Source organism: Rhinatrema bivittatum, chromosome 2, assembly GCF_901001135.1.
Source record: "Rhinatrema bivittatum chromosome 2, aRhiBiv1.1, whole genome shotgun sequence".
Taxonomy (NCBI): Eukaryota; Metazoa; Chordata; class Amphibia; order Gymnophiona; family Rhinatrematidae; genus Rhinatrema; species Rhinatrema bivittatum.
The window spans coordinates 566,244,410-566,316,498 of NC_042616.1; positions in this window are offsets into that span (position 1 = coordinate 566,244,410).

Consider the following 72,089-nt stretch of genomic DNA (forward strand, 5'->3'; position numbering starts at 1 on the left):
ACGAGCCGGGAATCACGTGACGCCGGCGTCACTCGACGTGCCGCCGACGTCACATGCTTCTCGCCAAGGATTGCAGAAATGGCGTCCTCACTCCTCGCTCCATCACCAGGGAGTTGTGGTAAGTCGGGGGGGGGGGATTAAGGAGGGTGAGGGGGTTTATATTTTTATTTTGGCTCAACAATCGCGATTTCCCACATATCGAACATATCTATGTTCGATATGTGGGAAATCCGATCGTTTATGTCGAATCAATTTTTTAAGTAAAAAAAAAATATGAGTTGCGTTTTACTAATGCGGTCAATCCGAATGCACACCCCTAACAGGCACATCATTCGAGGATAGAGGTCAGGCCCTTGTAGGAATGTAAAGCCTGGATGGACAGGCACAGCATTCGAGGATAGAGGTCAAGCCCTCATAGGGACATAAGGCCTGGACAGGCAGGCACAGTATTCGAGGTCAAGCCCTCGTAGGGGTGTAAATCCTGGATGAACAGACACAGCATTCGAGGATAGGGGTCAAGCCCTTGTAGGGATATAAGGCCTGGACAGACAGGCACAGCATATGAGGTCAAACCCTTGTAGAGATGTACAGCCTGGATGGGCAGGCACAGCATTCAAGGATAGAGGTCAGGCCCTCGTAGGGGCATAAAGCCTGGATGAACAGGCACAGTATTCGAGGACAGAGGTCAAGCCCTTGTAGGGACATAAGGCCTGGACATGCAGGCACAGCATTCGAGGTCAAGCCCTCGTAGGGGCATAAAGCCTGGATGAACAGGATCAGCATTTGAGGATAGAGGTCAAGCCCTTGTAGGGATATAAGGCCTGGACGGGCAAGCACAGCATTCAAGGTCAAGCCCATGAAGGGGCATAAAGCCTGGATGAACAGGCACAGCATTCGAGGATAGAGGTCAAGCCCTCATAGGGGCATAAAGCCTGGATGAACAGGCACAGCATTTGAGGATAGAGGTCAAGCCCTTGTAAGGACATAAGGCCTAGACGGACAGGCACAGCATTCGAGGTCAAACCCTTGTAGAGACGTACAGCCTGGTGTGCAGGCACAGCATTCGAGGTCAAACTCTTGTAGAGATGTACAGCCTGGATGCGCAGGCACAGCATTTGAGGATAAAGGTTAAGCCCTCATAGGGATGTAAAGCCTGGATGGACAGGCACATCATTCGAGGATAGAGGTAAGGCCCTTGTAGGGACATAAGGCCTGAACAAAAGGCACAGCATTAGAGGATACATGTCAAGCCCTTGTAGGGACATAAGACCTGGACGGACAGGCACAGCATTCGAGGTCAAACCCTTGTAGAGAAGTTTATACAGTGCCTCCGTAAACTATGGGAACACAGAGAATGAACTAGAGTACAACTACCACCAGTTTTCTATAGCACTAGAAACATTGATGTTGGCAACTAAGAAACATCTAGGGAAAATGGCCCACATTATTGAGCAAATGAAATATCCAAGCTCCAAGCTGAAAAGACAGGCACAGCATTAGAGGTCAGGCCCTTGTAGGGACGAAAGGCCTGGATGGACAGGCACATCATTCGAGGATAGAGATCAGGCCCTCATAGGGATGTAAAGCCTGGATGAACAGGCACAGCATTCGAGAACAGAGGTCAAGCCCTTGTAGGGACATAAGGCCTGGACAGGCAGGCACAGCATTCAAGGTCAAGCCCTCGTAGGGGCATAAAGCCTGGATAAACATGAACAGCATTTGAGGTTAGAGGTCAAGCCCTTGTAGGGACATAAGGCCTGGATGAACAGGCACAGCATTCGAGGATAGAGGTCAAACCCTCGTAGGGGCATAAAGCCTGGATGAACAGGCACAGCATTTGAGGATAGAGGTCAAGTCCTTGTAAGGACATAAGGCCTAGACGGACAGGCACAGCATTCAAGGTCAAACCCTTGTAGAGACGTACAGCCTGGTGCGCAGGCACAGCATTCGAGGATAGAGGTCAAGCCCTCATAGGGACGTAAAGTCTGGACGGACAGGCACATCATTCGAGGATAGAGGTCAGGACCTTTTAGGGATGTAAGGCCTGAACGAACAGGCAAAGCATTAGAGGATGCAGGTCAAGCCCTTGTAGGGACATAAGACCTGGATGGACAGGCACAGCATTTGAGGTCAAACCTTTGTAAAGCGTTACAGCCTGGATGGGCAGGCACAGCATTCGAGGATAGAGATCAGGCCCTCATAAGGACATAAATCCTGGACATACAGGCACAGCATTCAAGGTTAGAGGTCAGGCCCTTGTAGGGACGTAAGGCCTGGATGAATAGGCACAGCATTAGAGGTTTTCCTTTGTGCAAGTATGTTGTGGTTTGTTCTGTCACTTCTTCTTGAACTGGTTCACTGCCAAAAGAAAATGGCATCGTTTTCATTTTTGAAAGATAATTCAACAGAGGATGCTTTTAGAGCAATGGAAACTGCCATTTGTGAAGCAAGAACTGAGCTGGAGATTATTTGTGAATACCCAGAAGCTATTAACTGTACTTATGCACTTCAGCATTGAAATTAGAAATACCAGAACAAAACTCAGAACGGCACAGCATTTGAGGTCAGGCCCTTGTAGGGACGTATGGCTTGGACAGTGGACGAACAGGCACAGCGTTTGAGATCAGGCCCTTTTAGGGACGTACAGCCTGGACAGTGGATGGACAGGCACAGCGTTTCAGGTCAGGCACATGTGCTGATATTATTGGGAGCATAGGAGGCAGTTGGAGCTGCTGCAAGGCTTTCAATTGCTTTTATTCATCTTGCCATTCACACGAAAAATTTGGAAATCCAAGCAAAGGCAGGTTTCCTTTCAAAAACACTAGCATTTCCATCAACTCTGGTGCCAGCCTTGAGCGGTAAGGGATCATGATATCCCCTGTCATTGAAAATACAATTCACTGGGTACACTGCTTGGTAGACATGACAGATATCACTGAGCCACGTTGGCTAGGTGTGGCCAGACAGTGGACTTGTGTAGGAATGTGAATCATTTTTTGACGATTTAAAACAATCGTCAGATATATTTTAAATCGTCAAAAATCGTTAAGGGTCACGATACAATAGAAATTCCCCCGATTTATCGTGAAAAATCATAAATCGGGGGAGGGGGAGGGCGGGGAAACCCGGCACACCAAAAAAAACCCTAAACCCACCCCGACCCTATAAAACAAATCCGTTACCTTCCCCCACCCTCCCGAACCCCCCCAAAACTTTTAACGATTACCTGGTGGTTCAGTGGGGGCGCGGGGACCGACCTCCCACTCTCGGGCCATCGGCGCCATTTTGGCTGCCACTCAAAAATGGCGCCGATGGCCCGATAAAAAAAAAACCTACCATGTGACAGGAGCCAGCCAATGGCACGGATACCCTGTCACATGGTAAGGGCAAAGGGCCATCGGTGCCATCTTTATGAGTGGCAGCCGATGGTCCGAGAACGGGAGATCGCTCCCGGGACCCCCACTAGACCACCAGATAATTTTAAAATGTTTTGGGGGGCTCGGGAGGGTGGGGGAAGCTAAGGGGTCGTTTTGAAAGGGTCGGGTGGGTTTTTTTTTTTATCGGCGCCATTTTTGAGTGGCAGCCAAAATGGTGCCGATGGCCCGAGAGCGGGAGATTGGTCCCCGCGCCCCCACTGGACCACCAGGTAATCGTTTAAAGTTTTGGGGGGGTTCGGGAGGGTGGGGGAAGGTAAGTGGTTAATTTTAAAGGGTCGGGCCTCACCAAATAAAAAAATAACAATGTGAATCGGAACCAACTACCGGATCACTTCCTTCTGCACCAGGTTGATGCTTTCCAACCAGGAGGCCTTCCTTCTCCAAGGCAGCACCAGGGCTGCCAGACTGGAGTTGGGACTGGAGTTGGGACTTGGCTATTATGTCCCTGAAGGTCTCATTTATCTTCCTCTCTGTCTGCCTCAGCTCCTCCAAGTCTGCCACTCTAGCCTCCAGAGATCAGACTCATTCTATGAGAGACAAGAGCTCTTTGCACCAAGTGCACACTTAATACCTCTCATTGGCAGGTAAAACATCATACATGTGACACTTGATGCAAAAGACTGGAAGTCCTCTCTTTTGCTGCTGGACTGCTGCATTCATCTTAATTTTATTCAGTTGCTAGTTAAGTTTAGGTTGTTATGGAAGTAGGAATGCATACAGTTACAGTCCTTTAAATGTATTAGTATATTCACTATTTATATGGTAGTGATGTAAAAGGGCATGATTAACTCTTGATAAGGCCTGGGGCAATCCTGAATTTAAGTTAAAAGGCTGATTCTTTTTTTTTTTTAAACAAGACCAAGTGGTTCATATACTTTTCAAGTTTGTTTCAGACTAAAGAGTTATGTGATGTCAGCATTAGGTGCTAGACCCAGACAAAAGGCCCATTGTTTAGTCAGCAGTGATATGTTTTCACAATGGAAGAGGCCAATGATTTTTTTATAGCTGTACTTTGACATGAGCATAGCTATATAATGTATTGGTCACCAACAGAGTGCAGACATTGCTAGATCATGTCTAGACAAGCTTTTCTACATCTAGTCCACTTGACTGCATATGGAAATGACCACTAGCTAGATAGTGCCCAGCTCACATACATGCCCATGTACCCAAGAGTTAGCTAAAAGTATGTTCTCTGAAGAAGGCAACACAAGCCACTTGTGAAGCTCCACAATAAGGAATTTCCTGTTTGGCTCTTGCTGTTCTGCTTTGGGAGCATACTATGAGCTTTTCTTTTTAAGCCCTAAGTCAAATGGTCTTGCATGTGAGAAATTTGGCTATTTGGAATGGTCAGAGGAACTCTTGCATGCAATGCCATATTGGTCCCAACCCTCTAACCTAGAGAAACCTTAACAAAAAAAACACACAATAAAAAGAAATAACCAGAAAGTGAAATGTCAAAATATGTGACTTCTTTATTAATTAACATGTGCAGTCAAAACATTCAAAGCAGATCAACATCTTTTGTAAAAAAATTCTGCAAGGACAATATCTCAAATAGCACATGAGATTGTGACTGGATAATGGATATATGTACATAGATTGTTACAAATGGCAACACTGCATATTCAGAAAAATGACCTGATCCGTTGGCAAAAAGATGATTACAGCAAAGAACCTAGGAAGTGAAAGTAGAAGTGACAACCCAATTCCTATAGTACAGCTCTAATATTAGAGCTGATACTATCACAATTCTATGATGGTGTAATAGGTAAACCAATTAGGGATGTGAATCATTTTTTGACGATTTAAAATATCATCCGGTATTTTTTAAATTGTCAAAAATCGTTAAAGAGTGCGATACAATAGAAATTCCCCCGATTTATCGTGAAAAATCGTTAATTGGGTTTGTGTCCACTAATGGGAGTTATTTGGGGGGAGGGCGGGAAAACCGGCACACCAAAACAACCCCTAAACCCACCCCGACCCTTTAAAACTAATCCCTTGGAGAAGAATTTGGTGTCAAGACCTGACTGACCTGACTTTCCTGCGCTCTTGACTCTTTCCGGGGGTAGCAGAGGGATATCCTAGGCCCCGGCGGTGAGTCAAGCGGTTTAACCCGAGAGGTACTCCGGAACCGGAAACCGGAAGTGGACTATAAAATCATCTGTGCCTGCGGGATTTCTTTGAGAAGAATTTGGTGTCAAGACCTGACTGACCTGACTTTCCTGTGCTCTTGACTCTTTCCGGGGGTAGCAGAGGGATATCCTAGGCCCCGAAGGTGAGTCAAGCGGTTTAACCCGAGAGGTACTCCGGAACCGGAAACCGGAAGTGGACTATAAAATTGTCTGTGCCTGCGCGATTTCTTTGAGAAGAATTTGGTGTCAAGACCTGACTGACCTGACTTTCTTGCACTCTTGACTCTTTCAGGGGGTAGCAGAGGGATATCCTAGGCCCCGACGGTGAGTCAAGCTGTTTAACCCGAGAGGTACTCCGGAATCGGAAACCGGAAGTGGACTATAAAATCGTCTGTGCCTGCGGGATTTCTTTGAGAAGAATTTGGTGTCAAGACCTGACTGACCTGACTTTCCTGCGCTCTTGACTCTTTCCTGGGGTAGCAGAGGGATATCCTAGGCCCCGACGGTGAGTCAAGCAGTTTAACCCGAGAGGTACTCCGGAACCGGAAACCGGAAGTGGACTATAAAATCGTCTATGCCTGTGGGATTTCTTGGAGAAGAATTTGGTGTCAAGACCTGACTGACCTGACTTTCCTGCGCTCTTGACTCTTTCCGGGGGTAGCAGAGGGATATCCTAGGCCCCGACAGTGAGTCAAGCGGTTTAGCCCGAGAGGTACTCCGGAACCGGAAACCGGAAGTGGACTATAAAATTGTCTGTGCCTGTGGGATTTCTTTGAGAAGAATTTGGTGTCAAGACCTGACTGACCTGACTTTCCTGCGCTCTTGACTCTTTCCGGGGGGTAGCAGAGGGATATCCTAGGCCCCGACAGTAAGTCAAGCGGTTTAACCCGAGAGGTACTCCGGAACCGGAAACCGGAAGTGGACTATAAAATCGTCTGTGCCTGCGGGATTTCTTGGAGAAGAATTTGGTGTCAAGACCTGACTGACCTGACTTTCCTGCGCTCTTGACTCTTTCCGGGGGTAGCAGAGGGATATCCTCTGCTACCCCCGGAAAGAGGGGTCAAGCAGTTTAACCCGAGAGGTTAAGCAGTCAAGCAGTTTAACCCGAGAGGTACTCCGGGTTAAGCAGTCAAGCAGTTTAACCCGAGAGGTTAAGCAGTCAAGCAGTTTAACCCGAGAGGTACTCCGGAACTGGAAACCGGAAGAGGACTATAAAATCGTCTATGCCTGTGGGATTTCTTGGAGAAGAATTTGGTGTCAAGACCTGACTGACCTGACTTTCCTGCGCTCTTGACTCTTTCCGGGGGTAGCAGAGGGATATCCTAGGCCCCGACAGTGAGTCAAGCGGTTTAACCCGAGCGGTACTCCGGAACCGGAAACCGGAAGTGGACTATAAAATCATCTGGGCCTGCGGCGCGCAGTCGACGCCAGCGCGCTGCCAAAGCCGTGCGCTCTTAAGGGGCTCGCGGCTGTGTTAGGCTTAGCCAGGCTTTGCCTGGATTTGATTGGAATTGATTCCGAAATTTGGCTATTTTTTATTCAGGTAGGAGTGAGGTCTGTGTCCCAAATCCTTCCCCATAGAGAATTGTTATAGCAAATGTGATACAAGAGTAACCATCTGAGGCATTTCTTTGTGTCCAGGTTCCAAACAATTAGTAATTAATTATGCCGCATACTAAGAGAAAGGCAAAGTTGCGCCTTAACTCTAATATTGCCTCTCTGGAACCTGGACAACGATCTGTCTCGGATTGGTTGGAAGTGCCCCAAATAACCCCCGATGACCAGACCACTGTGGGTCAGGATTTAGAGCAGATCCCTTCCCACCAGGTCACTGAAACATCTTTAAGCCCGGGGGCACCGGTTACTCCATCTCCTCCTGGCTATAAAGGGGGTTTCCCTTTAGAAGGGCCAGGATTAGTCCAAGGGGACTCCGAAGGATCAACGGAAAAGCAACAGTGAGGAAAAGAATTGAAGGGAAATGTGCAAATAGAGGAAACTTCCCAAATATCTACTGAATTAGATTTAAATGAGGGTGGAAGATCTCAAATAGAACCTAGGAAATCTAGTACACCAAAGACTCCCAAGATAAATGTTGTTAATTTATCTAAACCTGATGTTTCCAGAGTTGTAGATTTAAAACCAGCTAATATAACTTTAGAAACATTATGGAATTATATGGCTAGGTTAGATTCTCTTATAGTCAACTTAATGGAAGATGTAAGGCAAATGAATACCTCTTTAAAAGAAAATGTAGCTAAGATAGAAGATCAACAGAAGAAGATCAGTAATTTAGATAATCGAGTTAAGGTTATAGAAAATATTCAAGAACATCAGATAAAAAATGAAATAGTGTTTCAAAGAAAGATAGAAAGCTTGGAGAATAATGTTAGAGCACTGAATTTGAGGATAATTAATTTCCCTATTTCTGAATATATTGGTCCAATTGAAATGTTTAAATCTTATGCTACAAATATTCTAAATATACCCGACCAGGGTTATCCAGTAATTGTTAGGGCTTTCTATTTAGGATTAAAGATGAAAGGAAAAGAAGGAAAGGTAACAGTTAGTGATAGAGAGATGGAAGAGAAACAGAAGGAACATCAGTCAGATATATCAATTAATATATCAGAACTGCTTCAGAAATCGCAAGAAGAACTTGAGATTAAGAAAAGAGGTACTCTTTTAATTCAATTTGCCTTTATAACCGATAAAGACAACATTTTGAAGCAATTTTTTCGAAATAGAATGAAATTATTTTATGGGCAGAAAATTTGGATCTTCCCAGATTTAGAGAAGAACACTCAGATACGTAGGAAAAAATTCTTGACTTTAAAAAAAGATGTGGTTGATAAAGGGGGATTTTTCCTGTTAAAATATCCCTGCAGATGCGTAATTAAATACAAGGGGAAAGATTACTCTTTTCTCGATCCGGAACAGCTGAGAACCCTCCTTGAGAATAGCGATCCGGTTAAATAAGTTAGAAGGGGATTCCATTGTATCTTACTTAAAGAAGTTTCAAATAATAGAATAATGCTCTTTTTTTCAGCTATAAAAGATTCTCTAATTTCCTGTGGTTAGTAAGATCATGTATCTTAAATTTATGCTTTCTGCAAATTATATTTCCGTTGCTTAAATTATTTTGTACATGCTCTGTAATTTCTGACAAGATATTTAAATAGTTCTTGTAATGTAGTGAAAATAATGCATAAAAAAATTTTAAAAAATAAATAAATAAAACTAATCCCTTACCTTCCCCCACCCTCCCAAACTCCCCCAAAATGTTTTAAAATCACCTGGTGGTCCAGTGGAAGCCCCAGGACCGATCGCCCGCTCTCGGGCCGTCGGCTGCCACTAATAAAAATGGCGCCAATGGCCGATAAAAAAAAACCCACCCGACTCTTTAAAACTGACTCCTTAGCCTCCACCACCCTCCTGTGCCATTTTTAAAGATGGCACTGGCCATCCAGTGCTCCTACCATGTGACAGGGGCTGGCCAATGGCATGGATACCCTGTCACATGGTAAGGGTAAAGCGCCATTTTTATTAGCGAAGCCGACGGCCCGAGAGCGGGAGATTGCTCCCCGCGCCCCCACTGGACCACCAGGTAATTTTAAAACGTTTTTGGGGGGGTTGGGAGGGTGGGGGAGGCTAAGGGGTCAGTTTTAAAGGGTCAGGGTGGGTTTTTTGTTTATCGGATCGGGCGCAGCCGATAAACAAAAAACCATTCGGGTGAGACGAAAAACATTATAAGATTTGAATCGGAACTGGAACCGAACCGATTCCGGTTCCGATTCACATCTCTAAAACCAATACCTGCGGGAAGACTCCTTGTGGCTGAGTGGTGTCAATGTAGCTGTGTCAGCAATTTGTTGTTCAATTCACAGAAATATAGTTTACCATTAAATTCTAATGGAACAACTTCACAATTATATTGCTAATATTTTACTTTTATTTATACAGAACTTGCTTTTATAATAGATCTAATATTTCAAATGAAACCCTATGTTTGAAATGAAACCACTCCATCCTCCTCAACCAATTGTCAGACATAGGAATAACAGGAACTGCACTTTCCTGGTTCAAAACATTCCTCAACAACAGAGACTACAAGGTTAAAATCTACAATAAAGAATCCCTCCGCTACACCTCATCTTTAGGAGTTCCGGGGGGTTCCTCCCTATCCCCCACGCTTTTCAACATATACCTTCTCCCGCTTTGCCAACTCCTAAGCCACCTGAAACTAATGCACTTCATATACGCCGACGATGTGCAAATCCTGATCCCCATCAAAGAATCCATCATTAAAACACTGAAATTTTGGGAAGACTGCCTCCGAGAGATCAATCTCCTTCTTGCCAGTTTAAATCTGATACTAAATACAGCTAAAACGGAACTCCTTCTCATCTCCCCAGAAAATAGTAACCTCGCTTTATGTCCACCAACCAACCTACCCACTACTCAAACAAGGGACTTAGGAGTAATAATCGACAACCATCTCAACTTAAAATCCTTCATCAAACAAACGACAAAAGACAGCTTTTATAAACTTCAGGTCCTGAAAAGAATCAAACCTCTCCTTCATGTGCGAGACTTCAGAACGGTCCTTCAAGCAGTAATCTTCTCTAAGATAGACTACTGTAATTCTATCTTACTTGGTCTCCCTTCCGCTTCTATTAAACCTCTTCAGATGCTCCAAAACTCGGCTGCGAGAATACTGACAAACACCAGGAGAAGAGATCACATCTCCCCCATTCTCAAAAACTTACACTGGCTGCCAATACACTTCAGAGTCATTCACAAGTCCATCACCATCATCTATAAAGCAATCCATCACCATGCTCCACTCGATCCACAAATCCCTCTCAGACAACATACCTCCACCAGACCCATCAGAGAAGCTTACAGAGGATCACTAATCATTCCCCAAACCAAATCCACACACCATCTAACTTTTAGAGACCGGGCTTTCTCCACAGCCGGACCCTCGATTTGGAATTCTATTCCCTCGGATCTGAGACAAGAACCTTGCCTACTAACTTTTAGAAAAAGGCTTAAGACTTGGCTGTTTAAACAAGCCTTCCCAGATCCAAATTGAAGTATAGCAACAAATTCAATGAGACACTACAAAATAATGTAAATAATTATTCTTACAATTGCTCAGTTCATCTAACTCTCTTTCCTCCCCAAGTTAGATAAACCTTGTTTTAATGTAACTTTACGGTTCTATGCTCATGTTCAATATTCTGTTTTTTACACACCCTGTTATCTGTAAACCGGCATGATGTGATTGTATCACGAATGCCGGTATAGAAAAACAGTAAATAAATAAATAAATAAATAAATAAATAAATAAAAAAAATGTAAATATAAATTGCCATTTACTATTTCTAACATTCTTTTTCAGGTTTTTTTTTAACGTAATAATATAAAACAATACAATACAGCAATATGGGGCAGATTTTAAAAGATACACACGTGGGGTACATTTGTTCTTGCTACCCGGCACGCACAACTGTATGCCCGATTTTATAACATATTACCCAGGTAGAGAGTCCATCAAGCTAGGTTGAGAGAACATTGCACAAATCTCATCTCTGGGTGAGTTTCCTCACTCCAAAGGTCATCAAATCTTCACAAGAGAGCACTGTTCTGTTCGTACGTCTCACTTTGAATGTCAAAGTGGCCTCTAACCCCTACACTAATACCTAAACCTCACTTCAAGTTACTAGGAGAGCCTCCTTTAGAGATATAAATACCTATTTAGTGTGAGACCATTATGGCTCTCTCTCTCCTGAAAACACTATTTTTCAAAAACATCAGAGTGTGATAAAGCCATATTGCATAGCTTAAGGCAAATGAAAAAGGTGTACTTAAAGCTGGGCAATATGGCATTGCAAAGCCAGAAATCCCTCCCCATTTGCATTGCTGCATGTGTTAAAGGTGCTTTTTGCATGCAAAAATGCCATCTAGTACTTTGATAAATGACCCTCTCAGAGAGAACATTGGCAATAGTGTCTAAAGCAGCATGTTGGTGTATAATGACTGAATGTGTAGCGTGATAAGTTGGGATGGGAGAGTTGGTAAATACAAATGTCTGACTTTCTAACTACCTATTTAATACAAACACACAAACTTCTGTTTGTTGCATGACTTTCTCACTACCTATTAAAATAAAACACACGAACACACTATATAATACACTCCAATAGAGATGTGAATCGGAACCGGAATCGGTTCCGATTCCGGTTCCGATTCACATCGTTAATTTTTTTTTGAGTGGCCCGATTGTGGTTTTGTTTATCGGCTGCGCCTGAGCCGATAAACAAAAAAACCCACCCGATCCTTTAAAACTGTTCCCTTAGCTTTCTCCACCCTCCCGAACCCCCCCAAAATGTTTTACAAGTACCTGGTGGTCCAGTGGAAGTCCCGAGAGCGATCTCCCGCTCTTGGGGCCGTCGGCTGCCAATAATAAAAATGGTGCTGATGGCCCTTTGCCCTTACCATGTGACAAGGTATCCGTGCCATTGGCCAGGCCCTGTCTTATGGTAGGAGTAATGGACGGCCGGCACCATCTTTAAAAATGGTGCGGGCCATCCAGTGTCGGGTCTTGGTGGGTTTATGGATTGTTTTGGTGTGCCATTTTTCCTGCCCTCCCCCAAAATGATAAGAGAACCCCAGGAACAAAATTGTGGGGTTCTCTTATCGGGAGCCCCCCCAAAATGTTAAATTACCTGGTGGTCCAGTGGGGGGGGGTCCCGGCGCGATCTCCCGCTCTCGGGCCATCGGTGCCATTTTGGCTGCCACTAATTAAAATGGCGCCGATGGCCCGATAAAAAAAATAACCCACCCGACCCTTTAAATCGATCTCCCGACCCTTTATTTTTAGGGAGGCCCGCGCCGTTAAAAAAAAAACCCACCCGACCGGCGCCATCTTTAAAGATGGTGCCGGCCATTCAGTGCTCCTACCATGTGACAGGGGCCGGCCAATGGCACGGATACCCTGTCACATGTTAAGGGCAAAGGGGCATCGGCGCCATTTTTCTTTTAGAACAGCTGATGCCTGGGAACGGGAAATCTCTTCCCGAGGCCCCCCTGGATCTCTCCTCTCCCCGAGGCCCGGCCTGGATCTCTCCCCGAGGCCCCCCTGGACCATCAGATAATATTAAAAGGTTTTGGGTGTGTCGGGAGGGTGGGGTAGATTTAAAGGTTCGGGTGGGTTTGTTTTTTTTAGCGGCGCTGGCCTCCCTAAAAAAAAAATTAGCGATGTGAATTGGAATCGGAAACGATTCCAATTCACATATCTTAACGATCAGATTTTTCCACCACCCCCTCCCCCCCCAGCCGAATCTGATCGTTAAGACGATCTGGCACACGATTCACATCTCTAGCCAGTAGCTCTATTACTGAAGAAGTATCAGGGTGGAGGTGGGCTTTACTGCACACCCACCTGACCGACCAGGCCCATACAGCAGCCAATATTCTAGCATGTATCAGACAGATGCTGGAGGGCTGACAACTACACCAGCGAGACAGGAAAACTCAGGCAGGGTTCTTTGTCACAGACAATGGTGCAAACATGGTTAAGGCAATAAATGATGGGCGCTTTAAGAACATGCAATGTTCTACACACACTCTGCACCTGGTAGTGAAGTCAGCTCTGTGGTTGGATTCCAATGACAAAGAGAATGAATACCTGCATAGGTTAATACACAAGTGCATGAACATAGCAGCGCAGTTCCACAGAAGTGTCAAGGTGGGGCAGGTTCTCCGACAAAAGCAGACTGATTTGGAGATGCCTCACAAGCGTCTCATTCAAGACATTACCACCCGGTGGAATTCCACCTTTATGATGCTGGAGAGGTTAGAGGAACTGCAAACACCACTTCATTAACTTTCTGGTACAATGGACATAGGTGTGCAAAATCCCCTAGGGCATCATGACTGGTTAGTCATGAGTCAGCTGGTAAAAATCCTGCAGCCCTTCAAGGATGTCACGGAGGAGCTGAGTTCCAGAAGTGCCACCTTGGCTGACATCATCCCTATTGTTAATATCCTGGATGAACGTTTGGAGGCCTTTAAACAGGAAGAGGGAATGACAGTTGAGGTGCTGCATTGTCTGGACGTTTTGCAGCAGCAGGTGAAAGAGAGATTAAGGCCTTTAACAGAACAGAGCACATACATGCTCATCACAGTCTGTGATCCCCGTGTGAAAGGGAAACTCGCCCTTCAGTACGATTGTCTCTTATTGGTGAAGGACCTGCTATTAGCAAAAGTCCGTGAACAGGAGCGCCATAGGCAGAGACAGATTAGGCTTCAAGTAGAGGTGGAAACAGCGGGCACTTCAGAGAGTTGTGCTGCTAGCCCAAGCAGGAGCAGCACTGTGTCAGTGACAGATAGTACCTCCTCCTCCACGTCAGAACGCCCAAGGCACGTTGCCCATAAAGATTCATCTTTTGTGCAATGTGCGAGAGAGAAAGCAGCTGGCATGAGTGACTCTGAGCCCGCCCAAGCAAAGGAGACACCAGCACAGCTATCAGTGACATGGTATCTCTCAGAGCCGAAAGAGAACATGCAGACAGATCCGCTGGCATATTGGGCACACAAGTCCACATTCTGGCCACACCTAGCCAAAGTGGATCAGCGATATCTGTCATGTCCACCAACCAATGTGCCCAGTGAACGTGTCTTTTCAATGACAAGGGATATCATGAGCCCTCACCGCTCAAGGCTGGCACCAGAGTTGATGGAAATGCTAGTGTTTTTGAAAGTAAACCTGCCTTTGCTTGTGATTCCAAATTTTCCCTGTGAATGGCAAGAGGAATAAAAGCAATTGAAACCCTTGCAGCAGCTCCAACTGCCTCCTATGCTCCAGATATTATAAGCACTGCAGCACATGTATCTGACCTGAAACGCTGTGCCTGACTGTCCACTGCCCAGGCCATATGTCCCTACATGGGCCTGACCTCAAACACTGTGCCTGAAAGTCAACTGTCCAGGCCTTATGTTCCTACAAGTGTTTGACCTCGATTGCTCTGCCTGTCTGTCCAGGCCTTATGTCCCTAGGTGGAATTTACCTCTGTCCTCGACTGCTTTGCCTGTCTGTCCAGGTCTTATGTTCTTACAAGTGTTTGACCTCAATTGCTTTGCCTGTCCGTCCAGGCGTAATGTTCCTACAAGTGTTTGACCTCGATTGCTGTGCTTGTCTGTCCAGGCCTTGTGTTCCTACAAGTGTTTGACCTCGATTGCTGTGCCTGTCCTTCCAGGCCTTCTGTCCCTAGGTGGGATTGACCTCTGTCCTTGACTGCTTTGCCTGTCTGTCCAGGCCTTATGTTCCTACAAGTGTTTGACCTCGATTGCTGTGCCTGTCTGTCCAGGCCTTGTGTTCCTACAAGTGTTTGACCTCGATTGCTTTGCCTGTCCGTCCAGGGTTAATGTTCCTACAAGTGTTTGACCTCGATTGCTTTGCCTGTCCGTCGAGGCCTTATGTTCCTACAAGTATTTGACCTCGTTTGCTTTGCCTGTTCATCCAGGCCTTATGTCCCTAGGTGGGACTGACCTCTATCCTTGACTGCTTTGCCTGTCCGTCCAGGCCTTATGTTCCTACAAGTGTTTGACCTCGACTGCTTTGCCTGTCCATCCAGGCTTAATGTTCCAACAAGTGTTTGACCTCAATTGCTGTGCCTGTCTGTCCAGGCTTTGTGTTCCTACAAGGGTTTGACTTGCATTGAAATATGTCTGGGGATATGGAAATACCGACAGTACCTGAGTGTAATCGACTATGAAGTGCTGGAAACGTTTGAAAATAGCAAGATAAATAAATAAAGAAGAAAAACCTGCCTTGCCTGTTCATCCAGGCCTTATGTCCCTAAGTGGGATTGACCTCTGTCCTCGACTGCTTTGCCTGTCTGTCCAGGTCTTATGTTCCTACAAGTGTTTGACCTCTATTGCTTTGCCAGTCCGTCCAGGCTTAATGTTCCTACAATTGTTTGACCTTGACTGCTTTGCCTGTCTGTCAGGCCTTATGTTCCTACAAGTGTTTGACCTTGATTGCTGTGCCTGTCCGTCCAGGCCTTATGTTCGTACAAGTGTTTCACCTCTGTCCTGGAATGCTGTGCTTGTCTGTCCAGGCCTTATGTCCAGTCCTAATGGCTGAACCCTCATTGCAAAGGGAAACCTCAGTCTCTGGCAACTAAAACTAGTAAGCCTTCACAGCATGGATCCTTAAATAAAACAAAGAGTTTTCTTTAGTTTCAGGGCAGAGAAGAGAACTTCCTTCGTCTTGCTTATGAAGTCATGATCTGTTTACAAATGATTAAATCCTAACAATTTGTACCATTATACACTCTAGTGCCCTATCCATTCCAAGGAGCCATTTCCTGCTCTTAGGAAAGGGAACTCTTCACGGTGTTGCAGCCTATCTCTTAGGGCCTGTTGACCCATGTTGAACCGCTGTTCACATGGCACCCTGCTCCATGTCACCATGCTTTGAAGGCTTGTGCTCCACTCTAGGGGCCAACCCATTCTAGGGAGCCCTTTCCTGCTCATAGGAAAGGGAACTCTCCCCAGGGCTCTTGTTTGAATATTTGCTACTACCACCAAAATCGGCACCCGCAGATGCTCCACTCCACCCACGCATAGTTCATCATGTTTCAGGTCCTAGCACTCGTGTTAGACTCCCTGGTCCCTGTTTCAAAACGGATTGGGTGCACAGTACGCCCAGTTGACAGTCCCACCACATGCTGAGCCTCGTTTTGTCTTGCCTCCTTGTCTTTACCTTATCAAACCACAGGGTCCTGACTACCTCCGCTCTGCCAGCCTGTCTTGCCCCTATCAACTTTCTGCCACTCTGCCTTGCTGCCATCACCAGATGACTCACTCATCTGCTTGTGGTGTTATTGCCACTATCATGGTTCCTCACTGTGTTGGTGCTAGTCTTTCTGCTTGCCATGTTCCCCCTTCATTGAGCTGTAGGATGTCAATGCCACTTGTTTTGCCGCTTTGCCTGTCGTGCTGCCTTCGAGGGTTCATGCATCTGTTATCGGTGCTCTCTATTGAAGCTGTGGTGTGTTTTTGACACTCTCGCTGCACTCTTGCCACTTCTGGTACCCTTTTGCATTTTTACAGTGCCTTAGGCTATTCAGGCCACTTTGGTGCCACTTTGCCACAGTCTAAGTACCTTGGAGCTCTTTTGTTGTTGTGATGATTGCTCCCCAGAAGTTTCATCAAAACTGATAATAAAACCCCAATTCTGCAGCCAAAAATAGGCTGGAAATCCTTCCCCCATTGACTTTAATGAGAACCGGAAAACAAATTCACATATCAACATATCAGGGCGCCATACGTTCCGAATGCAACAGAAATGACCCCCGACGAATATGGATCACGAATGCAACGAACAATTTTTGGCTGCATATCCCTAATGTATGATGCACTACCGTGCAGTGCAACATTAAAAATTATCATGCAACGTGATACTTATATGTGTGCTATGGTATGTTGTTAATTCCCTAACCTCCCTTATCTTTATATCACGGGATGCTATCATACCATATTTCTGCTGTCTTTCTTTACCATGATTTGATGAACCTAGACCTTAGTCAGATATAACTTATCTGGATAAGTAGCATTGAATATGGAGATATTCAGCAGCATCATTATGCTGCTGAATATCCCATGTAATTCTTATCCAGCTAACTTACATAACTGATTTGTTTTCAATATTGACCTGTAAATCGTTAGAAGCGGACTGTCCCTAGAGAGCCTAGGTCAGTAACAAAGTTTAGGTTTCTTCTTCTCTTACATTTATATATATATATATATATATATATATATATCTACAAAATTGGAATCCACAGTAATATCTTAAAGCAGCCCCTCCTCAAAAAAACACACAATAAAGCAAATATAGACATTTTTCTTGACCCACGGATATTTTAAAATGCAACAGATTATATTTTGCTTTTTTATTGAAAGGAAAGTTCTGCAAAAACTGACTCAGACAATTATTAAACACAAGTCTTTAAGGCAATTCAATTGTTAGGAGCAGTTCTTCCTTAAAAGTCAAAACTAATGGTAAAGATAAGATTCCCCCTCCTTCCCTTATATAAATATATAGTTAAAAAACATTCTGGAATCCATACTTTTTCTTAAAGCAGCAACACCCCTCAAAAAAGGTACACAACAATAATGCAAATTTAAACTATTTGAACTTGACCTCCAAAACATTAAAAAAAATAACAGATTGTACTTAGTTTTGAGTCTTATTTACAGGGAAGACATAAAAACAGTTACTCAGACCTTTGCCCTTGGAAGTATATTCAAGAAGGGCAGACCCTGCAAGGGAGAGAGAAAACACACAGCTGCCACTGCCACTGCCCTTTGAAATCCAACTGCCACTCATCTAGTCTGTTGAGCACTGCCTGCTTACCTACACATCCTGGGCCCTGCCATTATTCAGAGGAAGCACCCAGCTCACAGCTCCCTTTCTGACTGGCCAATCAGGCTTTGTACTGTTTCAGTTACAGCTGAGTTGAGATCCTTTTCCTCAGACAGCAGTTGCAGGAGAAAAAAAAAGTCCTAGAATTCCTCCATCTCTCTCTCTCTGGTCATTTCTGCCAGGGAGAGAGAAACCTACACAGCTGCACCATTGCCCTTTGAAATCCACCTGCCACTCCACTCCAAGTCAGTTTCCACAGTAGTTCCTCTTTATGGATAAATACATGAAATACCATTTCTACTTACAGACTTAACACAGAGCTTCAATACTTTCACATCACATCACATAACATAAGTATAATTATACACAGATGATCTCACAGATGATCGCTTGACCTCCTAGCTGTCTAAATGCTAGGGAAACTTTCCAGGTGTCCCAACATATCTTTTGAATCCCTTGGGGACCAATCCAGGTCCTCTGTGGTGGTGCCGTACATCAGGCTCTCAGCTGTCTCAGCCTGGATTCTTTCAGGCTCTTCAGTCAGCATACCAACCTTGAGATGTGCAGTTTCCAATTCAAGACCAGGTGTAACACATTTTGCTCTTGTCAAAAGCAATGAGGCTTCAGATATTTCTGAAACCATGTTTCATATGTAGAAATAAAGACAACTGAAAGCTGCTGGTGAACAGGTGTCATGGTGTATTGTATTATCCAGCAAACAACACACAGGATTAATATAACAACAAAAACAAGAAATACAAAACAAAACAGTGAACTATAATAATCAGCCACAAGTGGCATCAGCCTATAAGTTAATATCTGCAAGGGAGGCAAGGAGACTATTTAAATAAAAATACCTGAAACTTTTGGGATATTTTCAGTTAAGGCTATTTTGGTTTGAATGTACAATTTGTTTGAAAATAATACACATCATCTAACTTCTGATTGTAAATACTTCTGTCAGTAAGTTTTGCGCACTAGCATAGGGAATTTATCATTAGCACTGACATGAACAGCACTGAAATTTGTAAATAGAAAGAAAGAAATATAGAATGATGATGGTAGAAAAAAACATATAGGGGCAGATTTTAAAAGCCCTGCGTGTGTAAACCCGACTGGATTTACGCGCGCAGAGGGGTTATGTGCGCCAAGCCTATTTTGCATAGGCCAGGCGACGCGCGCAAGCCCCAGGCTGCGCATATGGCCCAGGGCTTTGTAAAAGGGGTGGGAAGAGGGCAGGGCATGGGCGGGGCACCGGTCCGGGGGCGGGACTAAGGCCTCCTGCAGACGTAAATAGCAAAATAAAGGTAGGGGGGTATTGAGGTAGAGCTGGGGGGCAGGTTAGATAGGGGAAGGGAGGGGAAGGTGGGGGGGGGAGGGAGCAGGGAAAGCCATCGGGGCTCCCCTAGGGCTTGGCGTGTGCAAGGTGCACAAGTGTGTACCCCCTTGAGCGCGCCGACCCCGGATTTTATAACATGTGCACGGCTGCGTGCGAATGTTGTAAAATTGGGCATAGATTTGTGCGTGCCGTGCACAAATCTACGCCTGCACATACCTCTTAAAATCCGGCCCATAGCCTATCTAGTCTGCTTGTCTACATCAACTGCTGAGCTCTACAATTCCCACCACTCCCTCAGCAATCTCCTGTAATTATTCCATACTTTATTGAATTCAAATACTGCCCTTGCCTCCACCATCTCCACTGCAAGACAATTCCATGCTTCCAGCTTCCTTTCACCCTCATTCCATAACCTTTCCAGAGCTTTCTTCTATTGAAAGAGGACTGCCTCCTTTCTATTGATACCTTGTAGATATTTAAATGTCCGTATCATATCTTCTTTATCCCAAATTTCTTGTAGGATGTACATGTTGAGATCTTTAAGTCTGTCCCCATACACTTAAAGTGAAAACCACTGACCATTTTACTAGCTGTTTCAATTCCATCTGATTTATATCCTTTCAAGGTGTGGTTTCCAGAATTGTACATTGTATTCCAAATGACATCTTACCAGTTACTTATACAGAGACAATATCACCTTCTTTTTATTTACTGATCATTGCCCTATACACTGAAGCAACTTTCTGATTTTTTTCTGTCACCTTATCCACTTGTTTGGGCACCTTAAGATCACCAAATTATGATTACCCCCAGCTCCCACTATTGTTTTGTTCATAGAACAATTTCACGGCCTATACTGTACCACCCCCTTGGTTGTTTGCAACCCAAATGCATAGGCCTATATTTTTAGCATAAATTCTTAGCTGATGGACTCTAGAACAGTCTTCAAACTTCACTGGATCCCTCTTAATGTTTTCCAACCGTTCCTGATAACCTACATTTCAAATATACCATCTGTCCATTTTCAGTGAATTTGTAATGCGATATGAAATTCAATATTTAAAATTCTGAATTGTTTTACAATAACCTAAAATAAAAGTAAAAATAAAAACAAATTTGATGTAAAATATTTTACTATTTTTGCCTCTATCAATTTCAGAAATAATTTGAATGCATTTTCCTCTGAAGTCTGGTAGACTGAATGGGATAGAGATTCCAACCTAATTTTCTGAATAAAAACAAATTATTGAATGAAAATCTATCTTAATAAAATGATAATTTAAGAGAGAAGTGTTATTTAGTAACTTAAATATCACACATTGCTATTTATTTTCTCATTGCTGAAATATTTTAAATATTTAGGGGCCTGTTATAATATGCAGTTAGAACAAGGAAAATATTTTCACTGCATGTAGGTCAGAGACCTCCAGAATGTATTTGAAAGATGTTATTTGCATAACTAACTGTACTACTAGCAGCAGAGTGGCATTAATAATGGCTGATTGCATCACAAGCTGTCATCTTCTCAAATTGTTACTGTTAAACTGTAATTAAGTAAAACACCTGAATTCCGCCTCAACAGAAGAGGTCAATTAAATTATGATGCTATAAAAAGGGATCTGCAAAAATGATGTCAGTTTCCACAGTTGAAACGCCGTCGGAAGGAATGCAGCTTGCAGAAATAAGTTGAAGATTTATGTATGCTGATGTTCACAGCACAGGTTGTTAACTGAATTCTTCAAGGTGGTGTAAAACAGCATAAATGGTCCAGCTTGTGTTTATTCAAACTCCATCTCCTTAAGAAGCCACCTGGGTGAAAGAAAGGATCCTTTGTTGAGAGGAGTTATTTAAAACTGTGCCCTTGAGGTATTTAAGAACTGAAGCATCTACTGTTTATGAGGAGTTGTTACTCACAGTTTTTAAACCCAAAAGACAACACTGTTTGTGTCCATTTAAGGAACATCAAATACTTTTCAGTCCTATATTGGACCATTGATTGCTTTACTGACTAAGGGGGTCATTTTCAAAAGTGATCGCAGGCGAAAAGTCCCTTTTTGCGTGAGATCACTAAATGGGGGCAGAGTCAGGGTGGAGTCGGCCCCGGAAGAGGAGGAGTCGGGGCGGCACTGGAGCCGACTCTGCAGAGACATCGCTGGTGGCAAAAGGTAAGGACCCTTATCGCTGTGAGTTTCACACCGAATAACTACACACTTAGAAAATCCAGGCCATGGTGTAGTTATTTGGTGCGAAAGCCGGCAGCAGCACACCGCAGTGGTGCGATGGCTTCCGGCTTTCAAAGGCCTGCCCCCCATTTCGCCCCCTTCCGCCCCCCGTTACCTCCGGATTTTCTAAGGTCTGCAACCTTAGAAAATCCAGGCCTAAGGCTTTGTGAATTGCTGGAGATATATTGATTAATTTGTTTAAAAATGTTTTAATAATTTATAAGAAAGGATACACTAGGGGGCAGATTTTCAAAGGGTTACGCCCGTGACTCCAAGAATCCACTCCTGCATGCGCCGAGCCTATTTTGCATAGGCCCGGCGATGTGCTCAAGCCCCGGGACACGTGTATGTCCCGGGGCTTGAAAAAGGGGGTGGAATGTGGGTGGGGCACTGTAGTCTGGGGTGGGGGTGGGACCGGAGCCTCCAGGCACAATGGCCATTTGCTGCCATGCCCGGGATCGTGGGCCGGCTGTTGGTCGGCATTCACAACCTACACCTGCCCGGAGGCAGGCGCAACTTCCTAGTTAAAGGTAAGGGGGGTTTAGGTAGGGCTGGGGGGCGGGTTATGGAGGGGAAGGGAGTGGAAGGTGGGGGGGGGGGGCAGAAGGAAGTTTCCCTCCGAGGCCGCTCCGATTGAATTCGAAGCGGCCTCGGAGGAAACAGGTAAAGCCATCAGGGCTCCCCTTGGGCTTGGCGTGCAAAGTGCACAAGTGTGCACCCCCTTGTGCGCTCCAACCCCCAATTTTATAACAAGCGCGTGGCTGCGCGCACATGTTATAAAATCAGGTGTAGATTTGTGCGCGCCGGGTTGCGGGCACAAATCTACTAAAATCTGGCCCTTAATGAATAAATAATAGTTGCATGTAAAGCACATAGATTAAGTAATACTATAATTTACATAGCCGTATTAACTACAACAAATTATGAACTTTACAAAACACTGAGATTTTTGAGTAAAACAATAAAAAAAATATATAAATGGAGTGTTTTTCCATTTTTTTAACTGAGTTCCCAGTTCTGACATGATATATAGGCCACATATATAGAGATAGTAACAAGCTGAATTAAAGAGTACCAAATTCAAAATTTTTGGTACTGTGATTATGAAATGCAAGAAATTCACCTGCAGAATAAGTTAACAAATAGTACTTAGTTTTTAAAAGTTACGAAAAAGGAATGGACAAGTGAGAAAAATGCTCCAATTAGCTCAAAAAAACTTTAATATATTTCAATCCTCAGTGGTTTAACTAAGAAATTAAAGCTAGGAAAAATGCCAGTGAGATTCACTGAAGGTATAATTAAGCAGCACATACAGAGACAATATTAGACATTTTTTAGTATGTAAAATCTTAACATTTCATTGACCTTTTTATTTGCTCATGTGACAGAATCCTTTGCATAAAGACAGGCAAATTTTCTGGTAGCTGCAAAGTTTAAAGTTGCAACATGCATGCAAATAAAATCAACAAAAATATTAAGGAAATATAAACAATCCACAGTCAAATATGTTAACATAAAATTTCCACTTGAGCTGATTCAAAAAATCTCACATTTAAAAATTTACAAACATGGTTTTGACTATGCTTGATGATAATAGAACAGAAAATGTTTTCAAAATGTTGTGTAAATTGGCTGAATGCAGGAGTTGTCAAATATTCATATATCTTATATATTTTTAATATATTATTTATACATGTTACTTTTTAATTGTTGTACATTAATGACAATGTAATGTTTAGAATCTTCCATACTATAAAAAACAATTCATGGAGAATGCTTATATTGATACATGATTCAATCAATACAATTTCAATAACATATCACTCAAATGATAGACACATACAAAGACATTAATATCTGAAAAATGATATGGTACATGACTATTCATATACTTTATCATATCATACTTCAGAGGGAATTGTTCTGAGACTGTGGAATATATTTGGCAGAAGTGAATACAAATCTCTCAGCAGTTCTTCCGATGCACAAATGAACTGTCTATATGGTAATATAAGTGGTTTTTAATTTTTCCTAATTTCTTTCTTTTCAGAGCTGAACAATACCTTAAACAAATATAACTGTCATTTTACCAGGTCTAAATCATTTAATTGCTTAGTTAAATGGCCGAGGATTGAAATATATTGAAGGTTTTTTTTGTTCTAACTGGAATATCTTTCTCACTATATTTGACTGAACCTCAGCCATTCAAAGAGATTGTAAACATTACTGGCAGCAGATAAAATGTAATTCTGCATTCATTCTTCAATATGATGGTCTAATATATGCAATACAAAACAATGTTTTGGTGTGCATAATTGTATTGTACAGATTTTCTTAATGCAGGATTGTTATATTTATAATAATCATGAACAGAACACTTCCAATGTAACCTTACTTTTCCTTAAAAAAAAAATCTTCATTAATGCACAGCTTTTATTACTACATAATACATATAGGGCTTACTGTATGTAGTAAAGTTAATTACATTAATGTACATACTACTTCCACACCATTTGCATCCATTGTGATGGTGAATTAACTTAATGATGGTATAGAAGAGTTTTTAAATAAATAAATAAATAAATGTCAATTAACAGTATATGAATAAAACCTCATGAAACAAAGATGTGCTGCTTAGTTCATATTCTGATGCATTATTATTTGCAAAATAGATACATATTATGCTAAAGACTTCATTAATGTGCTATGTACAAAAGTACTAAAACAGCAAAAAGATCCCTGCCTCTTGATTCCCCTTCTACTCACCTGATGCTAAGAAAGACACGCCCCCCCCCCCCCCCCCCCCCGGAACTTCTGATTTGCTAAAATATGAGGTCCCCATGTTGATGCCTCTTTCCATCCATTCAAATTATAAAAAATGAAAGCCCTTATCTACCCATTCTGCCAAAAAATAAAACCTCCACCCAGACCCCCTTGTCCCAAAAACCTGATCTGAAAAGTTGGAGCCACAGACCAGCCTGGTAGCTCATTGTAAGTGCTCTGTATTATCATGTGGTATACCCCCCATTTGGTTTCAAGATCCAGTCTTTTGCATCCCAGATCAGTTGGGGCTGGGAATGCTATGGAGGCAGAGCTCACAACCCCTGGGAGGAAGGAGCCATGGAAATCCTTATGGGAAACATCTGACTGCTGGATTTAGCACCATTGATACAGGGTTCCTGAAGGCTCCCAGTCTCATGACAGTCAGTGCAATGACCTGAACAGAAACAGTGAATGTGGTGGTGATGGGAATAAAAATAGTGTGGAATCTCCAGGTAGTTGTGAAGGCAAACTCATGGCACCAAAACCAACCCCAACACTGGTTCTGATAGAGCAGGAAGGAAAAGGAAAAAGAAGGAATTATTGGGACAAAAATAAATTAGAAGCCTGATTCACCTACTCAATCTAACAAAATAAAAAACATCTCCACTCATGTCCTCCCTTCCACCTGCCAATCAACAAAAAAAAACAAACCAAATCCCCATCCCTAATCCCTCCTTCCATCAAACTGATCTGCCAAAAATAGAAGCCCCTCTCATTCACTCGGCCTGCTAAAAAAAGAAACCGGATCTCACAATCCCCTTCCCTACCACTCTAGACATCTAAAAGAGAATCCCACCCCATCCACGAATCGACAATAAAAGACATCAAGTAGGGTGCACACCCTTGTCTGAAACTTAACTTTCCTTTTCTTATTATTTATTGCTGAACTATTTAAAATACTGAGGGCCCTGTTAGTGTAAGGAAAATATTTTCACTGCATGTAGGTCAGAGACCTCCAGAATATATTTGAAAAAGGTTATTTGTATAACTAGCTGTACTACTAGCAGCAAAACAGACATTGCATAAGGAATGTATTGACCCAGTTTAAGGAATTTTTTTAAGCACGTTGTCAGAACTGACGCCAAACTGAGCAAGTATAAGGAATGCTATGAGAAACTGTACTAATCATGCCAGGCTGTGCTAGGAAGCTTTATATATATGGACTTGTTTATTTAAAACTATGAAACAGGGATTTCAGACTAAATGCTTTGGATTCCATGCTGAACTGGGATTAGAAACAGTGCTTGGGATTGCAGACATTCATTGTGATATATCCCCTATCAAACAGGGGTTCTCAACCTCAAATGGTATGTGGGCATAAGAACATAAGAACATGCCATACTGGGTCAGACCAAGGGTCCATCAAGCCCAGCATCCTGTTTCCAACAGTGGCCAATTCAGGCCATAAGAACCTGGCACGTACCCAAAAGCTAAGTCTATTCCATGTTACCGTTGCTATTAATAGCAGTGGCTATTTTCTAAGTCAACTTAATTAATAGCAGTTAATGGACTTCTCCTCCAAGAACTTATCCAATCCGTTTTTAAACATAGCTATACTAACTGCACTAACCACATCCTCTGGCAACAAATTCCAGAGTTTAATTGTGCGTTGAGTAAAAAAGAACTTTCTCCGATTAGTTTTAAATGTGCCACATGCTAACTTCATGGAGTGCCCCCTAGTCTTTCTATTATCCGAAAGAGTAAAAAACCGATTCACATCTACCTGTTCTTGACCTCTCATGATTTTAAACACCTCTAATCATATCCCCCCTCAGCCATCTCTTCTCCAAGCTGAAAAGTCCTAACCTCTTTAGTCTTTCCTCATTATCTCTTATAATACAAACTGAAGCCCAGTCTCTTCCTGATTTGTCTATTGTTATGCCTAAGATATTTTGCTTTGAGACATTCTATTTGAAGACACTATGGGCCTCATTTTCCAAGGAGTTACCACACGTGATAAATTTGCAAATTTCGTATTCAGGGGGGCAGAGCATATGTAAAGCAGGACACAGTTATCGTGTGCAGTGAAACAGCCACAGTGTTAGCGTGGCTAATAGCTACAACCCTTTCATTACATACTGCACTAGAGGGCAGCAGAGAGAGAGAGAGAGAGAGAGAGAGAGAGAGAGAGAGAGAGAGAGAGAGAGAGAGAGAGAGAGAGAGAGAGAGAGAGAGAGAGAGAGAGAGAGAGAGAGAGAGAGAGAGAGAGAGAGACTTCCTATAATACCTATGCCCTAGACAAGTATTTGTATCCCTATGGGAGGGCCACCTAGTAACTCGAGGTGGGGATTAGGTATGAGCGTAGGGGGTTGGGGGCCACTTTCGCATTCAACATGAGAGCTACGGAAAGAACAGTGGTCTCTAGTGAAGATTTGCTGGCCGTCGGAGTGAGGACACTCACTCCAAGAAAAGATTTGGGCAACGTTCTCTCAACCTAGCTTGATGGACACTCTACCTGGGCAACAACAAGCTAGGTTGAGAGAACGTTGCCCAAATCTCTTCTTCGAGTGAGATTCCTCACTCCGACGGCCAGAAAATCTTCACTAGAGACCACTGTTCTTTCCGTAGGTCTCATGTTGAATGCGAAAGTGGCCCCCAACCCCCTACGCTCATACCTAATCCCCACCTCGAGTTACTAGGTGGCCCTCCCATAGGGATACAAATACTTGTCTAGGTATTATAGGAAGGCTCTCTCTCTCTCTCTCTCTCTCTCTCTCTCTCTCTCTCTCTCTCTCTCTCTCTCTCTCTCTCTCTCTCTCTCTCTCTCTCTCTCTCTCTCTCTCTCTCTCTCTCTCTCTCTCTCTCTCTCTCAATAATGGGCTGCTGGGAATATCGTGCACCGCGATTTGCGACTCCAGTTCCGTGAATGGCGAAAACATCGCGTGCGATGATGTTTCCCCACTGCACGAAAAATGCCTTATTTGCATAGGACACGCCCCCTCATGTGTTACTGCTGCGATATTGGAAAATGAGGCCCTATATCACTTAACTCAGTCAATCCTCATTTGCTAGCAATTGAATTCCACACACTATCTCAATGCATTCAAACCCTTTTCCACATATGTAACTCTCATTTACTTACACAGCACATATCCAATCAATAATGAATCTTCAATATGGTAGATTTATTAAGACATTAAAGCACATATAGTACTAGAATATTTTGCTCCTAAATTGGTAGCAGCATAACATTCCTATTGACTACTAATGATTATGACTGCAATGGCCAAGATTCCCGGGTCAGTCCTCATGCCCCTATATCAAGGAAAAAATCCAATGTACAAATGCATATCTGGTTGTAATCTTTGGAACAGTGTTCTGCTGAGATTGAAAATGTATATGGAAATTTTCAAACGGGTGCACATGTACACGTGTGCATTGGCAAGTGCTCAGAAATGCGGCCATTTTATAAAATGTGCACACATTTTTATTTATTTTAAAATATTTTTTACTCACTCTTCCTGCGTTGAGGGTGAGGTACAGCAAACAGACATAAAAAAGGAAAGCCGATCACAATAACATGAGTTACATTAAAAACAAAATTACATCCAGAACTGAGATATATTTTGTAATGGTAATACTAGAGGACTTAAATAGAGTAAGCTTTTTAGAACAAGTTTTGGGGCTTTCCTGAAAAATGTTGGCTCTGTTTAATTGTACTTTTTCTTTTTAGGGAATTCCAAAATAGAGGACAAGCAGTGGAGAAGGTGTGCTCCCCAGTTTCTTCTAACTGAACTGCTTTAGGAGAGGGGACATCAAGTAGATCTTGTGTTAAGGATGGTAATGTTCTCGTGGGAGTAGACATTTTCAGAACTGCTGCAATCCATGGAAATAGAATGCTATGTAATAGGGATGTGCAATCATTTATCCTGAATTAGGCAATGTCAATGAAATTGCCTAATTCGGAATGGTTTGGGAGAACCGAAAAAAGAATGAATTTTTCTGAAATTTCAGGAAAAATTAATTTTTGAGTTAGTGAGCGCTATGTCCCGTTAGTGCGCACTAGCTCTGCCTATGTCCCGCTATGTCCCGTTAGTGCACACTAGCTCTGCCAGGTTAGTGCGCACTAACGAGAGTTAGCGCTCACTAACTCCCAATAGTGCGCTCTAACCTGAAAATAGGGGCCCCCGAAAAAAATAACCCCCAAACTGCAGAAAAAATGAAATTCCTGCGGGGGGTCCCCGAAATGAAGCCCAACACGAAAGTTTTACCCGATGCACATCTCTACTATGTAATAAAGTATGAATAGTGACAGAAAGTTTATACTGAATTAAAAAATAATGTATAATATGTACACTAGAGATGTGAATCAGAACCAGAATCGGTTCTGATTCCGGTTCTGATTCACATCGTGTTTTTTTTTTCGTCAGGCCCAATCGCGGTTTTGTTTATCGGCTGCGCCCGAGCCGATAAACAAAAAACCCACCCCAACCCTTTAGAACTATTCCCTTAGCTTCCCCCACCCTCTCGACCCCCCAAAAAACTTTTTACAGGTACCTGGTGGTCCAGTGGGGGTCCCGGGATCATCTCCCGCTCCCGGGCCGTTGGCTGCCACTAATCAAAATGGTACCGATGGCCTTTGCCCTTACCATGTAACAGGGTATCCGTGCCACTGGCCGGCCCCTGTCACATGGTAGGAGCACTGGATGGCCCGCACCATTTTTAAAGATGGCACCAGTCATCCAGTGCTCCCGGGACCCCCACTGGACCACCAGGTACCTGTAAAAAGTTTTTTGGGGGGTCGGGAGGGTGGGGGAAGCTAAGGGATTAGTTTTAAAGGGTCGGGGTGGGTTTAGGGGTTATTTTAGTATGCTGTTTTTCCTGCCCTCCCCCAAAACAGTAAGAGAACCCCCACAAACAATTTTTTGGGGTTTTCCTATTGTTTTGGGGGTGCCCCTGATTTCTGATGATTTTGAAAATATCGTACGATATTTTCAATTGTCTGAAGCCCGATTCACATCCCTAATGAACACATTATAAAATAACCTAGGTGCGCATATGTGTGTACCTAATTTTAAGATCGTGTGCACCCAGCAGCATAAGCAGGCTTATTGATGCACAACTGACTGTATTTTAAAACAGATGCATGTCTAGCCAGAACCAGTTTTACTAGTGATGTGCATTCGTTCAGGACGAATTAGGCAATTTCAACAAAATTGCCTAATTTGTCTTGTTCGGGGTCCTCGAAACCTGAACAAATTTTTACTGAAATTTTGGGAAAAAATCATTTTGGGGTTAGTGCGCACCAACGTTAAAATGTTAGTGCGCACTAACCCGAAATTTGGGTCTCCCCGAATTTCAAAGACACAAGCCGAAAACCGAAAATGAAGCCCGAACCAAAGCACATCTCTAAGTTTTACCAGTTCATTTACTAGTTCACTGAGTGTTCTCCTAGGTCCACCCAAACCCCCTGATTATACAGCTTTCACTCCCCCAGTTACCCCAGACCCCTCAAATCCCTCAAGGAAACCCTTATTTTTTTTAAACTTACACCTCCTCCATACCAGAAGAAAAGTTATGAGGCACTTGACCTGGGCACATGCCCAGGAGCATAAGTACTTGTGCACACATCTCTTGGCCCATTCTTGGATTACTTATGCTCCAACCATACTATGCCCACACCAGTCCCCTTTTTCTTCTGATGTGAGATGCGCATGTATCAGCATCAGCACTTGGGCACTCATCTGCCGACGTTATAAAATATGATGGGCACACACTAGTGCTAGATGCAGGCCTATCTCCCAATTTTGGTGCACATACAGCTTTTAAAGTTCACCACATTGGGTTTATTACTTATTACTTGATATCCAGGAACATCAATAATTCAATCAATAAATATCTCACCTGTTTACTATTGCTTTACAATACAGAAGGAGGCACACTAATAAACATTAAAAGGTAAATTTTAAAAGCCTGATGCATGCGGAAATTAGTAAATGCGTGAATATGTCAGGATGACACATGCCGAGTGTATTTTAAAAGCCACCCAAGTACCATGTATCTCCTCCTGCATGCACAAATGAAAAGCTCTAAAAAAAGGGGTGGGGCATGGGCATGATCTTGGCAGGGCATGGGCATGCCTGAATTTTAACTTCAAATTAGCATGCAAATATACAAAATGGCATGCACCAGTATCCCCCGCTGCATAACTTTATTTCTGCTATGGTTGATATGTAAGTAGTAAAACAAAAAATTCTAGGTAGAATTTCAGCAGTGTTTTAAAGGTTGGAGCTAACAGGGGAGAAGGGAGGCTATTAAACTAAGGGAAGGGTTTGGAAGTCCTATCCCTTATCTGGGAAAACTTGGAATGAACATGGAAAACTGGTAATGGCATTAAAGCGTACATCTTTTAAAATCCCCCTACATATACAGTAGAAGTGGCATTTGCTTGCAAAGCCATGCGTCCATTTAAAACTGAGTGCATGTGTGTGTGGTCAGGCTATTTTATTATATGCACACTAGGGATGTGAATCGTTTTAGGACGATTAAAATTATCGTCCGATAATTTTAATATCGTCTTAAACCGTTATGGAACACAATACAATAGAGATTCTAATGATTTATCGTTATAAATCATTAGAATCGTGAGCCGGCACACTAAAACCCCCTAAAACCCACCCCCGACCCTTTAAATTAAATCCCCCACCCTCCCGAACCTCCCCCCCCAATGACTTAAATAACCTGCGGGTCCAGCGGTGGTCCGGAATGGCAGCGGTCCGGAACGGGCTCCTGCTACTGAATCTTGTTGTCTTCAGCCGGTGCCATTTTCCAAAATGGCGCCGAAAAATGGCGGCGGCCATAGACGAACACGATTGGACGGCAGGAGGTCCTTCCGGACCCCCGCTGGACTTTTGGCAAGTCTTGTGGGGGTCAGGAGGCCCCCCCCAAGCTGGCCAAAAGTTCCTGGAGGTCCAGCGGGGGTCAGGGAGCGATTTCCCGCCGCGAATCGTTTTCGTACGGAAAATGGCGCCGGCAGGAGATCGACTGCAGGAGGTCGTTCAGCGAGGGTTCCGGCGCCTCGCTGAATGACCTCCTGCAGTCGATCTCCTGCCGGCGCCATTTTCCGTACGAAAACGATTCGCGGCGGGAAATCGCTCCCTGACCCCCGCTGGACCTCCAGGAACTTTTGGCCAGCTTGGGGGGGCCTCCTGACCCCCACAAGACTTGCCAAAAGTCCAGCGGGGGTCCGGAAGGACCTCCTGCCGTCCAATCGTGTTCGTCTATGGCCGCTGCCATTTTTCGGCGCCATTTTGGAAAATGGCGCCGGCTGAAGACAACAAGATTCAGTAGCAGAAGCCCGTTCCGGACCGCTGCCGTTCCGGACCGCCGCTGGACCCGCAGGTTATTTAAGTCATTTGGGGGGGGTTCGGGAGGGTGGGGGATTTAATTTAAAGGGTCGGGGGTGGGTTTTAGGGGGTTTTAATGTGCCGGTTTTGCGATTTTACGTTTTTTTGATTTTTCACGATTTTTCACGATTTTTCACGATATTTTACCCCCCCAAACGGCAACAATACGATTCCCTCCCCCTCCCAGCCGAAATCGATCGTTAAGACGATCGAGGACACGATTCACATCCCTAATGCACACGTATATATGCGCAAATGTTATAACAGAATTGTTTCCCTGGGGGGTGGAGTTAAGATGGTGGCCAAGTGAGAGGTTGGTGAAGGCAGTGCGTTTTTTCCTCCTCAAGTTTGAATTCATTTTGCTTCGAAATGCCTCATACGAAGCGTAAGGTTCGGCTCAGGGAGAGCCAGCCACTTACTGGAACTGGGGTCCCGACTCAGGCTACCATTCCAGCCTTCTTCACCTCAACACCCACGCCAACAACACCGGAAGCGATGGCCGCGGGAGGCAGAAACGAAGAGCATGCGCCTCAGCCTCAGGCCAATGTGATCTCGCTAAGTCCCGGCGCACCCGAGACTCCCTCCCCACCACGGTGTTTGGAAGGCCGTGAAACAACGCAGGCAATTTTGATGGGGCACCTCGAAGGGCTTTCAACCCAGGGAGAAAGAGCCCCTGAAGGAACACCACTGCTGGGTACAACTCCCAGTTCAACGCCGGATGAAGAGGGGGAAACAGCCTCTGGAGTCGCAAGCGAGGGTGAGTCTAGGCAATTGACTTCCTTTCTGGTACGGCCTGAAATAGTGACTATGGATAACATCTGGGATGCGTTAGCTGCAGTCGAAAAAGCCATTATAAATCTTTCCAAGATGTGTTTGGAGTCGCATAAACGCTGTGCTGAAAGTGAAATAAGAGCTGAAAAGCAGGAACAAAAAGTGCATGAGATTGAAGAAAAAATTAAAAATATGGAAACTTTTCAACATCATGTTATACAAAAAGAGATTGTGACTGATAAAAGGTTGGAAAATTTGGAGAATGTAATTAGAAGTGTAAACATAAGAGTCTTAAATGTCCCTATTATTACTCTCATGACACCAATGGACTTGTTTAAAAAATATTTAAATATGGTTTTGAAAATTCCTGAGAAGGCAATGCCCTTGATAACAAAAGTATACTATTTACTAGGGATGTGAATCGTTTTTTTGACGATTTAAAATATCGTCCGATATATTTTAAATCGTCAAAAAATTGTTAGGACCATGATACAATACCAATTCCCCCGATTTATCGTTAAAAAATCATAAATCGGGGGAAGGGGGAGGGCAGGAAAACCGGCACACTAAAACCCCCTAAAACCCACCCCCGACCCTTTAAATTAAATCCCCCACCCTCCCCCCACCCTCCCGAACCCCCCTCCCAATGCCAGCAGGAGATCAACTGCAGGAGGTCGTTCAGCGGGGGTTCCGGACCGCCGCTGAACGACCTCCTGCAGTCGATCTCCTGCCGGCGCCATTTTCCGTACGAAAACGATTTGCGGCAAGAAATCGCTCCCGGAACCCCGCTGGACTCCCAGGAAAATTTTGGCCAGCTTGGGGGGGGCCTCCTGACCCCCACAAGACTTGCCAAAAGTCCAGCGGGGGTCCGGAACAACCTCCTGCGTCGAATCGTTTTTGTCTATGGCCGCCGCCATTTTGCGGCGGCCATTTTGAAAAATGGCGCCGGCTGAAGACAACACGATTCTATTGAGGGGGCCGTTCCGGACCGCCGCCGTTCTGGACCACCGCCAGATCCCCAGGTAATTTAAAGCATTTGGGGGGGGGGGGTTCGGGAGGGTGGGGGATTTAATTTAAAGGGTCGGGGTGGGTTTTAGGGGGGTTTAGTGTGCCGGCTCATGATTTTAACGATTTTTCACGATAGTTTACACACCCAAATGGCAACAATACGATTCCCTCCCCCTCCCAGCCGAAATCGATCGTTAAGACGATCGAGGACACAATTCACATCACTACTATTTACAAATGAAAAAGAAAGAGGAACAGCAGAGTCAAGATCCACATGTCCAATTAAATATCTCAGAAGTACTAGAACTTTCAGTTGAGGATTTAGTAACAACAAGAGGAACTCTTTTCGTATCTTTTGCTTTCTTATCTGAAAAGAATAATGTCCTAAGGATGTTTTTCCGTAATAGGAATGATTTATTCGATGGCCAAAAACTGTGGCTTTTTCCTGATATTTCTAGGCCAACACAAGAAAGGAGAAAAACATTTATTCAATTAAGAGAAGAAGCAATGGTTATCTGCTCACAGTTTATTCTTCGTTACCCTTGCAAATGCGTAATTATTTGGATGCTGTTTATGTTTTCTTTGAACCATCTCAGCTTCGCTTTTTTATTGATTCCCACCAATTAGCTGCGACATAGGAAAGGCTGTGGGTGTAATAGAAATGAAATAGGCTGGGCATTGGTCACTGTTAAGTTCTTTTTTCATGTTACCATGAAGTTTCATGCTCTATAGAGTTTCCTATTCATCCCCTTATTATTTCTTAACATAAGGAGTGGTTCACTATTATTGAAAATTTCCTTTTGTCCTTTTTCTTTATACATATTAATAATGTAACCTACAATTCCAATCACAATGGTTTATTTGTGCAAATGGTGAAAATGCTATAAAAAAAAAAAAATGTTTCCCTGGACTCAGGCCGATGATCGCGAACACATGTGTGCCCATGTACCAGTTTGAAAGCTACAATCCTTACTACCTAAAAAACAAATACACTTTAGAAGCCTTTACAGACATTGTTTGCAGTTGTGAGGTTAATGTGAAAAGAATATTTAAGAGGTGTGTTCTTGCTGAGTGTTTAAGGGCAATAATACTATCTTGGTCTGCTCTTTCCATTAATTTCATTCTCCATAAACTACTGACTAGGTGTTCATTGATGCACCATAACATCAAGAAAATGCACATTTGGCCTTCTTAAATCCCTCTTTCACTTTACTAACTCACAACAGGCTTTCTGTTGCTGATTGTATGAAAGTAGGTAAAAGGTATAAAAAAAACTGTATTTTTTCCCTTTCCAATGTACATGAAATTTCACTAATTTATGTATAACATTATTGGTGGTTTCCTAATAAATAGATCTTTTTGTGCACAATAAGTACAATGTGGGAGTAATTTTCAAAATGATTTATAAATTTAAAACTGGTTTTACACATTGCATGAGTTATGGGAGTAATGTATTGACTGACTATGCAGCACAGCCCACCTGCACCATGATGCATGCTACCTACTTGCTGGAAGGATCCATGGGATCAACTTGGGGAAAAGTCTTCATTTTTCCACTTCTTTCCTCAGGCTTTGACTTGGAGTGGCAGAAAGGAGTCCCCGTGCTAATACCTGCCACCCTCACCTGATGTCAATGCTAGTAGGTGCTGTTTCTGCAGCTGATGCTGTATACCAGCATTTGTGAGATGCTGTACTTGTTTCCCTTAACTGATATCCATCCTGTAGTGACTATACTGAGGAAAACATGGATCCTACTTCACTTTATAGTGCTTCTATATCAGAGATTTATTCTGAAATCCCTTCAATACTCTCTTGGAGGCTGATGCTATCACTGGATTTAAGGTAGAGGGTGGACCATGAGATAAAATGCTAGAGGCATCACACTTGAGCTTCACACTTCCCAGCTCTTTCTGGAGATTGATCTCAACATCATCAGTATCATTTCTCTCCCCTATCACTGAATTGGAGGCTAAGATGCTAATGTCTAAACTTCTAAATTTCTCTTTCGTAATTAGCTCTTTAATATCTTCCTATTTAGAGAATTCCAGACAAGTTCTTCCTCTGAATCTGTTGGTTCAAATCCTGCCTTCATTGCCCTTGAAGCAGGAACCAAAGAGGAGTGTGCTGCTGGTTTGAATATGGTACTTTTGCTACTCCTGCTTTGCTAATGCCAGTTTTGAAGGACACTCACATCCTTTCCCTCTGCTGCAAAACAAGAGAGAAAGGAACAAACAGCAGTGGCTCATGCTCTCAAAATTTCAATTTTTTCTGCATTGTGCTATCTTCCTCACCTCCCATTATGGACTGAAAAAATGTTCTCTTAACTTTAGGAGCCAGACTGCATTTTTTATTGATATCCTTGCCAAAGCTGCCAACCCTGCCAAGATCTTCTCCTCTCTCTTTTCCTTACATGATAAAATTTGCTGAAGTGCACTGCCTACATGGGGTTTTGATATTAGAAATTAATTTATTGATACTGTAACCTTATCTCCAATCACAGTGCTACTTAATAGGAATATAACTTTAAAAGATTTATGTGTGTGCCTCTATACACATGTATATGGCCATGCATAAATCTACCCCATTAATTTATATTCTGTGCATAACATTTACATGTGAGTTTGTGACATCTGAAACAAATGGGGCCCTTTTGTTTAATTTGTGGGGTCCCCAAGACAAATGGGGACATCCCACAAATGAAACATATCCTGTTTGTTTCATTCATTTTGTCCCTCTTTCATTTCTTGGGTCATTGAAATCTAAGAGCCTTAGGAATCAATGATGAACAGATGTACTGCAGTTAGAAAGTGTAACTTTTGTAACTTAAAAAGCAAGCCTTTCCTTGTAAGACATGTGTGACTTCACTGCCTTGTCAGAGCCTATCAAGGACATATTGGTAAGGACACTACCAGCAAATCATATCAAAATGAAGCATTTTTCAATCCAGCCTTTTGCTGCTCTCTGGATCCAATAATGCTGATCCTCAAGTCTGAGCAGGTATGAGAAGTATTAAGCAAAGTGTGCCTTTCTTCAGTAAAATGTCAAGATATTATAGAAACATAGAAGTGACAGCAGAAGAAGACCAACGGCCCATCCAGTCTCCCTCCCACCCGTATCCTTTAAAATCCGGGGTCGGCGTGCACAAGGCTGCCCAAAATCGGCAGCCTGCGTGTGCCGAGCCGCTCAGCCTGCCTCCGTTCCCTCCACCCCCCGCACCTTCCCCTCTCTTCCCCTCCCCCCCCCCCCCAGCCCTATCTAAACCCCCCCTACCTTTGTTAGACAGGGCAGGATAATTTGTCAAGAGAGGCCTGGGAGCGGTTTCGGAGGCCTCGGCCATGCCCCTGAAATGCCCCCGGGCCAGAACCACACCCACGGCCCTGCCCCCGGATGACGCGCTGCCGTGACACGCCCCGACACGCCCCAACACGACCCCCAGGAAAGCCCTGAGACTTACGCGCATCCCGGGGCTTGCGCGCGCCGCCGAGCCTATTCAACATAGGCTCGGCGTGTGCAGGGGGAGCTTGGGGCAGGATTTCGGGGGGTATGTACGTATCTTACGCGTGTACCCCTTTGAAAATCTGCCCCACAGGGAAGAGAGTTGGTTGTTCTTACCGGTTAGCTGTTTTTCTTTCAACAGTACAAAGCCATACTTCAATGGTTCTTTGAAATGAGTGAGAAACAAATGAATGGGACAAAGAATATTTGTTTCATTTGTGGGACCATTCATTTCAAGGGGCCATGAATGATACAAATATGGGCTCATTTGTTGTTCTGACCATTTGTTTTAAACAAATTCACATCTCTACTTTATATGCTATGTTACTATAAATAATTCCATACAAATTTACAAAAATATCTTGAAAAACCTACAGACTTGCCAATAAAAACTGAATTTGTTCTGATCAAACTATTTATCCTTTGGTATAACCTATTTTTGGACATTCCACATTTTGCTTTAAATTACATTTGTTTGTGGATTGATTGGGGGGTTTTCCACATTTACAATTTTACTTACCTCCCGGTTAAACATGAGAATTTTTGTATGTAATTGACAGTGACTGTAACCATTACAATTCTTTTTACAAAGCTAGGTAAGGTACTATCAGAATAAAAAAAAATAATAATTTTCACCTTAAGAGATGTAAGTAAAGACAGAGTTACTGATCTCTCAGGTAAGAGATTGCTTTAACAAAGAATGAAATGTGCTAGCTTTCTGTAAGATTGAATTTGTACTTTTCTTCTGTAAGGAAGTGGGCAGATAATGAGTTTCTGCAGTTTGGTGTGTATATGTTTAAAGCCTTCAACACAATTTTGTTTTATTCCCCTAGGATGCTATATATCTCATTATTTATATATTTTTCTTTTTGTTACTTGACATGGAATTCTGAGATAGAACATTTCAGCACTTCATCAGAACTAATAGTTTGCCAATTAGTAAATCTATATTTCATTAGGAATTTAGGAGCTGACCCGTCCCAAATAAGGCAGGGGACACACAACTGGGAAGGTGCTCTACTTCTGGAACAAGGGAGGGGGCAGAGGCTGGAAGGGTGGGGCCATGGAACAGAATTTAAAGGTGGGCTGGCCTGCCCTCTAGCCTCTTTCTTTCAGTGGTTTCACAGGTTGTAGGTGTTTTTTTTGGTGCAACTTTCTGGCCTTGGATTACTCGGTTATTGTGAGCTACCTGGGTTGAAAGCCTTATGGCTGCTCCTTCCAGCAATGGTTTGGAGCTGAAGGATAAATAAATAAATAAATAAATAAATAACTAGAATGGTGGGTTTGCAGCCCTCAATTGCTTTGTGATGATTGGGCCTGAATCCGCCTGTCATGGGTAGACTCTGGCTGCACAGATTCATTTGATCCAGCCCTGGAGCAGGCTGGGTTGGAGGCTTTTAACAAATGCTCATAGTTTGGGCAATAAAATCTCTGACCTGCAGGCCCTAATGGTGGAGGCAGACTTGGACATTGATGCTGTTACGGAGACATGATTCAGGGATTCTCATGATCGGGATATGGCCATACCGAGCTATAACTTGTTAAGGACGGACAAAGAGGACAGAAAATGGGGAGGAGTAGCTCTATATGTCAAAAACAATATCAAAGCTACTGAACTGCAAGAAATGTTGGTTAGGGAAGAAGCATTATGGGCCATCCTAAAAAAAGATGATGGTGCACCCATTTTCACTGGGGTGGTTTACAGGCATCTGACTCAAATGGAAGAACTAGACAGAGATCTGGTCAAAGACATCCAAAAGATACAAAAGAAGGGTGAAGTGTTGATTGAAGGAGACTTTAATCTGCCGGACATAGACTGGAAAATCACCTGCAGAATCTACCAGAAGTAGAGAGATAATGGATACTATGTAAGGGGCTCTCTTCAAACAAATGGTAATGGAACCCATGAGGGAGGGAGCTATACTAGACCTAGTGCTCACTATCAGAGATAATGTCTCAAATATCCAGGTGGGTGACCACCTCAGCACCAGTGATATTGCAAACAAGATACAGAGAAGTCACATGAAGACCTGAGTTCTGAATTTAAAAAATACAGACTGTGTCAAAATGGGGGCATACCTGAGGTAGAAGTAGAAGACTGGGAGAAAATGGGAGAAAATGGGAGAGGTGGAACAACAGTGGACCAAACTAAAAGGAACAATTACAAAAGCAATTAATCTATATGTTAGAAAAGTAAACAAAAGTAAGAAAATAAGAAACCAATCTGGTTCTCAAAGGAGGTGGTTGACATAATAAAAGCTTAAAAAGCAGCATTCAAGAAGAATTTAAAGGATCCCAAAAAGTGGAACACAGGGAAGAATATCTGGTAAAACTGAGGGAGACAAAGAAAGAAACCAAGAAAGCAAAATGTCTGGCAGAAGAAAGGAGTGCCAAAGAGGTAATTAAAGGTGACAAAATATTTTTCAGATACATCAGAGAAAGGAGAATGGTCCAAAGAGGTATAGTGAAATTGAAAGGTGACAAGGATCAATGTGTGGAGAGAGACAAAGAAATGAGAGAAATATTAAACAAAAAGTTCAGTTTGGTGTTCACTAAAAAAGACTCTGGAGAAGAACCGTTGCTAGTTAACAAAACTGTGGGTGGGGGAGGAGAAGACAAAACTCTGTTTATAGAAGAGAATGTATAGGTAGAGCTAGAAAAACTGAAAATGGACAAAGCCATGGGACCTGATATGATTCATCCCAGGATACTGAGGGAGCTCAGGGATGTGCTGGTGGGTCCCTTGTGTGAACTGTTCAATAGATCCCTGGAAATGGGAGTGGTGCTGAGTAATTAGAGAAGAGCGATGGTGGTCCTGCTTCACAAGAGTAGAAAAGTTGCTGGAAACTATAGCCGGTTAGCCTCACCTCGGTGGTACTAAAATTAATGGAGACTCTTCTGAAGGAAAGGATAGTGAACTATCTATAATCCAGTGGTTTTTTTGATCCAAGGCAGCATGGATTCACCAGGGGAAGGTCCTGTCAGATGAATTAGAGAATTGGATCAGGGAAGAGCGCTCGATGTGATTTACTTGGATTTTAGTAAAGCTTTTGATACGGTCCCACATAGATGACTCATGAATAAAATGAGAAGCTTGGGAGTGAGTGCCAAGGTGTTGGCATGGGTTACAAATTGGTTGACGAATAGAAGACAGCGTGTGATGGTAAATGGAACTTGCTCTGAAGAGAAAATGGTGTTAAGTGGAGTGCCACAGGAATTGGTGTTGGGACCGGTTCTGTTCAATATCTTCGTGAGTGACATTGCGGAAGGGATAGAAGGTAAAGTTTGTCTATTTGTAGATGATACTAAGATATGCAACAGAGTGGACATGCCAGAAGGGGTAGAGAGAATGAGATGTGATTTAAGGAAACTTGAACAGTGGTCGAAATATGGCAGCTGGTATTCAATGCCAAGACGTGCAAAGTCTTTCATCTAGGATGTGGTAATCCAAAAGAGCTGTATGTAATGGGGGTGAAGGACTGTTGTGCATGGAACAAGAGAGAGGCCTGGAGGTGATAGTGTCTAGCGATCTGAAGATGGCGAAGCAATGTGACAAGACAATATAAAAAGCCAGAAGAATGCTGGGCTGCACTGAGGGAGGAATAACCATTAAGAAAAAGGAGGTGATAGTCCCCTGTATAGGTCCTTAGTGAGGCCTCACCTGGAGTATTGTGTTCAGTTCTTGAAACTGTATCTCAAAAGGGACAGAGACAGGATGGAGGCAGTTTAGAGAAATTTGACCAAAATGGTGGTGGGTCTCCATCAAATGACTTATGAGGCAAGGTTGAAGGATCTAACTATGTATACCCTGGAGGAGAGGAGCTACAGGCAAGATATGATACAAACCTTCAGATACCTGAAAGGTTTTAATGATGCACAATCAAAGACAAACCTTTTCCATTGGAAAGAAATCAGTAGAACTAGGGATCACAAAATGAAACTCCAGGGAGGATGACTCCGAATCAATGTCAGGAAATATTTTTTCATGAAAATTGTGGTGGGCGCCTGTAATGCCCTTCCAGAGGAGGTGGTAAAGACAAAAACAGTGAAAGATTTCAAAGGGGCATGGGATAAATATTGTGGATCCCTTAAGGCTAGAGGATAGGAATGAAGAAAATAGTGCATGGGGTTACTTGCTGGTGTGGCGGTTACTACCCTTAACCAATAAGCCTTTATGCTGTTGATGCAACTCCATCATTGCTCTCTGCTTCAACGGCAGGGGGAAAAGAGGAAAATGGGAATTAGATTCAGACAGCAACCAATAAGGACATTGAATTGTACAGTCTGGGAAAACAAATAACCATGGAGGTAACTTGGTGATACGGCAGTTACTACTCTTAACCAATAAGCCTGATATTTTTGATACAATTCCGCTTCAATGGCAAGAGGTAACAGGGAATTGGACTCAAACAGCAACTAACAAGGGCCCTGAATTTGACAGTCTGGGAAACTGATAAATATAAAGGTGACTTCTATGGCGCAGAGGTTACTACCATAAGCTTGCCGGACAGACTGGATGGACCATTTGGCCCTTTTCTGCCATCAATTCTATGTTATGTTTCTATGCTTTGATGCTCATGCCCAACGGATGCAGGAGAGATGGAAGCTGCAGGATCTGGTGGATGCAGGTCTGGACTGGACACACAGAACAGTTGACTTAAAGGGAGGGATTGAAGAGAGAGAGGCTGGGAGCTCCCACATTTTTCTCAGTGCAAGGTGACTGGAAACATTTTCTTCCCTTTCCCTCCCCCTCCCCAGGAGCACTCTCACATTCTTCTTCTGACATCGAGGGTCCCTGCATCAGAGGAATGGGCTGACAGATCAGGGGCATGTGGTAGCACTTCATTGTATGGCTTGTTGTGTTGGGGCTGGGAGGCACATGCAGGTCATGTGTGGGCCCTGGCATTCTTCATATGCAGCTCACTTGTTCTTTTCATACGGATTGGCTCCAGAGATTTCGCAGGAAGCAAGGGAGTGTGTGGGGAGTGACTCATGCTGGGGCCTCCTCAGAGGCCGGTGGAAAATTAATTGAAAAAAAATATCTTATTTGCGGGAGGTCACCCTCTGATTGGGCCTTCCTCAGGAACCTCCCCGCGTGCATGTACCCATCTTGTGGGCACAGAGACTTTCTTTATTTTAGGGCAGATGCATGTCATTGGCAAGTTGGTTGTATTCAAGCAGGATATGATTTCTTCCCATCCCCCCCCCCCACCCGACTGCACAGTCATGAAGGCCTAAAAGATTCTGCTTGCTAGGTGCCCACAAATTATTATGTATATATATGATGGCCTGGAAGCAAAGTGGGCTGTGGGGCATATGAGTTAGGTGTAGGAGCATAATATTAGATTTCCAACATGCAGTATTCAGTGGCACAGGATATTTCAATAATAGGTAATTATAAAAAAAAAAAAAAAAGAAGAACCATCTTAAAGCAATTGGCTGATAATTTAATGGCCAGCACAATGCTGTCCTGTTTGTGTATCATTAGGTAGACAAAGGAGGGCACAAGTGCAAGGTTAAGGCCACTACAGGATGCTGGCTAGGCCAGCATCCTGTAGTGGCTCCTTATTGTAAGAGGTCCAGCCACACAGGTACAGAGGGTGGATCCAGAGTAGTCATGCTGGAAGTTTACTGAGCAAGGAATTTTGGTCAGTGGCGCATTGTATCAATTGGGGGTTCCTGTCACTTCAGTGCAGCTGGGTGCTTTACCAAGGAGAAGGACAAACAGCGTCAGCATTGTTTTTATAATATCCATGTGAGTCCATTTGGGCAGCATATGGTGGCAGCTAGGAATGTGCAGCAGGGACAGATACGTTCGATTTGGTATTCGTATTCGTCGGGACCCAAATCTGTTACATCCGTTTTCGGGGGACCCCAATTCGCCCATTAGTTACATATGGTATTCGTTTCCCATTAAAGTTTAAAAAAAACCTTATCCCAACCTTTTAAATTTAATTAACTACAATCCCCCACCCTCCTGACCCTCCCCCCCAGACTTGGCAAAAGTCCCTGGTGGTCCAGTGGGGGTCCTGGAGCGATCTCCTGCACTCGGACCGTCGGCTGCCAGTATTTAAAATGGTGCCGATAGCCTTTGCCCTTACTATGTCACAGGGGCTACCGGTGCCATTGGTCGGCCCCTGTCACATGGTAGGAGCAATGGACAGCCGGCGCCATCTTGTGCTCCTACCATGTGACAGGGGCCAACCAATGGCACCGGTAGCCCGTGTGACATAGTAAGGGCAAAGGCTATCGGCGCCATTGTGAATACCGGCTGCCGACAGCCCGAGTGCAGGAGATTGCTCCAGGACCCCCGCTGGACCACCAGGGACTTTTGGCAACTCTTGGGGGTGTCAGGAGGGTGGGGTTTTTATTCGTTAGTGATACGTTGCATTCGTGGGGGTTTGCCATACGTTTCTGAACCCCATGAATGCAACGAATAGGGACCTATACATTGCGGATTGCGCATTCATTCAAAACGAATGCACATCCCTAGTGTCGGCCAGTTTGGCTAAAGTTGACTGCATTCCAGCTACGCTATATCTCATTCAGTAGCAAACAGTCCTCGGCTACTCTTCTATAACTGGCTTTTGCAAAACTCTCTCTTGGCTTGCTTAATTTTTCCTGCATTTGGCTTACCAATGTTTATGTTTTGGCTGGTGTTTCACCCCTTTTGGGACAATTTACTATAAAAATAATAATACTTTTAGATTTCTAGAGATTTATTTTATATCTTCTAGGGGTCCTGCAGCTTTTCTCATCTCCATATCAGCATTGCTCATTCTCTGAGCATAAACCAGGTTATAGGATTGTGGGGCCCCCACATTGCTGTGCACCTCAAAGGTGCTGATCTATCTGGTTAGCAGCAGATGCATGGCTACTCTAGAATATGTTAGTTTTGCTTCTAGGCCCCTATTCTTTACAGACGTAATTGCATAGTAGCATAGTAATGATGGCAGAAAAGGAAAAAAATGGTCCATCCAGTCTACACAGCAAGCTTCTTACGGCAGTAACTGTTGCTCAATGCAGGGTACCCCCAAGCCTTATGCTAATGTCAATAATATTTACATTAAAAACTGAGAACCTACAAACCCATAACAACTTAAGGGATAGAAGAGGCACACCTGGGCTCTATGCTCTCCTGAAAGGCACCACTAGCCAGTACTGAAATAGCAAAACAAGGGCTATAGACAGGGGCCTATTGGCCCCCTGCTGCAAGATATTTATTATTTACTTGAGAACATTTGATATTCCACTTTTCCCAGTTTGGACTCAAAGCAGATTACAATAAATTCAAATGAACTGAGGCATTCAAGCGAAAGGATTGGCAGACACTTTCTGGCTGGAGCAGAGCTTCTTCTTGCTGGCTGAGAAGTGTGTGCGGTATGCTGTGTGTTGGATCTGTTAACCATGCACAGCTGGGATGGCACAGGAGGAGATGTGCCCGCTTAAATAATTCCCTGGTGAGACCTCATTGGGAATGGGTATGGCCCCGGAGACTACACTGTCATATGTATGGAACCTCCTCATCTTGGTGCCCCCCCCCCCCCATCTGCCACTGTCATATATCCAGGCTGAGACAGACAGAGACCAGGTGCAGCACATCCAGGGCAGGGCTCGTACTGAGCTTTGAGCCCCAGCAGCTTCATGCAGCAGCCAAGGTAACTAACTGAATCAGCTGCCTGCACCACCCACCTGCTTTGGCATGTAGTTTTAATTTCAGACTTCCTACATTGTCATTCAGGCATTTTGCATTTCTATGTTATGTACATCCTCAGCCAGCTTATTAGCAGATGATTCAGGCAGTTTAGAGTTTCTTCCTTTCTGAGGCTCTGGAATTTAAGTTATTCTGGTCAACTGTTTCATGCAGGCTTTCTACTTAAATACACTTCATCATGCTGCATTAGGACGGCTCAGGTATGCCTGACTGAACATCTATCTAGGCAGAGAGGCCTGCAAACTAACAAGTGATAAGCTTGTTCCAGGGACTACATTTCTGGCACTGGTGATTAGCATCTTATGTTTGTCATCTTTTCTTTTCTTTAGTAAGTCCTCAGAAGGCCAGGTACCTGCTGCTTGATGTGTTTCACCCCTGCCAGGAGCAAATATGTCTTTTATCATAAGAACATAAGAAATTGCCATGCTGGGTCAGACCAAGGGTCCATCAAGCCCAGCATCCTGTTTCCAAAAGAGGCCAAACCAGGCCACAAGAACCTGACAATTACCCAAACACCAAGAAGATCCCATGCTACTGATGCAATTAATAGCAGTGGCTATTCCCTAAGTAAACTTGATTAATAACAGTTAATGGACTTCTCCTCCAAGAACTTATCCAAACCTTTTTTGAACCCAGCTACACTAACTGCACTAACCTCATCCTCTGGCAACAAATTCCAGAGCTTAATTGTGCGTTGAGTGAAAAATAATTTTCTCCAATTAGTCTTAAATGTGCTACTTGCTAACTTCATGGAATGCCCCCTAGTCCTTCTATTATCCGAAAGTGTAAATAACCAATTCACATCTACTTGTTCAAGACCTCTCATGATCTTAAAGACCTCTATCATATCCCCCCTCCAGTTAATTCACATTAGTGAATTAAAATTCTGCTGGGAGGATGTGGTTACCCCTGGGAATTGATAAGATATTAGTAATTGATGTTTTTGCAATTGAATGAATATTAGTAAATGTCTAGTAATTGAATTGTTGTATGCATTTACCTATGCTGTGGACATATCCATCCAATAAAGGTCTTCTTTTCAAATAATGGACTGACAGAGTTGTCTCTTACAAATATGACAAGAAAACCTGGTGACAGGGGTGGGAGTTAATTATAAATAGGCGAGAGAAGATGGTCGCACCTGAGATGGTTGTGTATTCTAATGTTTTACTCAACATGAAAGTCCAGTAGATACAAAAGTTATAGAACAATAAAATCAACCACAGCTTAAATATTATGGAAATACCTATCTGTGAGGGTTGGTGATATCTCTTAATAAGTAAGCATTACCATGCGAACTTTGGTGGCCAATCCAACCTGTGAGCAGTGCCATGGTTACAGCAGAAGAGAAACTAGACAAAACTGATTAATGCCCTCACTGAAGCTCAAAGTGGAGAGGTCAAGTATTAAGAAAACACAAATGCATTCAAAAAGTCCTTAATGATGTTGATAAAGTAATCCTTCATATACAAAAATAGCTTTATCCACATTTGAATAAAATCTATTGGAACCTTTCCTTTTGTGGCTTTGGTTAGTGTGATGCATAATGATTTTTGTCCATGGTGAACAAAATGTTTAGGGTATGTTTTCTGTACCTCATGGCAAAAATGTCAGCATAGCATACTATTGTAAACCAACACCTGTGGGGGGAGCCACATAATTAACTCCACCATGTGATAGCATAATGCATGCTGGAAATAACTACACTTTTTTTTTCCTGGTCTTCAGCCCCAAATGGCTGTAATGCAATTTGTTTTTACAATTGTAAACTGCATTTTGGCCATTTCTGGGTTAGGGAGAGAGGGAGAAAGAGAGAAAGAGAGAGAGATTGGCAAACATGCCTTTGATACCCTCAAGAAGTGGTGCGGCTTACTGATGCCCATTGTGGCAGAAGCCAGCCTCCTCAGAAAGACTCATCTAATTGGAATTACTCAATAGGCAAAGTTGAGAGTTCCCAAAATGGCTTGTACCAACCACAGCATGAGCTTCTTTGTTGTTGATGCCTGGAGCAACATTGTGTACAGTTTCTTGACTTTATCGTTTGGGAGCCTAGACACCATGTTGATGGAATCCAGCTCAATGCCCAGAAAAGAAATGACAGTTGAAAGACCTTCAGTTTTGTTGTGAGCCAGAGGAATGCCAAAGTCCTTGACCACCAATTGGAATTCCTGCAATAGGCATGCATAAGCATTCAATTCCCTAGGTCCGACAAATAAAAAATCATCCAGGTAGTGGATAATGTTGCTTGATCTCAACCGTGTGAAGTGACCCAATGAAAAAAGGAGCTGAAGAGCTCGAAGTAGGAATATGACACCGAGCATCCCATTGGCATGCATTTATCAAAGTAGAATTGGTTCCTGAAGCAGAAGCCTAACAATAGGAAGCTCTTTGGATGAACCAGCAGCAGCCTGAATTCTGACTCTATATCGGAATTTTCCATTAGTGCGCCCGAGTCACACCTTCTGAGTAATTCAATTGCTAGGTCAAAGGAAGCATATTGGACTGAGCACTCTTCTGTGGGGAGCTGATCACTGATGGATGAGCCTAGAAGGTAGGAGAGATTCTGTATGAGATGGAACTTTCCTTTTTCCTTCTTGGGAATTACTTCAAGAGGTGATAGGTACATTTTCTAAAAAGGCCTTTGTGAAAATGGACCTGCCATCCATCTGAGTGCCAGCTCGGTGTCTAATTTCTCTTGTATGATGGAAGTATGTCGCACTGCTGATGGTGCATTGTGGGTAATTGCTCCTCTGAGCTACCCCTGGAATGTCATGGGGAATCAATTCTGAAAACCTTGTGAAATGTGTTGAGCCTCTCTATGCATGGGGCACCAATTAAGCTACGGGATCATAGCCGATAAAGCAATGGGTGATGGTGCTTTGCCAAATTGCTGAAACTTATCTTCCTTTTCCAATACTCCCTCTGGTTGTTTATTTGAGGCATTTTGATACCAGGTGATGAGTAGCACAGGATGAACAAACACACTTGAACCAGCAATCCTTAAAAGTGCATGTTGTCTTGTTGAAATCCCAGCACATGTTGTCTTGTGCCTGTGTTGCCCCTGTGTTTCCTGCACATGATGAGCGTGTTCTTGTATCACTTCCTTTGATGGTCATCTGCTTCACCCACAAATTAACATCCTGCGTTCCCTAGGACATGAAACGATGTTCTTCCATCTTATCTTGGAAGTTTTCATCATAAAGAAGCCACACCCAACCTTTGTTCTCTTTGTATGCTTCAAGGATGTTATCTGCATAACTCAGCATGAGACTGTACTGCATCAGCTGTAAAACCCTTAAAAATTTATGGACAAATTTTAAAATGGGCACACGCAAAAATATCAGAAGTTAGCGTGTGACCGGGCCCTGCACACGCTGCGCACATTTTCGAAGGGGCCCAGCCACGCGCGTAACTCTTGGTATACACAGAAGTGCTGGGCCTTGGAATGGGGCAGGCCAGGGGCGTGGTCTGAGTGGGGAGGGGCAGGGTAGGGGGCAGGCCAGGACAACGCCATTAGATGCTGTCCTGGGAAAGCGCAAGCTGGAAGATACTTTTGCTCCAGAGGAACAGTAAGTAGAAAAATAAAAAAATTGGTTATAGGTAGGGGTAGTTTAGGGGTCATGGAGGAGAGGGGAAGAGCGAGGAAGCCTAGGGTTAGGGAAGTTCCCTCCCAGTCCGCTCTAATAAAGCATTAAACTATAAAATATTAGATTATGAAAAAATTAGGAAATTTGTTAGAAAAAAATGAAAGGAACGAACTGGTAAAAATGGAAATCACGTCGCTGTGCATAAATTAAAAAATACCCCCCCTGCACAAGGAAGAGGCCACCTGCCTGCACATGTACATGTGGATATTAAAAGCCAGCGCGCATGTGCATGCAGAATCCTATTTTATAACGTGCTTGTCGACGTAATTAACTGATTCACCATAATGGCACTGTCCCAAGATAGTTGGTATATAATTCTCATTTATACAGGGTGAAGCAATAACAGCCATGCTCTCAACAAGACAAATAAAATTGACGCAAATGAACCCAAACCAATCCTCGCAGCCCTCAGCACATATGAAAGAGCTTGCACTAAAAAATGTGCAAGCTCCTTGTGCATATTTTTTAGTGCGAGAGATGAAGGCACACACCCCTCCAGCAAGCTCCCAAGATTGTAATTAGGCCTCTGGTGTTACTGTGGACAACTTATGGCCCCATGTAGATGATATCACAAAGGGTTTGGGCCTGAGATCTCCCAGCCGCAGGATGGAGGGAATGCTGGAACAGAGAGGGATACAGGCTGCACCGTCCACAGTGCAGATGGCAAACAGGCACTGGATGTAAGGAAGCAAGCTTCCAAGATGGTAATATATCTGATGGTAATGTATCTGATTATTAATTAATTGTAACTTGCTTTGAGTGGTTGTAGGATTTTTTTTAATTGCTATAATGTTATGTTTCCAGTTTGTGTATGTGAAATTCTAAGCCACCCAGAACAGATGTCTGGCAATTGGGCAGGTAAGAAATTGCTGTAAACATTCTTGGTGGAAAAGTATACTGTCAATAAATAAATAACTAAATGATGATAATGACAATGATAGAATAAAACTAATCCAAATTTTATTAAGCTATAATGTTTAAAAACTAAAACCTATTAAAGTCATAGTATTAAAACAGGTACCATACAATTACATTACCTATGATAACCAATTCTATATTCCAGCCATTAGTTTACCATCCCAGTCTATTTACATTTAATTTTAATTTAAACATTATCTATAGGCCAAACGATCCCATGACCTAGGTGGCTCACAGCAAAATATCCATAAGATTGAAGACATCCTTAAGATAGGAAAGAAGGAAGAAGTGGTGATCGTTGGTGACTTTAATATGCCAGATGTAGACTGGAAAATCCCATCTGCAGAATCTAAAAATAGTAGAGCAATAGTGGATGCTATGCAAGTAACTTTGTTCAAACAAATGGTAATGGAACCCACTAGAGAAGGAACTATACTAGACTTAGTGCTCACTAATGGAGATAATGTCTCTGATGTCCAGGTGGGCGCCCACCTCAGCACCAGTGATCATCAAACGGTATGGTTTAATATCACTAAAAGAATATGGAAAAGAAGCACAAAGACCCGAGTTTTACAGTTCAAAAACACGGACTTTGAAGAAATGGGGAAATACCTAGAGGAAGAACTAAAAGGCTAGGAGAACAAGAGAGATGTGGATCAGCAGTGGACCAATCTAAAAGGAGCAATTACCAAGGCAACTACTCTATATGTTAGAAGTGTAAAGAAAATCAAAAGAAAAATGAAACCTATCTGGTTCTCAAAGGAGGTGGCTGACAAAATTAAGGCTAAAAGAACAGCATTCAAGAAATATAAAAGATCCCAACGGGAGGAGCACAAAGAACAATATTTGATTCAACTGAGGGAGACAAAGAAATTAATCAAGTCGGAAAAAAGTCAAGCGGAAGAGAGGATTGCCAAGGAGATAAAGAATGGTAACAAAACATTTTTCAGATACATCAGTGAAAAGAGAAAAGTTCAAAACGGTATAGTGAAATTGAAAGGTGGAAATGATCAATGCGTGGAGAGAGTCGAAGAAATGGCAGATATATTAAACGAATACTTCAGTTCTGTGTTCACTAAAGAAGACCCTGGAGAAGGACCATCTCTACACAACAAGTACTGGAAGGAAGTGGAATAGACGAAAACCCTTTTACAGTAGAAAATGTATGGGAAGAGCTAAAGAATCTGAAAGTGGACAAAGCCATGGGACCTGATGGGATTCATCCAAGGATACTGAGGGAGCTCAGAGATGTGCTGGCGGGTCTGCTGTGTGACCTGCTCAATAGATCCCTAGAAACGAGAGTGGTGCTGAGTGATTGGAGAAGAGCGGTGGTGGTCCCGCTTCACAAGAGTGGGAACAGAGAGGAGGCTGGTAACTACAGACCGGTTAGCCTCACTTCGGTGGTGGGAAAAGTAATGGAGTCACTGTTGAAAGAGAGAATAGTGAACTATCTACAGTCCGGAGAATTACTGGACCTGAGGCAGCATGGATTCACCAGGGGAAGATCCTGTCAGACAAATCTGATTGACTTTTTTGACTGGGTAACCAAGGAATTGGATCGAGGAAGAGCGCTCGATGTCATCTACTTAGATTTCAGCAAAGCTTTTGATACGGTTCCGCATAGGAGACTGGTGAATAAAACGAGAAGCTTAGGAGTGAGTGCCGAGGTGGTGACCTGGATTGCAAACTGGTTGACGGACAGAAGACAATGTGTGATGGTAAATGGAACTTTCTCTGAAGAGAGAGCGGTTTTAAGTGGTGTACCGCAAGGATCGGTGTTGGGACTGGTCCTGTTCAATATCTTTGTGAGCGACATTGCGGACGGGATAGAAGGTAAGATTTGTCTTTTTGCGGATGACACTAAGATCTGCAACAGAGTGGACACGCCGGAAGGAGTGGAGAGAATGAGATGGGATTTAAGGAAACTGGAAGAGTGGTCGAAGATATTGCAGCTGAGATTCAATGCCAAGAAGTGCAAAGTCATGCATATGGGGAGTGGAAATCCTAATGAACTGTATTCGATGGGGGGGGGGGGGAAGGCTGATGTACATGGAGCAGGAGAGAAACCTTGGGGTTATAGTGTCTAATGATATTAAGTCTGCGAAACAATGCGACAAAACGATAGCAGAAGCCAGAAGAATGCTAGGCTGCATAGAGAGAGGAATATCGAGTAAGAAAAGGGAAGTGATTATCCCCTTGTACAGGTCCTTGTTGAGGCCTCACCTGGAGTACTGTGTTCAGTTCTGGAGACCGTATCTACAAAGAGACATAGACAAGATTGAAGAGGTGCAGAGAAGGGTGACCAGAAAGGTGGATGGTCTTCATCAGATGTCATACGAGGAGAGATTGAAGAATCTAAATATGTACACCCTGGAGGAAAGGAGGAGCAGGGGTGATATGATTCAGACTTTCAGATACTTGAAAAACTTTAACGATCCAAAGACAACGACAAACCTTTTCCGTCAGAAAAAAATCAGCAGAACCAGAGGCCACGAGCTGAGGCTCCAAGGAGGAAGACTAAGAACCAATGTCAGGAAGTATTTCTTCACGGAGAGAGTGGTGGATGCCTGGAATGCCCTTCCGGAGGAAGTGGTGAAGTCCAAAACTGCGAAGGACTTCAAAGGGGTGTGGGATAAACCCTGTGGATCCATCAGGTCTAGAGGAAGCGTATAAAGAGGAGGCAGCAAAACACTGCACGGAGCGGCAGTAGCCACAGAGGCATTCACGGAGCGGGATGCCAGTGGCCAGTGGTTGGTGTTCCACCTTCACGGAGCGGAAGGATGGAGGGCTGCCATCTCCAAATTAAAAAAAGAAAAAAAATGACAAAAAAACAGGGATGGGTTAATGGGCTATAGGTATTACCAATTATTAGGCTTATTCAATTACCAATTATTAAACATTTCAATATTAGATGATAGTTAATGTGACCTTCAAGGCAGGGGAGAAGTAAAACTAATACTTCATGCATATCTCTGCTTCAAAGGCAGAGAGCTATGCTGCCGCTTAACCAACTAATCAAACTTAATATTTCACTTGGAAGCAGCTCCATCACTGCTCTCTACATTAATGGTGGGGGTGAAAGGGAAATAGAACCTAAAGTTACTAAGTGCCAAGAGAAACAGGTAAGTATGAGAAAAAAGAAGTGTGAAGCTTGCTGGGCAGACTGGATGGGCTGATTGGTCTTCTGCCGTCATTTTCTATGTTTCTATGTTTCTATATAAATGCATAACAGTATAGAAAAGACATTAAACAAATTTAAAACAGCAAATATGAATAAAAACATAAAATTTGAAACAACAAAGATCAGAACACTGGTAATACAGCTAGAATATGTTCTAAAAGCCTCACTGGTTGGTTAATAAAAGGCCTGTTTAAAAAGGTAATCTTTATTTGCTTCTTAAAAATGTGTTTACCAATCTGTCAGTGTAGATCAAATGGCAGGTGGTTCCATAGAGTAGCTCCTGCAACTGAAAGCAGGTGCTCTCTTGAAGTTACAAGATATGTAACTTTATAACTGGAGATTTCAAGCAGGAATTGACCTTCAGATCTTAAAGTTCTTACTGGGTGATATATTTTCAATAGCTGGTTGATACATAAAGGGAATTCATTATTTAAGGAGGTAATGTGTTCAAATTTAGATGCACCAGTTAAGATCCTTGCTGCAGAATTCTGAATTATCTGAAGGGCTTTAATCATATATGCAGGTAAACCTAAAAACAATTAAATTACAATAGTGTATGCAAGGAAACTTTAGTGTTTGCAGCGGTGTGCTAAAGTCAGCCATTTCTAGAAAAGGTTTTAATCTACACAGCATTCAAAGTTTCTGAACGATTTTTGAATCAGTTGTTTAACATGATCTTTAAAGGATAAAGCAGATTTCCAGCATGACTGACAACTGGTAATTGGTGGCCTCAAAAATTGAATAGGGAAAGAAAAGTCATATTGATTTTTCTGCTTAAAAGCTGGACTTCCTTTATGGATGTTTTTAAACAAAGAAGGAAAACATCAAATATTTTCAACAACAATAATCTCTGGATATTGTACTAAACCTGTAAATTCTAAGCTATAACCGGGACAACAGTGACACAACTGAGCTCTGGATACATTGTATCAAACACTCAGTTAACACACATATATAGTTAGCTGAGTGGAAATAATAATAACTGCAACTTTATTAAAAGAACCTTGATAAGGGAGTCTAGCCTATTTACCCAAGCCCTCTAAGTATAAATACTTGAAGACCAAGTCTAAGTTAAGGAAGGGGAAAACTGGCCTCACCCATTCCGTCCAAGCTAGCAGGTCCATGAGTCTTCCCGGAATGGAAGTAGATCTGGGCCTTCCAGCCAATCTGCTCCATTCAAGCAGGACTGCCAGCCCTCTGGGACTGTTGTTTCATATGTAGAAATAAAGCCAACAAAAGTTGCTAGTAGATAAGTAACATTTTGTATTACCTAGCAAGCAATACAGAAGATTAAAGTAACAACAGAGACAGGAAGTAGAAAACAGTGAAATATAACAATCACATGGTGGCCATGTTACTCTTGCAACATACCTAATCATGTTTCACCAGTCTGGTGCCACACCAAGGCTAGATGCCCAGGCAACAGTAAATCCCAGCTGTTCTAGTGAAAACCAGGTTGCAGATGACACTGTCCTACCAATCACATCCACTTAAGGCTCGGGTACCCATGCCATTAATAACACCAAATTCACATATTAGAGTCAAACAAATAAACAATCAACATACCTGAGGATGCAGTTGGAGTGCATAGTCTAACTAGTACTATACATAACTGTCTATGCCTCTCCTGAATTCATCATGAAAGTGGAAGGAAGGGTGGGGGCACGTCTCTGATGCAGATCATTATTATATATAATTATTTCATTATTGACGTTTAAATGTATTAGACTAAGGAATTTTACTTCCTGCTTATTCTGTTTCATTGTAAACCGGTTTGATATGCATTTTATGCAGGAAAATCGGTATAAAAAAACTAAAAATAAATAAATAAATAAATCATCTGGTTCCTAGGAGGAAGCAGAAAAAGGTTGGACCAGCTGCTGCTCACACTTCTTATCTTCCCCTGGCTTTTCTCCATCCTGGTACCTTCAGCCAATAGGGCTGTGGCCCCCTATATGGGGAAGGATGCAACCTCAGCAGGACATGCACAGACCATCAGAAGGTACAGGGGGAACTGAGCCAGGCAATCTCAAATCCAGAAGAAGTCCACACACAGGCAAGGCATGGACCTATAATGTCAGTGTAACAACTCTCCCCTGGCATTGGCAGTGGGCTGGCATGGCACAGGCGCCTGGTTACAAATGAGATCCATGCATGTTGCTTGGCACTGCTCATTTCCAGCTCATTGCAAAATAAAGACCTTTTCCATAGCCCCTGAAGGCTTTCTGGTAACATCAAACAAAATGATTGTCATCTCTACTAATTCTATAGAACATCATAATGTTGGATTCATATCTCACAAAGTGTTTTTACCTTTAAAACTTGAAGTGACAATTTATCAATAAATCTACCATATCCCCATAGCTTTAGACAGCCTACTTGTTTAATCCAGTGCTTATCTTCAATTAGTCTGCAGTGTTGGAAAACATCCTACATCAACATTAAGTGTTCCAGATGGAGTTTTGAGTCTGTCCCACAAAATTTAGTATCCTGCACTGAAATTCATCTGACTTTTATTGAATCTGGTCATATTTTACCTTAATCAGTATTCCATCCATCCCCTCTTCCTGCTGTTACTGAACCAACTGTTAATCCATCTGTTCTGTTTCTATGTCTGCTGTATACATGTACTGCTCAAATTGGTTTTATAGTGTTTATATTTATTTATAGATGAAGTTTGTTGCCATCATTTTAAGGAGCCTATTTATTAAAGTGCGTTAAAATTATGGATTAATGTGCGGCTTTAAATTACACTATTTAATGAGATATTAACTAAACAGCATAAAGTGAATACATCAAAATAGCAACTACCATGTTAAATATGGCAATTTACCAGTACTGGCAAGGCATGGATGTTAATATCAATGGTAACACCAGACTGACTCCCCATTCTCCTTAAAAGGCTGTTCGGAGAGTGACACCCCCTCTCAAAACCAAAGAGGTGTCAAGAGTTTCCAAGTCCCAATATCCTCTTCTCTCTGTCCCAGAAAGTTTTGAAGGGGACTCTAAACCCCAAAGTTCCCCCAATCCCCTTCACCCAGGTCTCTCCTATTCCATCCAAAGTAGTTGATGGCTCTTCATGGCAGCAACAATTGCTGCTTGCTTCTGCCCCATTCAATTTGAGGTTTCAGATGATGCCAACTGGTATGACACCCTGCCAAATATATGATTTTTCCCAAATATCTACTGTCATTGATGTGTCATTTCGATGTGTCTGTTCAATGTGTTTTCAAGCACTCCAAAAATTTGCCACCAAGAGTGATATTCAGAGTGAGCAGGAGGTAAGAGTTTACTTACACTTTCCATTGTTGGGTGTTGTCTGCCTAGATATATAACTTTTATTTGCTTCCCCTGAGCCTTTGCTTCAAATATATTATTTATTCCAACTCATCATACCTCCCATTATTTCTTTTCCTCTCAAGGAAAATCATGGGAGATGGGCTATACCATATTAATTCCTTTTATTTTTTTATTCAACTGAAATGCATTCAGAAAACAAAAATCTTAGAAAGAGTTATAAAAATTATGTTCTTATTTTTTTCTGGGCTTTTTTAAATAGTTACATGATGGCTGCAGAAATTTGTGGCACCGGTTTGTTGAAAACTGGGTTTGTTTGATCCAGAATCATTCACAAACATCTCTACACATTAATCGCACATGTCCTCCCTCCTCCTTCACAACCACCATTACCTTTCATACTTCTCTTTCAGATTTGTTTTTAAAAGATGGTGACATGGGTGTGAGATGCTGCTGTTGCTGATGCTCTGCATATTGCCTCACTTTTTTACCTTCTTTCTTTCCCTGGATGAATGGGGCAAAGAGGAAGGCAAGGACCAGGTGTATCACATTTTGCCAGTCTTCCTGCCATGCATCTTATATATCTCCTAGGGGGGTCTTACTTCTTCCTCTCTGATATCTGCCATACCCCATTCTATCACCTTGGAGATCTTTCTGATAATGTTCTGCCTGCCTTCCTGCTATACTCCCTTATATCATCTCAGGGGGGTCTTACTGCTACCACTCTGCCTACCTACCTGCCAAGACCCAGATGTACCACCTATGAGGGTCTTGCTGCCACAGGCCTTCTTGCCATGCTCCAAGTGTACTACCTTAGGGGTCATACAGCTACCACTTTGCTTGCTTACCTGACATGTCTCTTATACCAGCTTAGGGATTTTGCTGCTTGGGTCTTGCTACTACCACACTGCAGACCTTCCATGCCCCTTATATACCAACTTAGGAGTCTTTTTGCTACAAACCTAACTGCTAAACAATATTAAGGGTCTTGTTGCTATAGCTCTGCATACCTTCCATACCCCTTGCACCACCTTAGAGATCTTACCGTTGCTGATCTGCCTACCTGCTAGCCCCCTTTTATACCAACTTAGGGGTCTTCTGTCACATGCCAATGTGCCATGCCTCAGATGTACCACCTTAGGTAGAGTGGAAGCAGTAAGACCTCTATCTGCAATGCTCCTTAAAGAATTTTAGGAGTCTTGCAGCTACTCATATACCTATCTGCCATGCCCCTTATATACCAATTTTAAGGGTCATGCTGCCACATGCCTACCTGCATTGCTCTAGATGTAGCATCCTTAGGGGTCTTGATGATACCACACTGCCTACCTGCTGTGCCCCTTATACTACTTTAGGCGTCTTTCTTCCACATGCCTGCCTTCCATGTCCTTGATGTACAATCCTTAGGGGTCTTGCTATTATTACTGCTCTACCTACCTGCCTTTCCCCTGATATAGAAGTTTGGAGATCATGCTGATAATATGCTTATTTACCATGCTTAATATATAACAGCATGGGAATTTTGGTGCCTCTGTGTTGTTTTATGTTGTTAAATTGTTGGTTTTTCTGGGTGTATGCTTTGTCCCAAGAAAAATAAATGTGAAAAATGAAAAAAATATATATACATATTTTCCTTCCCCTCCGCATGTTTTATGACTCTTCATTCTGTTCTACTCCTCTATTATCCAGGCATGATTCTCTCACCCTGTTTGTTTGATGGCTATACTGGGGTCTTTTATCCACAAAAACCCTCAGGGGAAAATATGCAGAGGAGAGACCTTTCACATGTTCTGAATGTGGTAAAAATTTCAGAAGGAAGAGAGAACTATTTCAGCACTAGATAATCAAGAAAAGGAAGAGATTGTGTACAGCTACAGAATATAGAAATATATTTCTCAATAAAGCAAACCTCACAAATTCCAGCAAAACCATACTGAGGAGAATCCATTTACATGTACAAATTGTGACTAAAGTTTTAATCAGAAAGCAGTTTTCACAAGAAACCCGACATCCCGCCCTGTAGCAAGATCTAATTCAAGTAGGGAATGAAACAAAAGCTCTTTTCACCAAAAATGAAATTATACTGCAACAAATCATTCTGTTGTATTAAATTTGATAAGTGGAAAGTGCTTCTGCAGGAAGGCAGACATCTCTAATGTCACTCTGCCTTGCAGCTATATCCCTTATTAGGAGTCTTTCTTCCAATTAGCATTTCTGCTATACACAATATTTTATACCTTGAAGTTCATGCTGTCACTCTGCCTTGCTATCATACCCCACACTCTATACCTCTTGCCACTCTTGGGGTCTACTTTGTACCTCTCATGGTATTGTGGTATTTTGATAACACTATTAGTGCTGCTTTGTCCCTTTATTGGTGCCTTAGAGATTTTCCTAATGACCTTTCTGTTTTTCCCCCTTTATGGTGCTTCAGGATGTTGATGCCACTCTTTGTACACTATGCCTCTCATGTTGCCTTCAACGGTTTATGCCACTGTTGTTCGTGTCTTCTTTTGAAGCCTTGGGGTTTTTCCCCCCTCTTGCTGCTTCTTTGCTCCTCTGATGATTCTTTAGATAACTCCTTCCACTGTTGCTAACCTTTAGCACCTTTACAGTACTTTAGGCTATTCTTTACTGTTTTGGTGCCACTTTACCACAGTCTAGTTGCCTTGGAGTTATTCTCCTATCATTAAATGAGAAAACCCCAAATTTGGGGCCCAATATAGAGTGCAATGCTTCCCCCTTTGACATTAATGGCAACAAATTAACAAATATTATCTATTTTTTGCTTTGAAACTAATGAAACTAATTTATGTGCTCATGAAATGGATGATCAAACTAAATCAAATCTTTTTCCTCTGTACATCAATAATATCTGTATTTGGGTTGGTATTTTATTTTCCTTTAATTGTTTGTTGCTGATTTTTCTATGTAAAATATATTCTTGTAATTATTGTAAAAATGTATATATTAAAGTTTAAAAAATGTTTTCTATAGCATATACTACCCTACCCTGTATAGAAATGATTACTACCTTTTATCTCACAGCTATCATGTAAGAACACACAAAGCACAGGGGTGATAACTTTTAAAAGGTGAGCATGTGTGCTCATTCATTGGCCCATGCCCAGGGATGCGGCTATTTTATAACATATGCATGTATGTTATAAAATTGCCAGACCATGCACAATTTTAAGTGGATGCATGCCTATACATGCAAATGCCAATTCAATTGCATAAGTGGGGAATTTTAAAAGACACGTGTGCTGACACCAAATACAGTTTTCCCAGTTCATCCAGGTAAGGAAGAGGATTTCCAAACACCTCTGGTTTAATAGCCTCCCTTCTCCCCTGTTAGCCCTGATCCTTAAAACCTTGCTGATCTACTTATCTTTATTTTATAACTTACACGTTATCCATAGCAGAAGTAAAGTTACGTGGAAGGGGACCCCAGTGCGTACCTGTGCACATAAGTATTTATGCTCTAATTTCCAGTTAAAAGCAGGAATGCCCATATCCCGCCCTGGCCATGCCCACATTCCACTCCTTTTTTTGAACTCTTCATTTGTGTGCATAGCGGCAAATTCTAGGAGGGAAAGTAGATAAAAGGTTTCCAAAACCTAAGAGTGGATTCTGAATGAGGATAAATATGAACTTGAATTTATTAAAGTTTATTATCCATGCCTGTGATAAAAGCTCAAGGCAGATTACAGGGGCTAAAAACATCCATAAAATAAAGTACACTTAAAGAAAAAAATACAACAATAAATCAAATAAAATAAAAAACAGCAAGTGATAGAGAAGAAAACATAAAATCAGCCAGGACCATGACATTAGATAGCAAAAGTTTCAAACTACACACATAAATAACTAATCACCATCCCTGATTGCATCTGTCAGAAAACTCTTTTGATTGTAAGCCTCAGGGAACAAATACGTTTCTAAAGCCTTTCTGAAAGTGTTATGACACTACAGAGTTTGAATTTGGTCAGGCAAAGAATTCCAGAAAAGAGGTGCTGCAACAGAAAAGGATTTGCCCCACATAATCCCCAAATGTGCAGACATGAAGGAAGGAATTTCAAGTAAACATTTTCTTTCTGACTTCAAAGAGTGGGATGGTTTATAAACTATCAAAACTGCATTCACCCAGTAGTCAGAGTCCATCTGAATGATTCAATGAATCAATAATGCCAATTTATATTGAATTCTGTATTTGATAGATAGGCAATGTAAGGAGTATAGTATCAGGGTTATATGGTCATGCAGGAGGGTGCCCATCAAAACACATGCTGCGGCATTTTATACTAATTGCAAAGGGTGTAGTGTGTTAGCTGGAAGGCCCAAATACAAAGCATTTCAATAGTAGAGACCACAATGTAATAATGTATGTAAAACTGCAAGGGAATTGCTAGGCTGTAAGAGGGAACACAATCTCCTCACCATATGTAATTTGAAAAAGGAAGACCTAACAACAGCTTTGACCTGAGGCACCAAGAATAACTTCCAATTGATAATCAGCCTCAAATTTTGCACTTGACAACTAACTGGGATGAAATGACTATTAAAGTTTAGGGAGGATGGAATATTATGAGGTGGAAAATTATTGAGAATAATGAGCTCAGCTTTTGAAATGCTCAGCATCAATTTATTATGGTGCAACCAACAATTAACATACTGCAGACATGTAGAGACCAATTTAAAGGTCTCGGTCCAATTAACTGAATTTTGTACAAAAAAATTGAATGTTGGCATAGATGCGATAATTCACGCCAAGACAAGGAAATACTTTGCAGATTAGAGCAAGGTAAATGTAGTGCCTGTGTGCCACAGAAAGTGTATAAAATGTAATATTTAAAGGATGTGTGGTACAAATGTGCTGGTTTCCCCCTAAAAGAAATCCTCAAAGGGTTGTGCTGCTATGATATTGAAAAGGTTCTAGTAAGTGAGGTTCAACTAAAGGGCAGGGAATGAAAGAGGGACTTAGTTGACTGACAACCTGTTACAGCCTCTTTGGATATGGTTCAGACTTGGACTGGGGCTTCTCTTTTGAGTGACCAGGCAAGCAAGAAGATGTAGCTGGGACCCTCTCCAAGGGTTACTGGGAGGGAGAAGGAATCAGGAAGAGATACTCTCCCAAGAGCTGATGCAATATCACACAAGGTAAAATGGGTGCTCGTATTGAGCGCCTATTTTCCTAATGCACACACAACCTCCTCTCCTGGACAACTGATGCTATATTATAATGAGCTGCTGCACTAAAAAGGATGCGCTAGGGAGAAATTGTGCATCCCTAGTGCTCAAATGCATCAGATTCCCAGGAAATGGGTGGGTGGGAAGCAGGAGAATAACCACAACAAAATTAAACCAAAAGATCCCTAGTTGTTTTCAAGTGATCTTTCTGTTTTTGTTATTTTTCTTGTCCAAAACCTTAGGAAAACTTAATGGGGGAGGACGTGTGCAGCCCCTGTGCTTACTAGACAGTTTTGGTGCAGCTCCAGGGCTGGCGTTAAGTTTACTGCATTAAAAAGAGTGCGTTCGGCAACCAGTGATTTTCTGCATTGGTGGGTAATAACTAATATCCTCATGTTCTTGGAATTTTCATGTGAGAAGTGCTATTAGCTACATGTTTGTATGGGTGCATGTTTTGGACACGCTAATTCCCTTCCTGCATTGGGAATTAGTATAAAACACACATCTAACCATGTATTAACCTGTATACTGAGCTGGACGCATGCTAATGCATCAGCCTTCAGTATCTCAGGAGGCCTGAAGGAAAAAAGATTTGGGTCATTCCATATCAAAAGGACCAGGGGTCCATGTTCAACCTCTTCCAAATTGAACACAATTTTGCACGGCTGTTCTCTAGGGTCTCAAACAAAACTGTACTAAATTTTTCACCTGAATCTCCATTTATTGGAGATTTTGAGGCAGTAGAATAGAGGTCATCTCTGAGTACCATGCTCTGCGCAACCTAAAATGATCATTTTGTCAAGGTGCTGCAGCCCAACAACATCTCTCAGGGGCCTGAGATTTTGTGGATTAGTACAACCCTGGTGGTAAGTCCCAGTGCAAAGGTTGGAAAATAAGGTGAGCTTGCCTCCCTTATTATGGGCCAGCAATGTATGTGAAAAATTTTACAAACTAAATATAAGGTCTACTTTGACCCCTAATTGTTCCTGATCTATGCTTTGATTCAGGCCCTGACTGGACCAGTAGTCATGGCTCATGGCATATACATATAAGATTTGTACTAAGAGGTTTTACAGGCAACAGTAAACAAAGATACAATTACAAAAAGATACAATGTCACTATTTTATATAAGATTTTGACAATTTTCAGGTGTAAATATCTTTACTGTGTAGTTTTTAAATATTTACTTTTTTATGTCATTTGAAAGAGCGTCTTTTTTTCCTACAAAAGTCGCCCTCTTTCATTTTGGACCTGATCTTGCTTTGGTCAGAATTAAGGCCCCAAGGATATGCATCATTTGCATGCGTGAGCGCGCTATGTTAAAAAGAGGCATCTTTGGTGTCCTGCTGTGTAACATGCAAATGAGCTAGAGATGTGAAATGTTTACACTGCGGCAAAGCTTGTTGTGCTTATGATGCATCCTGCTTTGACATACTTTTATAAATGGCATCTCAAAATGCACATTTTATAGTGCTATTTACAACATTCAAGCCTTAATATGTAAAAGTACTACCTTCCCAAGGAACTATGTTAATGTCATGTTAGCAGTCTGTTGTGGCAGAGATTTTATGAATATGCCCTGACCTATGGCACCATTATACTCTTTGTAGTATCATTGTCTGAAAGGAGGACATTGGAGCAATCAGAGCTGTTCAGGATGAGAGGTTTAGCATATGTTGGGCATTTGCTAGCAAAAGGGAAGATCATACATTTATGTCCATTGATGCAACTAAAATTAACAAAATTTCGAATGACATCACTTCATTCTTTGCAAGTGATCTAGAACATGAATGTGAATATTTTCCTGCCCTTCAAGTATCCAGCTTCCAACCAGGTCAGTATTTAACTTGCATCTATGATAATTCCTGAGAAAGTGTAGAGAAGGGTGACCAAAATGATAAGAGGCAAGAACGACTCCCCTATGAGGAAAGGCTAAAGAAGTTAGGGCTGTTCAGTTTGAAGAAGGGATGACTAGGGGTGATATGATAGAGGTCTACAAACTCATAAAATGACTTGAACAGATTCATATAAATCAGTTATTCTACCTCAGGCCAAGGAATTAACTTGAAAATCCACTTTAATACATTAAACCATGAGTACGGAGGTAAGAACTTAAAATTGGAAGGAATGTGACCAAAATGGACTTGCATGCGAGATTGTGCCAATGTTGGGATGCTCAGTGCCAATCTCGCATGCAAGGCCATTTTGCCAAGTGAAATGAAAGGGTAAGCTCTCTGGAACAGGTAACTACAGCCGTTTGAGATGCACAGCACCAAAGTGTGTACTGATCAGTTGTAGGAGCCTTCTCTAGAGAGCTTACCTTTTCATTTCACTTGGCATGCCTTGCCCAAACGGTCTTGCATGTGAGATTGTACCCAAGTTGGGATGCCGAATGCCAATCTTGTATACAAGGTCATTTTGGTCACACTCCTTCCAACGTCAAGCACTTACCGCTTTATTCCTATTTTAAAGCACTTTTATGCATTAGTGTGGATTTTCCAGTTGAACTCAAATTTTAGTGCACATTTTTCATTTAGCATGCTTTTCAAAATCATATTTGATTTGCATCCCATTAGCTTACTGCATGCATCCCATGGCAAACCCTGTTTTTAATACGTACGTTAAATAAAATCTCTGCTAAAATTCACTCCAGTTTTAGTACGAGTTTTATTACATCAGCCCCAAGCTTTGCCACTCAGATTGTGCTTGCTGACATTTCCTCTTAGTTGACTATGGCCTAAGCTGCTTTTCTATAGACATGTAATGGAAAAAACCTTAGCAAATCATTCATGAGATTGTTCACTTTTTAGCCACTTGAGTCTTTGAAAATGGACACCTATGCAAATAAGGGAGTGTGGAATTGGCAGTAGAGGCAGGTATTTGTGGTATCCTGCCCTTAGATTGCACTGACATCAAGAATGTCCATGCTCATTGCAGTTTCCTTGTCTTTTTCTCTAGTGGGCCAACATCACCAAATGATCTGTCTGAAAAAGAATAATGAAGATCATGCATAGAGAAAAGAGGCAGCAAATACATTCTGAAGATCAGAGTAGGCATATCTGAAATGCTTCATTATGTGTCCATTATTGCTTTAGTTGCTTCTGTTCAACCAGCCATGCAGTTTCTGTTCTAGCTTTGAATAACACATATTTTTATTCACTGGCCTGCCCAAATGGCTAATTGCTTCCATCTCCTTCTTAGCCTCAATACAAATTAGTCAATGTCTTTATGAATAAATCTTTATGACTTTATATTGTTTCACAAATTTCATGATTAAATTAAAATGATGTATTGCATGTATAGTACAATCACCATTTAATTGTTTTCCCTATGCTTTTGAAAACAGCTTAAAATGTTTTTAAATGAATTCCATGATGGTTAAGGGGGATACAGTTTGCCATTGAAAAATGTCATGAACTATGTTCAATAATATTTTGACAAAAATTTTTAGAGTTTTTGTTATCAGGTTCAGTCTCGGAGAAAATTGAAGTCTTTGATATCTTTTAAAGGACCATCAAAAGGATACTGCAGTAAATGAGCTTTATAGACCACAGTGTTTCCTTCTGTAGATTTATATCTTCTTTTTTTTTTTTTTTGTTGATCCTTTAAAAGAATATCACCATCTACAAAGGTGCCATAAAATGTTTACTAAAATTGTGCAGTGTTTGTACCATAAATCTTATGAAAAGAGATTCCAGGCCGTAAATAAAAATACTCTACCAGAGAGAAGGAAGAGGGGCCAAGTTCTATTCTTTCAATTCCATATATTCAAACCCCTTCAATTGGATCCCATGGATTTTTGACCGGTATGACTTAGGAAGGAATCCAGACTGCAAGCCATCATCTGTTGTTCCCCAGGCCTGGAAGCACTAACAGTATCAGGGTTTGAGGCTCAGCTTCTGAAACCAGCATCTTTGAGAGGCACTCACTCTTTCTAGGATGAATCTGCAATACTCTAGGCCTTCAATCTCTAGTTCTAATATTTGGTCGTTCCCTTTCCAGCTCTGTCTGGCATTGCAGAAAACTTGCCATATTGTGTCTCTAAACATTTGACCCTGGTTAGCTGTCCCTGTTCACTGTCCCTGTTCACTAGGGATGTGAATCGTTTTTCAACGATTAAAATTATCGTCCGATAATGTTTATATCGTCTTAAATCGTTATAGAACACGATACAATAGAAATTCTAACGATTTATCGTTAAAAATCGTTAAATCGTGTTAGTGCGCACTAACTCGATTTAGTGCGCACTAACTGAAAATGATACAAATAAACACTTTCCAGGTCACTGAAGGTCAGTTAGGAATGAATATGTGTTCCTATTGGCTGGCTGCCCTCTTATCTATTGATGTTACCAAGGTTACCACTGAGGTGATGGTTGGGGGGATGGGAAATGGAACTGGAAACTAACGAACACCAACAGAAAATGAAACAAAGTGTTCACACTTCCCAGGTCAGTAAAGGTCACTTAGGAATGAATATGTATGTATGTATTCCTATTGGCTGGCTGTGCTCTTATCTATTGATGTTACCAATATGGTTGGGGGGATGTGAAATGGAAACAGTTGGAAGCTTGACAAAAAAAGTAATGTAATGATCAGCACTCACGTGACTAGAACTTGTTTGTTTATTATTTTTGTTAGCAGGCACCTGAAATGCTAGTGCATGTTGAATTTGCCAATCACTGTGCATTTTAGAAAGGTGGTCCTGGCTGGAACTGTACACAGTTCAAATATATGTAATTGATTGTTGGTAAGTGTATTTTTTAAGTAGCCACACTGGCACCAGTATGTTTACTTTTTCTCCTACTTAACTCACTAGCTCAGCTTTGTAAGAAGGGCTTCTCTGCTTGTGTGTTGTTTTTGTTTGGTGTGAGGAGAGCAGAAACATCAGATCTTTATTCAATCTACTACAGTCATCTCTTACAGTGCCCTATCCCTATTAATACCAGGAGTGTTGTGATCTTCCTGCACACAGTGCCCTAACCCTGATACCAGTCTGAGACAGCTCCCTCCCTGCATTACTAGTGAGAGGCTGGCTTCACAGACAGGGGGGAGCTGCCTGACCCTCACTCCTGACTTCCCCCATGTCCCAGCTAGTGAATGGTGTGTGGGTGAGGGGGGGGGGGAGGATGGTGAAGTCTGAGACAGCTCCCTCCCTGCATTACTAGTGAGAGGCTGGCTTCACAGACAGGGGGGAGCTGCCTGACCCTCACTCCTGACTTCCCCCATGTCCCAGCTAGTGAATGGTGTGTGGGTGAGGGGGGGGGGGGGAGGATGGTGAAGTCTGAGACAGCTCCCTCCCTGCATTACTAGTGAGAGGCTGGCTTCACAGACAGGGGGGAGCTGCCTGACCCTCACTCCTGACTTCCCCCATGTCCCAGCTAGTGAATGGTGTGTGGGTGAGGGGGGGGGGGGGAGGATGGTGAAGTCTGAGACAGCTCCCTCCCTGCATTACTAGTGAGAGGCTGGCTTCACAGACAGGGGGGAGCTGCCTGACCCTCACTCCTGACTTCCCCCATGTCCCAGCTAGTGAATGGTGTGTGGGTGAGGGGGGGGGGGAGGATGGTGAAGTCTGAGACAGCTCCCTCCCTGCATTACTAGTGAGAGGCTGGCTTCACAGACAGGGGGGAGCTGCCTGACCCTCACTCCTGACTTCCCCCATGTCCCAGCTAGTGAATGGTGTGTGGGTGAGGGGGGGGGGGAGGATGGTGAAGTCTGAGACAGCTCCCTCCCTGCATTACTAGTGAGAGGCTGGCTTCACAGACAGGGGGGAGCTGCCTGACCCTCACTCCTGACTTCCCCCATGTCCCAGCTAGTGAATGGTGTGTGGGTGAGGGGGGGGGGGGGTGGATGGTGAAGTCTGAGACAGCTCCCTCCCTGCATTACTAGTGAGAGGCTGGCTTCACAGACAGGGGGGAGCTGCCTGACCCTCACTCCTGACTTCCCCCATGTCCCAGCTAGTGAATGGTGTGTGGGTGAGGGGGGGGAGGATGGTGAAGTCTGAGACAGCTCCCTCCCTGCATTACTAGTGAGAGGCTGGCTTCACAGACAGGGGGGAGCTGCCTGACCCTCACTCCTGACTTCCCCCATGTCCCAGCTAGTGAATGGTGTGTGGGTGAGGGGGGGGGGGAGGATGGTGAAGTCTGAGACAGCTCCCTCCCTGCATTACTAGTGAGAGGCTGGCTTCACAGACAGGGGGGAGCTGCCTGACCCTCACTCCTGACTTCCCCCATGTCCCAGCTAGTGAATGGTGTGTGGGTGAGGGGGGGGGGGGAGGATGGTGAAGTCTGAGACAGCTCCCTCCCTGCATTACTAGTGAGAGGCTGGCTTCACAGACAGGGGGGAGCTGCCTGACCCTCACTCCTGACTTCCCCCATGTCCCAGCTAGTGAATGGTGTGTGGGGGAGGGGGGGGGGAGGATGGTGAAGTCTGAGACAGCTCCCTCCCTGCATTACTAGTGAGAGGCTGGCTTCACAGACAGGGGGGAGCTGCCTGACCCTCACTCCTGACTTCCCCCATGTCCCAGCTAGTGAATGGTGTGTGGGTGAGGGGGGGGGGGAGGATGGTGAAGTCTGAGACAGCTCCCTCCCTGCATTACTAGTGAGAGGCTGGCTTCACAGACAGGGGGGAGCTGCCTGCCCCTCACTCCTGACTTCCCCCATGTCCCAGCTAGTGAATGGTGTGTGGGTGAGGGGGGGGGGTGGATGGTGAAGTCTGAGACAGCTCCCTCCCTGCATTACTAGTGAGAGGCTGGCTTCACAGACAGGGGGGAGCTGCCTGACCCTCACTCCTGACTTCCCCCATGTCCCAGCTAGTGAATGGTGTGTGGGTGAGGGGGTGGGGGAGGATGGTGAAGTCTGAGACAGCTCCCTCCCTGCATTACTAGTGAGAGGCTGGCTTCACAGACAGGGGGGAGCTGCCTGACCCTCACTCCTGACTTCCCCCATGTCCCAGCTAGTGAATGGTGTGTGGGTGGGGGGGGGGGGAGGATGGTGAAGTCTGAGACAGCTCCCTCCCTGCATTACTAGTGAGAGGCTGGCTTCACAGACAGGGGGGAGCTGCCTGACCCTCACTCCTGACTTCCCCCATGTCCCAGCTAGTGAATGGTGTGTGGGTGAGGGGGGGGGGAGGATGGTGAAGTCTGAGACAGCTCCCTCCCTGCATTACTAGTGAGAGGCTGGCTTCACAGACAGGGGGGAGCTGCCTGACCCTCACTCCTGACTTCCCCCATGTCCCAGCTAGTGAATGGTGTGTAGGTGAGGGGGGGGGGGGAGGATGGTGAAGTCTGAGACAGCTCCCTCCCTGCATTACTAGTGAGAGGCTGGCTTCACAGACAGGGGGGAGCTGCCTGACCCTCACTCCTGACTTCCCCCATGTCCCAGCTAGTGAATGGTGTGTGGGTGAGGGGGGGGGGGGAGGATGGTGAAGTCTGAGACAGCTCCCTCCCTGCATTACTAGTGAGAGGCTGGCTTGACAGACAGGGGGGAGCTGCCTGTCCCTCACTCCTGACTTCCCCCATGTCCCAGCTAGTGAATGGTGTGTGGGTGAGGGGGGGGGGTGGTGGATGGTGAAGTCTGAGACAGCTCCCTCCCTGCATTACTAGTGAGAGGCTGGCTTCACAGACAGGGGGGAGCTGCCTGACCCTCACTCCTGACTTCCCCCATGTCCCACCTAGTGAATGGTGTGTGGGTAAGGGGGGGGGGAGGATGGTGAAGTCTGAGACAGCTCCCTCCCTGCATTACTAGTGAGAGGCTGGCTTCACAGACAGGGGGGAGCTGCCTGACCCTCACTCCTGACTTCCCCCATGTCCCAGCTAGTGAATGGGGTGGGGGTGAGGGGGGGGGGAGGATGGTGAAGTCTGAGACAGCTCCCTCCCTGCATTACTAGTGAGAGGCTGGCTTCACAGACAGGGGGGAGCTGCCTGACCCTCACTCCTGACTTCCCCCATGTCCCAGCTAGTGAATGGTGTGTGGGTGAGGGGGGGGGGAGGATGGTGAAGTCTGAGACAGCTCCCTCCCTGCATTACTAGTGAGAGGCTGGCTTCACAGACAGGGGGGAGCTGCCTGACCCTCACTCCTGACTTCCCCCATGTCCCAGCTAGTGAATGGTGTGTAGGTGAGGGGGGGGGGGAGGATGGTGAAGTCTGAGACAGCTCCCTCCCTGCATTACTAGTGAGAGGCTGGCTTCACAGACAGGGGGGAGCTGCCTGACCCTCACTCCTGACTTCCCCATGTCCCAGCTAGTGAATGGTGTGTAGGTGAGGGGGGGGGGGGAGGATGGTGAAGTCTGAGACAGCTCCCTCCCTGCATTACTAGTGAGAGGCTGGCTTGACAGACAGGGGGGAGCTGCCTGTCCCTCACTCCTGACTTCCCCCATGTCCCAGCTAGTGAATGGTGTGTGGGTGAGGGGGGGGGGGTGGTGGATGGTGAAGTCTGAGACAGCTCCCTCCCTGCATTACTAGTGAGAGGCTGGCTTCACAGACAGGGGGGAGCTGCCTGACCCTCACTCCTGACTTCCCCCATGTCCCACCTAGTGAATGGTGTGTGGGTAAGGGGGGGGGGAGGATGGTGAAGTCTGAGACAGCTCCCTCCCTGCATTACTAGTGAGAGGCTGGCTTCACAGACAGGGGGGAGCTGCCTGACCCTCACTCCGGGGTATTGTGATCTTCCTGCACACAGTGCCCTATCCCTGATACCAGGGGTGTTGTGATCTTCCTGCATGCAGTGCCCTATCCCTATTAATACCAGGAGTGTTGTGATCTTCCTGCATGCAGTGCCCTATCCCTATTAATACCAGGAGTGTTGTGATCTTCCTGCATGCAGTGCCCTATCCCTGATATCGGGATGTGTTCAAGAAGATCACAACACCCCTGGTATCAGGAATAGGGCACTGTGTGCAGGAAGATCACAACACCCCCAGTATCAGGAATAGGGCACTGTGTGCAGGAAGATCACAACACCCCTGGTATTAGGGATAGGGCACTGTGTGCAGGAAGATCACAACACTCCTGGTATTAATAGGGATAGGGCACTGTGTGCAGGAAGATCACAATACCCCTGGTATCAGGGTTAGGGCACAAGTTCTAGTCACATTGACTGATCACATTACTTGTTTTGTCAAGCTACCAACTGTTTCCATTTCCCATCCCCCATATACTGTCAGTAGGAAACTTGGTAACATGAATAAATAAGAGGGCAGCCAATAGGAATACATATTCATTCCTAAACTGACCTTAACTGACCTGAAAAGTGTCAAATTGTATCATTTTCAGTTAGTGCGCACTAACTCCCAGTTAGTGCGCACTAACTCCCGTTAGTGCGCACTAACTCGAGTTAGTGCGCACTAATCGGAAAAAACGATTTTTAACGATTTTTTAACTAAAAAATCGTGCCTAAGACGATTTTCTTGCCCTGCCACACGATTTCTATCGTTAAGACGATATGGAAAACGATTCACATCCCTACTGTTCACATTATAAAGCAGGTTGCTGGCTTTAACGCACATATGTAAGGGGATTTTAAAACATGTTTGTGTGAAGAACATTCCAAGTTTTTCAAATTAGTTCACAAGTTTGCTCAATCAATCTCAAGGTCATCCAGATCCCTCTGGTTCTTCATTCTGCATGCCTCCCATTTGACCCAGACTGCTCACCCTGTCATTTAAACCCCAAAACGTGAGATCTGCTGAGTTGGTCACTAGCAGGAGCAGCAGTAAAGTTATATGGCTAATAAGCTGCCACATGCTACAACTTCCAGTTTTAAAATATGGAGTTACATGCGTAACTGCTCAGCCCCAGAATGCCCATGCCACACCCCCAACTCTGTCCCTTTTATGCCTCTTTTTTGTTACTCATACCTGTGGGTATATATATATATATATATATATATATATATATATATATATATATATATATATATATATATATATATACATAGATAGATAGATAGATAGAGATAGATATATAGATATATATATGTGCAACATATGGCTTTTATATATGGGCTTTTTAGCATGAGAAATGCTTTAAAAATGGAGTCCTCTGCACTCAGTGAGTGATCTTTTGGCTGAGCATATCTAACAAGCATTGTTCTTCTGATCTTAAATTCCTCATGGGTCTGTGCAGTTTAAGCAGTAAATTAATGGCAAAGGAAACATTATTGAGAGTGTTGTGTATGATAATTAATGTTTTATAGTGAATACAGAACTGAACAGATAACCAGTGAAGTGATATGTTCAAAATGAGAAGTCCCTAAGATACTTCTGGCAGTGGAGTTCTGAATGTCCTGAAATACTTTTATAGTGTAAAGAGGTAAACCAAGAAATATCAAATTGCAGTAATCTATTCTAGGAAGATTTACGGATTGTACTACTTTCTGAAAGTCTACTTTGTTTAGATATTGCTTTAACTGATGAGGCATTCTGAGCTTCCAATAGCATTTCTGAAATAGAGTTTTGAGTTTTAAGTTGAGATTGGTATCAATCATCACCCCTAAATTGCAAGTTTGTGAGCTAACAGGTAGAGAATAGCTAAAAAAAAAAATCAATGTTGGATTGAAAAGGATTATCATTCTTTCTACTAAGAAACATAAATTTAGTTTTATTTAAATTTAAGAAAATCATATTCTGTGCTAACCAGCTTCTGATGATAGATAGACAGAGAATAAACCAAGGATTGTATGATGGTCAGTGTTACATGGAAAGAAAAATTGAATGCCATCTGTGTAGACATGATATGTGAGACCCAAACCAGAGAGAATCTTATACAATAAGTGAAGGTAAATATTAAAAAGGATAACAGAGAGGAATGAGTCCTGGGGCACCCTAGTTTGAAGTAAAAACCAGTCAGAAGTAGAAGTGCTGCAGATTACATGTTAGATCCTGTTTGACAAGAAAGAAGAGATCCATTTGTGAATGGTCCTCCCAGTACAAATTTGAATTAAGCAACTGCATAAAATCTCATGATCTAGGGTATCAAATGCTAAGGAAAGGTCTAGAATGTCCAAAAGGAAACTGCATCCCCTATCAAACCCTCAGTGGAAGGTATCAAAGCTAGATCTAAGAAGTAGTTCTGTGCTATTTTTTTTTTCAGAATCCAAATTGGAAATTGTCTAAGAAATAATTTTCGTC